The sequence below is a fragment of the Marmota flaviventris genome, unplaced genomic scaffold (genome assembly GCF_047511675.1).
Source record: "Marmota flaviventris isolate mMarFla1 unplaced genomic scaffold, mMarFla1.hap1 Scaffold_43, whole genome shotgun sequence".
In the NCBI taxonomy this organism is placed as follows: Eukaryota; Metazoa; Chordata; class Mammalia; order Rodentia; family Sciuridae; genus Marmota; species Marmota flaviventris.
In genome coordinates, this window is record NW_027288260.1 from 367,516 (window position 1) to 439,604 (window position 72,089).

The following is a 72,089-nucleotide window of genomic DNA, read 5'->3' on the forward strand; positions in this document are numbered from 1 at the left end:
CTTGCCTTATCACACATAGGCTTGTTCAACTATTTATGCCCTTCTCCTATTTTATATTTCTTTTGCACATGGCTTTGAAGGCCTCATGATTTGGCATTTCTTATATTTTTTTTCTTCAGCTTTCAAACTACTCCAAATTCAACCATGTGGAAAATTACCTGTAGGTATTACAGTTTTTATTTTATTTTATTACCATTTAGTTCAAGTCTCCAAATCTCTCTCAAAATATCTTTTTTTTTCATTTTTATGATACTTTTATTAACTCTTCACACATTGACAATGGTTGTGATAAAGCAGTATCTTCTGACTCCAACACTGGAATTTCAGTGACCTGCTTGAAATGATTGAACTTTCTTTTGATTCTACATTACAAGTCTCCATTTTATTTTTTATGCTTTATATAACTTTATATATAGTACAGACAAGACTAAGCTAATATTACATGGTTTGTCTCAGAGAAAGTGCAGGCCTCCCCTCTACCTTCATTAGTGAATATGAGGGCTCATCACAAGTTCCTTAGGGTTGCCTTTAAGCATGGGCTCTGACTCAGCTCCATGTTCAATCTTCCTGTGATCTCCTCAGCCTGTGGCCTTCAGTTCTTCTTCTTCTTCTTCTTCTTCTTCTTCTTCTTCTTCTTCTTCTTCTTCTTCTTCTTCTTCTTCTTCTTCTTCTTCTTCTTCTTTTCTCCTTCTTTTGAAATTTCAGATTAATTTTAATACTTTACACAGAGCCTGAATCACAAAAAAGCCAGTTTAGAAATGGTGGCATGCAGAAACAACACTACCCAGAAACCAGGTGCTTCATGTGAGAAAAAGCTAGGGAAGAGGAGCCTATCACACATGATAGAGAGAGGACCCTCAGAGCCATGGTGTAACCATGGGAGGTGCCAGAAATCCCTCACCCCAAAGTGGAGGTATTGTAAATTGTTTAATTGGACTGGACTAATTTGATCTTATGATCAGAGTAATAGCAATTTTGTTTGGACATGATTCCAATTGAGATGCTTTTCCAAATATGTCCAGAAAAATGTTTAGAGACCAGCTCTCCCAGGATTGCTGTTATCCACCAAAGAATAAGTAAAATTAAGAGACAGCTTATGTGTTACACTTGGAAAGCCTCAGTTCTGTGTTTTCCAGGGAGATTTTTGTCATATTTCTCTAGAAAATAATATTATAGGCTTGAAGAGACAGAACTTAAAGATGTCTTTCCTTAAAACATGCAACTCTTTAGGCTATAACCTGCACCACATCATCCTTTGCCTCATCCATCTGGATAAGTGCCTCTGCATTCTTACATTCAGAAGTAGTGTGCAGTTGGGTCATGGAAAGGCTGTGGAATGAGGAAATTTTAGCATAATTGAGGTTTCTTGTAGATGCAGAAGAGAGACTTCAGCTCCAACAGTTTTACTCAATCCAGACGACTGTGTTCTGTATGGTACATTGAGGATATTTTCTTCTAACAAGTTTGCTTCTTTAATTTATATCCTCCTAAAATGAGTCATTTTTAATAGGTAATAATGATTAATTTTAGTTTTCTGTTTGTTCTAAGTTTAATGAGTTCTAGTGATACAACTTACATATGGAATGTCATCTAGAGATTTTAAAAATTACTTATTTGTATACATATTATAAAAGAAGACATGAGTTTAACTTGATATTTTATAAACTTTTATTTTATTTTATTTTCATGTGGTGCTGAGGATAAAACCCAGGACCTCACACATGCTAGGCATATGCTCCACTACTGAGCCATATCTCCATCTGTAATTTAGCATTTTTTATTTATAAACTTGCTTCTGTAATAATAAAAAATAAAATAGAACTACTATTGATGTGAATTCTATAATTTGAGTAATTATAATTTTTTAAATTTTTAGAATGAAATGATATTCTATGTTCAAAACTTCGTTTCATAGAGGGCAATATCACAATGCCATAAACTACTTATATTTCTCATAAAGTCTTTGGATCCAATTTAACTCAAAAGATTAAAAATTTCCTGATCCTGTACTCTTTCAGTTAGGAAATGACAAATGGTGTAAAGCAGTGGATGTGTAACTGATGTGATTCTGCAATCTGTATATGGGGTAAAAATGGGAGTTCATAACCCACTTGAATCAAAGTGTGAAATATGATATGTCAATAACTATGTAATGTTTTGAACAACCAACAATAAAAATTAAAAAAAAAAGGAAATGACAAATGAGAGGATCATGATAAAAGGGTTTGGAAGCACACTGAATTTTTTTGAAAATCAAATGGACGTACTAGTAATTTTCCATTCCTGGATTAAAAATACACAGGAATATAATTTTCAAGTTTAGAGGAGGAATATTTGTGTTCATTCATTCTTTATGTATTAGTTTCATGTGTGTATATATATGAGACTATATACATACATATATGCCCTTTCCCATTTTTGTCACAATGGAAATGTCTGAATCTAATTTTTCTTAAAGGAACACTTAGGTCAGTGGAATCTCATCCTACCCTGATCACTGTACAAAAATTTCTGATGTTTCCACAAACTCAGTTGTTTTTTAGTTCTTTTTTTGCTTGCTTGTTTGTTTGTTTGTATGTTTTTTGTCTTTAGCATGAACAAATAATTGTGAACATATCTCATTCTCTGGTCACTGAAACACAAAGAAAACGATGACACAGGAAAGCCAAAGTTGTGGGGAAGAAAACCAGGACTTGAATTTTACATAACTACATCAATCAGAGAGACAGACTGTCCTCTAGGACAGCTTGGCATCTGTGAAGAAGCACCTCTCTGGCTTTCTATTTCTTTACTTTAATATTAAACAGATCTTAACTTTATGATCCATATAAATTTATTGATCATCAACTATGTGAAAACTCTAAGGCTAGACTCTGGAATGAGGAGTTCTTTAAGCCACTGTGCATTTTCTAGCTTGCATGGTAATTGCTCTCTAATTTAAAAACTGTATGATTACCAAGAGTTCCTAAAAAATATTCTATAATTAGAAAGAGGCATATATCTCATATAAGCATATATTACATTAATACATCTGAATAAATGAAGCACGTGAGATCACAAAACAAAAACATGGAACTAAAACTCCTCAAACAGCTATAAAAAGTGCTGCAATTACAAAGCAAAATAACTGTCTTTTAGGTGAAAAGAATGTGTTTTCAAAGTCTTGTTGCTAATAAATGTCTATACCTTCTTTATTCCAAATTTATTGCTGTGCATGAATTATCATTATTTGTTTGAGGGATAATGTGTTGATATAGGATTTCATTTCAAAAAACTCTCTTAAAAGAACTAAGAATTTTTCTTGTAACATCCATCACTAATTGTATTAGTACCATAGTTATATGGTGAATTTTGAGCCTATTGGAGAAGTTTACTTAAAATTTAAAAATTCTGTGTCACTGAAAAGGTAGGAGATATATTATATTAAAGCTGACCTTATTGTCTAGGAAGTAGAAATTTGTCAGCGGAAATATATCCAGGTATTTGGTCATTTTTGAGGTATTGATTGATCTGTGTATAATAAGTAAAATTTAATTGTATTTGCAGATTTATGGAACTGTGCTTCAAAATAAATGTGCCTTGAGAAATAATATTAGTGTATTTAACCTCTACATCTATGTCTAGAAAATTTACATAATATCATAAAAATTATATGATTTGCATAGAAGTGCTATTCACTGTATAGTATTTTGAGGAGATTCATGGATTTGGTATTTTTGCTTCAAATATCTTTTGTCAAAAATAAACAGAACTTGGTTATAGAGCTTTTTGTTTTATATTATATCATCAATTTATGGTGACATTATTATTCTCTTTCAAGCACAAATATATATTAAAAATAGTGATTTTTTTTTCTTGGTGTCATGTTATCTTCCAAAATTCTTATCCTTTGTGAAAAAAAGATAATTTTGTAGTGCAGAATTACATCCTAATAAATCCTAATTTATTTCCTCCAATTTTAATCATGGATCTAAATTCATATTAAAATGTATTGAACATTTTTGATTGTGTATTATAAGCTCATAAACTAACTATTTTACTTAGAGATCTGTATCTTCAAATATACAAGTCTATTTTACCGACAATGAATTAAAGTAACAGTAAAAGAGAAGCATAAAATGTGATAAACATCCACATTGAAAAGAGGAGGTAATCTCCAGTGAAAAAAAGATTTCAAAGAACTTCTGGAAAACAGAAAGTCTGGAAGTAGATGACGGATGCATCTGAGTTCTAATTAGGGATTCACAGGAGGTGGATTAAGACCATGACTAGTCATCTTGGAAGTCCGTAAGTTAGCGTGCTTCAGATCAGCACAATGGAAATAAAGGGAAGGAAGCACATTTGGGCACACAGAATCTGGGGTTGCATTCTAATCTCAGAGGAGGCTTCTGCTTACTCAAAGTGAAATTATGGATCTGTCTTGCACTCTCATATATTTCCTACTTGAGACATGGAGTGTGATTTACATGAGTCTCAAACAGTCTTGAGTTTAGGAAGCCTTAAATGGTAATAGCCAGAAAAACTATCTTCTACTAATGAAAATACTTTGAAAAGACAACTTTCAGAAATTGTCTGGGAAATGAATCCTTCAGTCCTAATGGTGCCATAAAGCATAGTTCCCTATTGTGACACCACAAAATCTCACTTTTCAGTCTAAGTTCTGTACTTAGTTTATGGTACTGGTGAGACTCTATTCCTGAAGAAAACTTATAAGAATGGAAAACAGTGCAATTAACTACAGTTTTGACAGCTGTGTAGACTGAATGTCAAATTAATAGTCATCTTGTGTCTCTTCTGTTGTTCAATTTAGATCCACTAAACATACTTCTTTTGGTCTATATACTCATCCCCAAATCATTTGAGGCTCCTCACTATAATGTTCTCAAGACACAACTACTGCCCTGATCCTTTTACAATTCCTGTATGGAAAGTGAATACTAAAAAGTAGAGAATTGGATCATCTGTTTTCAAATTGAATCATCTGATTTTTATCTATAAATATACAATAGACTTTTATATTTGGATACAGTGGATACCATGGTCATTGACCATTAGTAATTTTTTTTTATTTTTGTTAAGTGTGGTCTGATTCAATTTTACACATGATGTATTGGCACTTTATTAGTGGTACTTGCTTAGCATTGCAACATGGAATCAATGTCCTTCTGGTGAGGAGAGTGAATTGACCTACCTAGGATTGTAATTTCTCCTCTTGCTTTCTGTTTTCTTAGTGCATAGAATTTAGAGTCCTCAGGTGCAGTTTAATTTTAGTTGGAATTTTGTTAAACATCCTGTTGGAAAAGTGTCCTCTTAAATGATTAAGATTTCTAAAAGTGGAGGATGCAGAGGCATGGCATAAGAAAATATAATTGCCAAGTGCATTAATAGGAGTGATGGTGAGTTAAGACTCTTAAACTGTGACACTCTGGTTCCTGGATATATATAGTGTGTCTCTTGGTAGCACAACCTGATATAATGATGTGAAATTTAAGAAGTGTTAGCAACACCATCACCTGTTTCAGAGTTCTACCAGGCCAGCAGCTTTTTGTTTCTTTTTTTAGATGATAATACAGTGGATACCATGGTCAGTCATAGACCAATAGTAATATCTTTATTTTTGTTAAATGTGGTCTGATTCAATTTTAGGCATGATGTATTGACACTTAACTAGTGGTACTTGCTTAGCATTTATTGTCTGTAAAAGCAAAAATTTAAAAAAAAAAGTGTTTGGGTTTTTCTGGTTAAAATTATTTCTGTGTTAAAAGACGTCCACTTGTTAATTTATTATGAGAAAATGATGAAATGAATGATGCTGTAACAAGAACCTAGAGATAGATCTCTCCTCCTAGCTGGCTAGATATTTGGAAAAAGCATTTGATAGATAAAATACGGTGACTGGAAACCACTATGGTACTCAGTCTTCATTCCTCCTGTGCAGCATCAGAGGCTGGATAAAAACAACTAGCCAAGTACAGTTGTCAAGTTGGTTGTCTTGTACAATGTCCATGATGTATGTGCTTTGGTATGTGATAGCATGAAATCCCATGATATTTACACTGCTTTGTCTCTCTCAGAGATCCATCCTTATTACTGTACCCCCCAAATTTTATAGTCTTCATAAGTTCCTTCTAAACCTTTGATCAAGATTTGATTTCTTCCTATTATTTTATGTACCTTCTTATGTATCTTCTTACCTGAGGTAACTTCTTTTTCCACGTGAAGTTAAGGATGAAGTGTGCTGCCAAGTATTCTGCTCTTTAGAAAGAGTTTTTTCATTTTTTTATTTTTCAAGGGTAATCCTGAAAGATACTGTACAATGGTGTTATTTTATTTCACTTTACTTCTAAATGAAGATAACTCATATTTATTTCTAGTAATATTTTGATAGAGGTTGGCCAATTTCCTCTTCTATCTGATTTGCAAAGGGGACCTTTTCCCAAAGTAGGAAATGAATAGGTGTTGTATCACACCTTTGCTCTGAAATTGATTGGGGTATTCTGAGAAAGAGTGTAACTTCAGTGACTATCTTCTTGGTTAGTTATTTGCTTAGTTATTGGTCACACTCTACAAGTGTGACCTCAGGTGAAATGCCAAAGAAGATAGAGAGTAAAATAAGTAGAAGTTATCAATTAATTATACTTTTGTAACTGAAGTAAGGTTTGTGAAGTACTATATGACTTGCATATCTCTCTGCCTTCCATTTAAAATCAAAATATAAAATTCATCTTTATTTTTTAATGTATCACCAATAAGCTTCTAAAAATAAAATTTACATCTATTATTTTTCTAATCCTGTTCATGATTTCTCTATTTTATTGATTATATAAATTTTTTATAACTGATACTAACTTGATAATCTGTGTCATTTTCTGGTTTACAAACACTTATTGATTTTTGTCTCATTTTAGTTATAATTGGCCTCCAGTGACTAAGGGAAGTCTTCTCCTTAGTCAGACTTCTGGTCTGCTCCTCCCAGCCCTGCTTCAGTCTCTCAGCTTCCCAGACCCTCATGCAGTTGGTTGTAAATTCTTCCAGAAGCTGTTTTACTGTCTACTTTTCAGGAATAAAAATAAAAATCAAAAGTTAAAAAAAGATACTTTAGGGCTGGGGATATGGCTCAAGTAATAGCGTGCTTGCCTAGCATGCATGAAACACTGGGTTCGCTTCTCAGCATCATGTAAAAATAAAAAAAAATAAAGATATTGTGTCAACCTAAAACTAAAAACGAATATTTTTTTAAAAAGATACTTTAAAAAGCAAAATGTGGAGGGAGAAAGTAGCAACATACATATTTTTTTTTGTAATTAGGCTTTTTAAAATTTTTTAACATTTGTCTGTTTTTAATGAGGGTCACCCACTAACACTTCATCAAAATAACAGTTTCTTTGCTGAGTTCAGGTGACCAAGGAATAGCCACACCCTTGGAACAAAACAAAACACACACACACAGAGAGAGAGAGAAAAAAAGAAACAGAATTATCTTTAACCTAACTTTTTATATGATGTCTCAGATCCCCTTAACTTTGCACATTAGCTTCTTTGTTAAGTTGAATTGTAACTGCTTTTTGTAGTTGGAAAGAGTGTGACTATTGAACTTGAAACCTTTTATTCTGGGCAGCTTGGTGGTTTCTGGTGAGGTTAAGTGGGTGAGAGGGTGAAAGGAAAGTGGGGGATTCTTTCCTATCATAACATGAAGTTTCCCCCATAGTTTGCTCTCAGGTGGCAGAACTCAAGTATTTCTCACAGTGGTATACTTTGATTATTTTTACTTCCCCTTTACCCATAAGTTTTAACAGCATTTTGTCAAACTGCACTTATTAAGAACCATTTTTAAAATAAAGTTATAGTTCGCCTAACCAGTCTGCACTTATTGATTATGGTTTCCCTCACCTGCTATGCCTGTTTTTGGTGTCTGAAAAAAACAGATATATTATTTTCCATATTTTATCCATTTTTTCTAGATGTATATACTGAAAAGAAAATTAGTTCTGCAAATATTCCATTTTGATTGAATGCTATAATCAATAATATTTAAATATGCTAAATATATCACCAGATTTTCTCAAGTAGCTATGCTTAAAACAAAGAAAATATCCTGAAATGAAAAACCATGGTCAGCTTCAAGAAAGCAAGAATAAAACCCAAGTATTTATCCTTAATGATGGATTATAGATGATAAATACAGAATAACCTCAAGATTTAAAGGAAAAAATAGTATTCAACCTGGTATTCTAAAATGAAGCAGATTGTCCATCAATGATAAATAAAAATAGATTTTCATAAATGATAAAAATCTAAAAAGCTATTTTCCATGCCTCATTTCAAAAAGAGTTACTCAATATACAAGAAAAAAATTTAAAAAAGGGAGCAGACTTTGTGGACAGAAACAGTGGCTCTAACTGCAAAGCTCAAGAAAGTTATGCTGATTCTGCAGTAGACCTTGAAATTAGTTTTGTTAGCATACCTCAGTCCTACCTTTAAAATGATGGTTTAATAGAAATATTAGCTAGTGAGTAGTCAAGTGATTGAATGTAGCAAAAGTTAGAAGATTCTAGTGATCTATTTTTCTCATCACAAAAAAAATGAATATTAGAAAATACAGGGAAAACAAAGTGATGAAAAAAGAAAGTAAAAATGCACTAAACACAAATAATGGAAAGCCAAGTTCTGTATATGAAACACAGTAAAATGTGCACTTTTTGTAAAATTTAATGGGATAGAAAAAAGTAGTATTGATTGTTCTTGATGGTAAGAACATCCCTCCATGAGCAGCATTCATGTCCTGATATTGGATGTCAGAAAGGCTAATAAATTAGAGAAAGAAATCATTCTTACTTCTGGTGTGTGTTTTGTGATGAAAAGTATCTTAAGGTCAAATTTGTAAAAATGCTTACGGGTTTTTAACCTTCATAAATTTTCTGTATACAAAGAATGCAACACATAATTATTTTTTAAAGAGAATAACTAACCGAGGAAGCATGAAAACAGGGACTTGTAACTATTAAAAAATAGAGTGGGGTGTGGCGGTCTGTACAGATGCTGATACTCAGAAATAATAAAGTGTCCAATGTAGATTAAGCAAGAAATCACAGAACACATACCATAAATGATAATCAATTAAACGCTAAATCCTTTTAATATTTGATTGATTCGGCCTGAAGAAAAAGAAGTGGCCCCATAAGTTAAATTGGTTTTCCTCCCTCTCTCAATGCAATTAGAAAAAATAATGGGAATACCTAAAACATTTTATAGGGTCTTCTATTTAAATTTCAAGATTATGATCAATATAATCAGACAACTAGTAGTAGGTATGGCTAAATTTAGTTTCCTTTTAAAACTTTACATAGTTGCAGATAGAGTGTAGGCTGCTGATTTGGGTGTAAATTTTGGAAACTACTGTTTTATATGGCACTGGGGATTGAACTCGGGGTGCTTTATCACTCATATATATACAAAATTCTTTGATATTTTATTTTAAGACCTGGTCTCACTTAGTTACCAAGGCTGGCCTTGAAGTTGTGATCCTTCTGCCTCAGCCTCTATGATATTTGGGATTACAGGTATGACATCAGGCCTGGACACTACATTTTGTTTACATGCATCTAATAATCAAAAATATTTTAAATATTTTTTGCATTTTCTTTGATATAAAATATTCAATACTATCTTACCAAATTGGTTTTGACCCTAGTATTCTTTTCTTAAAAAGGCCAATATTCATGTTGAGTAGTTATACATTTTTTTCTTACCATAACAAGATTTACTCATTAGATTCTATCCTGAGTTAGCAAGTCAATCTTATCCATGTTTTAGAAAAACAAATTGCTATAAATTGTTCTGGTCATGGTTTTAATAGAAGTACCTTCCTCTTAATCATAATAAAAAAAAGATAGGAGAAAATTCAGTAAAGTCAAAAGCTAAGATCCAACAGTTGACCAGTTCTTCTTTCAACCAGATGTTTATGATTTGATTGTTTCTATTTTAAATTTCTTCTTCTGATTACTCTGATGGCCTTTTCTATAATATTTAATAGTCAACTTCATTTAAAAGCACTACTTTATGTGAAAAGTGGATACTAAGGAAAATAAATATCTGGAACAAATTCAAAGTACTCAATATGCTTCTCATGATTATATACAGTTTCCTCCCACAATTCTGGGATTGCAATTTATAGAGCTTTAAATGACTTCCATTCCTCAGTATATTTCACTCTCAGCACATGCAGAAATAATTTCTCACCAAATTTATATTAAATAAGTAGCAATTTAGAGAAAACCAGATATAATTTACACCTGTAAAATTAAAACAATATATGTGGAAGTTTGCCAAAGAATACTTGGCATATTCAAAAAATAAAATGAAGAAAATTACCAGAATTGTTGCTTTCCTTTATGTGACAGGGCACAGTTTATTGACATGTTGTTTCAAAAAGACATTAATATTTTCCTTATGAAAAAATAGGTAATAAGGAAGATGGCGGCGAGGGGAGTGCATTACCCCCGTGTGCTGCTTCACTGTGTGGGAGTATGACAAGTCAGGACGGCTAAAGAATATCTTGTTAGGAATTTCCAGCAATAGTGGGGTGCTCCGGAACCTGGAGGAAGGATTTCCATCGCATGAGGATTGGCTACGGGGACTCAAACGTGAGAGGTTTGTCGCACGGAGGGTAACACTGCTTATTCAGCAAATCGCCCCGCGGCTAGAGTCTGCAGCGTGCGCTGGGAAACGAGGAGATAGCGACACAGGGATATAGCGCTGCAGTTTCTGCCAGCCGTGCAAGCACCTTACTCAGGGCTGAATTCTGGGTTCGAGACGGGGGAAGGAAGCAGTCCATCTCAGTTCTCCACACTGGTCAGACCACAGAGGAGGCCAGCAGCCACCATGTTGGAAAGCTGACGTCACCATCCCTGTTTTCGACTGACCGCAGCTCATTCAGCCATAGAACAGGTAATTTTAGGCTGCAATTCGCCTGCGGCTTGCAGACAGATTACTAGGGTTAAGTGCCTGGGTGCTTCTTAGAACCTGATCTTATCAGAGCGAACACTGAGCGCGGGGCAGCCGAGTTCCGGCTCCTGGAACCGTCCCAGAACCGCCCTGTCCCAGGGCTGCGGAGCCTGCGGAGGCTGCTTCTTGGACCCTGCTCCTATCAGAGCATACACCAAGCACTAAGCAGCCGAATTCCGGCTCCCGGAACTGAGCCCGCGGGGACTGCTTCTTGGAGCCTACTCTTATAGGAGATTACACCGAGCACGGAGCGGCCGAGTTCCAGCTCCCGGAACTTCCCTGGCCCGGGGCTAGGAGCCCGCGGAAACTGCTTCTCGGTCCGGGTCCTGCTGAGGGCCGGTCAAGACTCACCCGTTGCTTTGGTTGCCCAGCAAGGGGAACGAAATGCTGCCATTCGCATAGGATACCAACATGGCAGAGATCTGATATCATCAGAAAGCGGCAGAGGAGAGAACTTCATCAATACCAGCGGCGACAGAAACAGTTGGTCTCCTGGTAGGGGGGGTGAGGCACAGACACCCGAGTCTCCTCAATTTGTCATCGACCCAGAGGGGAGGAGCCGGGCCGCCGCCAGCGCCTGAAGCAGGCCCAGCGGCTCACCAGCGTGGTGACCGCTTGACCCCAATTGGAGAGGGGGGGAATGGAGCCGCCACCAGCGCCCGCAAGGTGGGCAGACCCGCGACCCAGTGGTACATGGGGGTAGTAGGAGGGGCAGGGCAGAGCCGGCGTTCGCGCTTGCAAGGTAAACAGACCTGTGACAGCCTGGCGGGTCAGGCCCAGTGGACTGCCAGTGTGGTACACACATCACCCCAACTGGAGTAGGGGCAGAGCAGATCCTTCTCCCATGCCCGGATCAGGCCCTGCCGGTGTGGTGGTCACGTGACCCCAATTGGAGTGGGGGCGGAGCAGAACCGCCACCCGTGCCTGCAGGGTGAGCTGACCTGTTACCAACCTGCAGATCAGGCCCAGGGGTCCGCAGGTGTGGTAGGAGGGGCAGGGCAGATCCGCCGCCCGCGCCTCCAAGGTAGGCAGACCTGCAACAGACCGGCGAATCAGGCCCAGGAGCCTGCCAGCGTGGTACACACACCACCCTAATTGGAGTAGGGGCAGAGCAGAGTCGCTGCCCGTGCCAGGAACAGGCCCAGCGTCCTGCAGGCGGGGTAGTCACGACACCCCAATAGGAGTAGGGGCAGAGCAGAGCCTTCACCCGTACCCGAAAGGTGGGCAGATCTGCGACCGACCAGCGGGACAGGCCCAGTGGCCTGCCGGTACGACAGACACGTCACCCCATTTGCAGTAGGGGCAGAGTAGAGCCGCCGCCCGTGCCTGCAGGGTAGGCAAACCTGCAACCGACCCGCGGATCAGGCCCGGTGGCCTGCCGGCGTGGTACACTCATCACCCCAATTGGAGTAGGGGCAGAACAGAGCCGCCGCCAGCACCCAGAACAGGCCCAGTGACCTGCCGGCTTGGTAGCCACAACACCCCAATTGGAATAAGAAGAGAGCAGAGCCGCCGCCCGCGCCTGCAGGAAAGATACGCAAGCAGTATGAAAAGACAAGGAAAGAAAGGACCACAAGCAATGCAGGTCAACGCAACTTTAGAAGAGGTAACAGCTGCAGCAGATGGAATGTCAGATAAAGAATTCAGGATATACATGCTTCAGATGATCTGGAGTATCAAGGAAGACATTAAACAGCAAAATCAGACAATGAAAGATCACTTCGACAATGAATTACGCAAACAAATCCAGGAAGCAAAGGATCAACTTTACAGGGAGATAGAGGTTATAAAAAACAAACAAACAGAAATCCTAGAAATGCAGGAAGCAATAAACCAACTTAAAAACTCAATGGAGAATACTACCAGCAGAGTAGAACACTTAGAAGATAGAACATCAGACAATGAAGACAAAGTATTTCAACTGGAAAAGAACATAGACAGCTCAGCAAGACTGTTAAGAAACCATGAGCAGAACATCCAAGAAATATGGGATAACATTAAGAGACCAAACTTAAGAGTCATTGGGATACAGGAAGGTACAGAGCTCCAAACCAAAGGAATGAGCAGTATATTCAATGAAATAATACGAGAAAACTTCCCAGACTTGAAGAATGAGACAGAATCCCAAATCCTAGAAGCCTACAGGACGCCGAATGAGCAAAATCTTAAGAGATCCACACCTAGACACATTATAATGAAGATGCCCAACATACAGAATAAGGAGAGAATTTTAAAAGCTACAAGAGAAAGGAAGCAGATTACATTTAGGGGTAAGCCAATCAGGATAACAGCTGATCTTTCAACACAGACTCTGAAAGCTAGAAGATCCTGGAATAACATATTTCAAACACTGAAAGAAAATGGGTTGCAACCAAGAATTGTGTATCCAGCGAAATTAAGCTTCAGGATGGAAGATGAAATTAAAACCTTCCACGATAAACAAAAGTTAAAAGAATTCGCAGCTAGAAAACCATCTATTCAAAACATCCCTGCCAAAGCATTACAGGAAGAGGAAATGGAAAATAACAATGAAAACCAACAGTGGGAGGTAGGACAGAAAAGGGGGGGAAATAATCAAAGAAGAAAACAAACCATGTTTAGTAACAGAAATACACAAATATGGCTGGAAGAACAACCCATATCTCAATAATAACCCTAAATGTTAATGGATTAAACTCACCAATTAAGAGACACAGGCTAGAAGAATGGATCACAAAACAAGACCCAACAATATGCTGCCTACAGGAGATGCATTTGATAGGAAAAGACATACATAGGCTGAAGGTGAAAGGTTGGGAAAAATCATATCACTCATATGGACTTCGGAAACAAGCAGGAGTGTCCATACTCATATCAAATAAAATAGATTTCAAGCCAAAGTTAATCAAAAGGGATAAAGAGGGACACTACATACTGCTCAAGGGAACCATACACCAACAAGACATAACAATCATAAATATTTATGCCCAAACAATGGTGCAGCTATGTTCATCAAACAAACTCTTCTCAAGTTCAAGAGTCTAATAGACCACCATACAATAATCATGGGAGACTTCAACACACCTCTCTCGCCACTGAACAGATTTTCCAAACAAAAGTTGAATAAGGAAACTATAGAACTCAATAACACAATTAATAACCTAGACTTAATTGACATATATAGAATATACCACCCAACATCAAGCAGTTACACTTTTTTCTCAGCAGCACATGGATCCTTCTCAAAAATAGATCACATATTATGTCAAAGGGCAACTCTTAGACAATATAAAGGAGTAGAGATAATACCATGCATCTTATCTGATCATAATGGAATGAAACTGAAAATCAACGATAAAAGAAGGAAGGAAAAAGCATACATCACTTGGAGAATGAACAATAGGTTACTGAATGATCAATGGGTTATAGAAGACATCAAGGAGGAAATTAAAAAATTCTTAGATATAAATGAAAACACAGACACAACATATCGGAATCTATGGGACACATTGAAAGCAGTTCTAAGAGGAAAATTCATTGCTTGGAGTTCATTCCTTAAAAAAAGAAAAAAACAACAAATAAATGATCTCATACTTCATCTCAAAATCCTTGAATAAGAAGAGCAAAACAACAGCAAAAGAAGTAGAAGGCAAGAAATAATTAAAATCAGAGCTGAAATTAATGAAATCGAAACAAAAGAAACAATTGAAAAAATTGACAAAACTAAAAGTTGGTTCTTTGAAAAAATAAACAAAATCGACAGACACTTAGCCATGCTAGCGAAGAGAATAAGAGAGAGAACTCAAACTACTAGCATACGGGATGAAAAAGGCAATATCACAACAGACACTTCAGAAATACAGAAGATAATCAAAAACTATTTTGAATCCTTATACTCCAATAAATTAGAAGATAGTGAAGGCATCGATAAATTTCTTAAGTTATATGATCTGCCCAGATTGAGTCAGAAGGATATAGAAAACCTAAACAGACCAATATCAATTGAGGAAATAGAAGAAACCATCAAAAGACTACCAACTAAGAAAAGCCCAGGACCGGATGGGTATACAGCAAAATTTTACAAAACCTTTAAAGAAGAACTAATACCAATATTTTTCAAGCTACTTCAGGAAATAGAAAAAGAGGGAGAACTTCCAAATTCATTCTATGAGGCCAACATCACCCTGATACCTAAACCAGACAAAGACACTTCAAAGAAAGAAAACTACAGACCAATATCTCTAATGAACCTAGATGCAAAAATCCTCAACAAAATTCTGGCGAATCGGATACAAAAACATATCAAAAAAATTGTACACCATGATCAAGTAGGATTCATCCCTGGGATGCAAGGCTGGTTCAATATACGGAAATCAATAAATGTTATTCACCACATCAATAGACTTAAAAATAAGAACCATATGATCATCTCGATAGATGCGGAAAAAGCATTCGACAAAGTACAGCATCCCTTTATGTTCAAAACTCTAGAAAAACTAGGGATAACAGGAACATACCTCAATATTGTAAAAGCAATCTATGCTAAGCCTCAGGCTAGCATCATTCTGAATGGAGAAAAACTGAAGGCATTCCCTCTAAAATCTGGAACAAGACAGGGATGCCCTCTCTCACCACTTCTGTTCAACATAGTTCTCGAAACACTGGCCAGAGCAATTAGACAGACGAAAGAAATTAAAGGCATAAAAATAGGAAAAGAAGAACTTAAATTATCACTATTTGCAGATGATATGATTCTATACCTAGCAGACCCAAAAGGATCTACAAAGAAACTATTAGAGCTAATAAATGAATTCAGCAAAGTGGCAGGATATAAAATCAACACGCATAAATCAAAGGCATTCCTGTATATCAGCGACAAATCCTCTGAAATGGAAATGAGGACAACCACTCCATTCACAATATCTTCAAAAAAAAAAAAAATACTTGGGAATCAACCTAACAAAAGAGGTGAAAGACTTATACAATGAAAACTACAGAACCCTAAAGAGAGAAATAGAAGAAGATCTTAGAAGATGGAAAAATATACCCTGTTCATGGATAGGCAGAACTAACATCATCAAAATGGCAATATTACCAAAAGTTCTCTATAGGTTTAATGCAATGCCAATCAAAATCCCAACGGCATTTCTTGTAGAAATAGAGAAAGCAATCATGAAATTCATATGGAAAAATAAAAGTCCCAGAATAGCAAAAACAATGCTAAGCAGGAAGTGTGAATCAGGCGGTATAGCAATACCAGACTTCAAACTATACTACAGAGCAATAGTAACAAAAACAGCATGGTACTGGTACCAAAACAGGCGGGTGGACCAATGGTACAGAATAGAGGACACAGAAACCAATCCACAAAACTACAACTATCTTATATTTGATAAAGGGGCTAAAAGCATGCAATGGAGGAAGGATAGCATCTTCAACAAATGGTACTGGGGAAACTGGAAATCCATATGCAACAAAATGAAACTGAATCCCTTTCTCTCGCCATGCACAAAAGTTAATTCAAAATGGATCAAGGAGCTTGATATCAAATCAGAGACACGCCGTCTGATAGAAGAAAAAGTTGGCTACGATCTACATTCGGTGAGGTTGGGCTCCAAATTCCTCAATAGGCCACCCATAGCACAAAAGTTAATAACTAGAATCAACAAATGGGACTTACTCAAACTAAAAAGTTTTTTCTCAGCAAAAGAAACAATAAGAGAGGTAAATAGGAAGCCTACACCCTGGGAACAAATCTTTACTCCTCACACTTCAGATAGAGCTCTAATATCCAGAGTATACAAAGAACTCAAAAAATTAGACAATAAGAGAACAAACAACCCAATCAACAAATGGGCCAAGGACCTGAACAGACACTTCTCAGAGGAGGACATACAGTCAATCAACAAGGGATGAGAGGTGGGAGGGAAAGGGAGAGAGAAGGGAAATTGCATGGTAATGGAAGGAGACCCTCAGGGTTATACAGTGGAGGGGGTAGAGAGAGAGGAGGGGAGGGGAGGGGAGAGGTGGGGAGGGGGGATGTTGGAGGATGGGAAAGGCAGCGGAGCACAACAGACACTAGTATGGCAATATGTAAATCAATGGATGTGTAACTGATGTGATTCTGCAATCTGTGTATGGGGTGAAGGTGGGAGTTCATAACCCACTTGAATCAAAGTGTGGAATATGATATGTCAAGAAATTTGTAATGTTTTGAACAACCCACAATAAAAAATTAAAAAAACAAATCCCTTTTAAAATATAACCCACCATGTGTTCTCCCCTTAGTTACCAGGTTAACATAGATGAAATTGTGAAATATGTAAATTTATTGAAACCTATCATTTTAAAAATTCTTTCTGTTCTCATTTGTTTGTTTTGGTGTAAGACAGTATGATTTAGAGGTAAATGTCTCCTAGCCACAGCTGACAATATACTCACATTGAGTGCACATACACTGTAATAACAATGTTGAAGAATAAAGACCACATATGATTAAAAAATAGTTATTATTCTTTAACATAAATTTTATTTCATTTTTAAAAATTTTTACCCATTTATCTTGCACACTGAGAAGGTATTTGCTGGGGTAAAACACAGTGAGATACTGATCAATATATTGTATTTTTACTAATGTTGTAAAATGCATCTCTGACACATTTGTTTGTTTTCATTTTATATAATAGCATCATGCACAATCAGCATGAGAAGAGTTTGCTCATTAATTTTGGTATCAATAGTGGGTTAGGTTCATTGAAAGATGTTGAGAAAATTACATCTATAATGGTGGAATCTCGCAATTCTTTGTTTTCATCTTTTCTGTGGTGCTTCTGCTCTTGATATTAGTATGTTAACTTTAATTTGCATTGTCCATATAGTTTCTTAAAACATAAGACACTTAGAATTGAGGAAATCACATAAAGTAAGTTTATTTCATAAACTGATATAAGACTCAATGAAAGACTTCAGCATTATTAAAGTACATTTTATCAAAATTCCACTATATCACAATGGTACATACAGTATTGAAATTTTATATAGCTAAAGGTTTTTTAACAATGAATGATAGGCACCCTAAGCAAGTATGTAGTTCCAATTTTTCATTTACTGAGCTTCATTCATTCATAATATAATAGTTGACAAAAACCACACATCAGAGTGTCTGTTTTTGAAAAAATTGTTTGGTGAATTAGGAACAATGCAGCATACAATTTCTATTTATTATTGGTTCATCAAACCCACATTTTACTCGCATAGTAAGATTGTTATAATATTCAATAAGTTGTAGCTAAAATCATGAAATACCACATACCATATTGTACAGATTATATAAATGCTCTTATTATTTCTTCATTCTTTTTCACAAATATTTATCAGGCACTTACTATATGCTAATTAGAAATAAGTTCATTATAATTATTTCAGATATTTTTAAAAAACTGTAAGACCTCATTTGAAAAAAGCAATATAGATTTCAGAAGTAACTACTGCTTCTCTAGTGAATAATGTGTATACAAATCTGCTAAGGTCTTGGGGTATGCAAGTATATTTGAGATGCATCAGAGAGTATATATGAAAACACAGTACTATTTATTATGTTATTTAAATAAAATGAAATATCATAACAAAGGTTAAAAAATTAACTTTTGGGAAAAAAAGCAAAAGGGTGGACTAGTATTTGAAATAATGTAATAATAATTTTTACTATAATAAGTTGTTTCTGAGTCTCATTTCACTCTTTACTTTAATTATCTATCCATTGTGTTAAGAACTCCTATAGGTGTTAAACTATATAAGGTACATATATTGTGGTGTGAGGTGTTATTGGAAAATATTAGCATTCGGTGAATAATGCCATCAATTTTCTGTTTTGCAATATTAAAGAACTATTTCAGATTTATTGCAATGGATAATTTTGTTTAAAGGTAACAGTAGTTTTTCAATGTAGAAATTACTAAGAAAAATTTAGGTGTTCTCCAAAAGTCTGTAACAACCATATTTGATGAACTTTGTGTCATAATGTATAAGAAAAGTTGCTTTCCTACCCCAAACCAGACATCATTGGAATAACCTTGTGTAGTATCAACACATATAAGTTTAGATGAGGACTTTTGCTTCTTTTCTCCTTTTACCTCCCACTTACAATATGGCTTATTTTTAATAAGCAATTTTCTATGCTTGTTAAACCTCTCACACATCTCAGAATTCTCTAGGAGCGATCCCTGACAATCTAGAAACAAACATATCTGAGATAGTGTATAGATTAACATATGAAAAAGTTCAAGAAAATATTGATTTGGCCATGAGATGGTGTGGTAAGTATATAGAAAGCTAAAAATTGAAATTGAAAGAAACATAATACTCCTGAGAATTACTATGAATCATGTAGTCTTTGGAAGCAGATATTTTAAGTAGGAAGCTCTTGAGACTGATGTCCACTGCATCTTTTATATGAATATTTGCTCTGGTTTTGAGGGCCACCAGATTTTAGCCAGTAAACTTTTGGCTTGATATAGCATAATCAGAAAGCCCAACATTCTCTTTTTATACCTAGGCATGGTTTACTAAACATTCATTGAGTTTTTGCACAAACTTTTCCCTTATTTTAATATACCTAGTCCATTAGTCTTGCCACATTCAAATTCATTCATTCTTCAAAAAGTAATTTAATTCCCTATTGTCTTTAAAATAAAATATCAACCTAAAATAATTTCTATACTCTAAAGCATTTTATTGTAGTATCTAGAATCTTTATAATTACTAAGAAATGACATTCTATGTCTCATTTTTACCATTGTCTCTCTCATATTACTTTCATTATGATTTGAGTATGTCCCCCAAACACTCATGTGTTTGGAACTTAGTTTCAAAGGGAGAGAGTTGGAAAATAGTGGAATGTTTAAGAAGTGAGATCTAGTAAATTGTGGTTAGATCATTGGGGGAGATGTTCTTGGAGAGGGTTAATATAAATTTCATGGGGAACAACATAGTTTTTATTAAAGCTGGGTGTTTCAAAAGAGCAAGTCTTTTTTTCTGAATTTCCTGACTTCCTGTCTCATTATGTTCTCTCTACCTCTCAAATGAGCCCTCACCATAATGCTACCTCATGTGTAATGCAGGTGAAGGAGCTGTCACAGGAGCTGAGAAGATTCTGGTAGAGTGCACTTAAATCTTCAGAACTATGTACTCAAAAATATTTTTATTTATTTACAAGTTGTAGTTGGACACAATACCTTTATTTTATTTATTTATTCATTTTTATGTGGTGCTGAGAATTGAACCCAGCTTCTTGAATGTGACAGGTGAGCACTTTACCACTGAGCCACAACCCCAGCCTCTCAGAAAATAATTTTTATGCATTTATATCTCTTTTTATACATTGGCCTGTTTCTGGTATTTTTCTATAACATTATAAAACAGACTAAAACAACCTCTGTGTCTTATTTCTAAAGAAGACAGGTGATACTTTGCAATGTATTATCAAAAATTTCTGTAAAAGCTTTAGAATAAGAACTGTTATGCATTCACTGAGTGACCTTTAGTGAGTTATTAAATATCTTTGAGTCTAAGGCATCTTACTATGAGAGTGAGTAGAATATCTAAGATTACATTTTAAAAGCTCTGGTATAGCTTAAATGGTAATGGCTTAGCATTTCTGATTCTTATTTTTATATTTCAAAGGTGATATCTTGTATTTCTTATATTCCTCATGGTGCTTAGTTTAATGTATTGCCATTTACTTTGGGACTCAAATATGTGGAATTGATTTTGTTTAGTAAAGCAAAAGCAAGAGTGGTTCCTTAGAATATAGCAAAGAATATATGAGAATGCTTTTTATTTTTAATGGGAAGAATTGTCTCATTGCTAATGATTATAGAGGGAATTTATATTTTGATGACACCCATTAATCAGAAATGGTCTGAACTGACTAGATCAAAACCACTAGAAAACCATGAACAAAGAAGCAGATTAAAAAAAAATAGGTTTGGGGCTGGGGATGTGGCTCAAGCAGTAGCGCGCTCGCCTGGCATGCGTGCAGCCGGGTTCAATCCTCAGCACAACACACAAATGAGGATGTTGTGCCCACCGAAAACTAAAAAATAAAATATTAAATAATTATCTCTCACTCTCTCTGTCTCTCACCCTCTCTTAAAAAAAATAGGTTTGTCTAGCACCATTTTGAGTCTCCTATTAGAGTACAAATTATAGTATTTTACCAGTTAAAGGACTCAAACACATGTAGCTGCATTTAAAGCCTCCTGTAATCACACAAGTCACCATCAATTATAATACCATTGTAGGAAGATAAATGTAGATCTTCACAAGCAGAAAAATCAAATACAAAAATTGCAATTTGCCTTATGCAAAAAAGAGACCTCATTATTTATGTCATACTTCTTTTAGCTCCCAGGTTCCATCTATTTGAGCTCAAGATATTCAACCAGAAGAAAGTGGATTTGTTTTATGCTAGATGAGTTAAGAACTGATATAATTAGAATGTAGAGTAAACGTATTTTGATTTGGGGTTCAGTTGTTTTAAGTATGATGGCTTGCCCAGGAAAGCAATGCAGGAGATTTTGTCCTCCACTTCACCCAAATTGTATGGAAAAATTATTATTTGTTTAAATTAAAAGTGGAAGCCACAGGGAATCTACAGAAGGTATTGAAATGTCATGATGAAACATCAAACTGCAGTTTATTTTCCTCATGATTTTGTATCATTGATTGCTGTGGAATTTGAATATTTGAAATATAAAAACTATATTTAAAAATAAACATTAATATTCTTTTGTATTTTAAGGTAATTTTAAGGCTCATAGCCTAAGGTCATAATATACAGTATAATTACCTCATATTTTTCTAATGTAATCCCAAGACAAATGAGTTGGAATCTATTTTTCATGAAAAAAAAATATTTTTACTAAGTAAAATTACGTTGTTCCATGTATCATACTTTTCTATTAATAAAAGTGAATGCCTTGATGGGACTGCCAAAAGGTTTATATTAACTTGCCCTGTTGAATATTGTGGTAGAATATATGGATGATGAAACAGAAGATTTCTGAAATTGTGTGTTTTTGTGGCTGGAAACTGTTGAAAGGTACATCATTGTTATTAATGAAAAAGACTGACTAAAAACAGCAATGTTGTTTAAGCGTACATACGTGAACAAATTCTTTGCTAAGCAAAAATGCCCTGTGCAGCCAGGGATGGCTGAAATACATTATACTTAGACTCTGGTAATCTCAGTTCTTTATTTTTTCACTCTAACTAGTAAATTTTTCTAGCTCAATAAATCTCTCTCTATTCCTTTTCTTGCTTTTAAAACCAGAGGGGCAATACTTGTCTTTTTTAACTTTCTGGATTGTTTCTCAATTTGACTGCAATAAAATATGCAGAAAATTTTTGGAAAATATTACAAAGCATACAAATGGAGGTGAATAATCTTTGCTTACTTTGTGACTCTTCTTCTTTCAAATGCTGTTGTAGTTCAAAGTGGGTAACTTATCTTTCTTCAATTACCTTTAACTGATTATATGTCCATTTTTCCCCTAGCATTTGGAAACCACACTTCATCCACTATTGGTCAGTTGCTTAAGTCTTTACAAGTTTTTATTTATATATTGTTGTGTGTTGATCCAATTGATTTTTCTTCTCATTTAGTGTAGTTTCATGTACAATTAAATTTGTATAAATATGTCTATATTGGAGAGTGTAAAATGTCCCTAGACCTTGTTCTTAGGCATATGTTGCTGTAAACTCAGGTCTTCATGAATTATATGTAATCATGGTTAATAAAATTGTGAATGATGTTCAATATGATTTTTGTATGGATTCTGTGTATAATAAGCTTTTACCCTATTGTACCTGAAAAGCCAACATTTTATGATAAGAAACTTAATCTTTACATACAACCTTCTCAGTTTACCTCTTACTACTTGGTCCTCAGAAAATGAGACTGTAAAACATAGCTCATTGATTATTTTGTCATAAGTATAAGGCCTCATTCAACTTTGGCTCCACATCCATTTCTCCAATTCCTGCCCTGAAATAACACTACCTATAGAATAACAAAGATATCAGAATTTACTAATGTACATGAAAACACTGATCATTGACCTCATTCACAGAAAAATGAAATGTCTCCAATGAGGATGAAGTCTAGAAGGCCATTATGCACACAAGAAAGATAAAGCTCTTCTCTCCTGTAAGAGCTACCCTTAAGTTTGTGGAAATTCAGTCTATTAAAATCACTAGGAAATGTTAAAATGTTAAAAAGTTAAAATATTAAAATTTATAAATCAAGATATGAAAACCTGGGGCTTATTTTCCTATATCTATATCCTTCTTATAACTCTTAATTTCACCATAAATACAAACAGAAAAAAAAAAAGATCTGACTTATGCAAATTGTATTCCACATTAATTTTGATTAAAATGTGTAAAAGTATTAACAGATGCTAGAGTATTATTCACTCACCAGTATGTTTTACAGTTACAAAGAACATTTAGTCAAGTGGAACACTATGATGTCTGTCATTTAACAACAGGATGCAATACATGAGTGTTAACATATAAACAAATATTCAGTTATAAAGACATATTGCATACACAAGGTAAATATAGGTTAAAAAATGCACTGTAAACCTGACATGATGGTCTATGCTTGTAATCCAAGCAAACTGGGAAGCTGAGTAATTTCATAAGTTTAAATTCAGCCTCAGCAACTTAGTGTGGTTTCAAGCAACTTAGCAATACAGTCTCAAAATTTGAAAAAGTGGAGAGAGGGCTTAGGAATGTGGCTCAGTGTATAAAAATACCTAAACTTAAACTGAAATACAAAACAAATTATAGTTTAAAATATTACACTTCAGTGTTAAACATCAAAAATAGATTTCATATAATTCTTTTATCACTATTCAAAAGTGAAAATAGTAATTTTAATTTATAAAAACAATTATATTCTTTCAAAGATGAGGTTTCTTCACTATGCATTTGATATTTATGACTGATATTTCTACAAAATAACTTGGTAATGCTTAATAAATTTAAGCAAAAGTTAAAGACAACTACTTGTTTTCTAAACGTAAATGAGTTCTGTATTTTACTGATCCTCATATACATCAAGGTGTAATATATAGATAATAACTTTACTAGACTCTCACATTTATTATAAATGTTTCATTGTTATATAAGGCATACATTTTGGACAAAATCTGTTCAATGTTCACTACTAGTATGAGTTTTCAGATGTTCAATGAATTTAAAATTTAAATACATTTTGGAAATGTTATTTAACTTTTTAGAGTTTCTGGGCAAAATGAATTCTCCAAAAATAAGCAGTGTTTAAGAACATGTAGCTATATTTTTTCCATTTGTATTTTCTCTAACCAGTATGTATCCACAAGTGCTGAGTATTGGTGAATAAATTTTGGAGGCATTGTCACATTATCAATTTTCACATTTCAAAACTTTCTCTACACTATGGTTATTGTGGTGAGGATTAAAATTGTCCCTTTCTTAGAGTAATGGTACAATGGTCTCATTTGTAGAGCTTTTCTCCAGTGTGTTTTCTCTGATGTCTAGTAATATATGATATATAATTTAAAATTTTTTACATTCTCTACATTTAGATGTCTTCTTTCCAGAATAAGTAGCCTAGTGGTGAAAAGAATTGATTTCTTATTAAAAGCTTTGCTGCATTGTTTCAATTTGTAGGGGTTCTTTTATGTATAAATTCTGTTGTTAATAAGGTTTAGTCTTTCTTTTTTTAATGTTTATTTTTTAGTTGTAGTTGGACACAATACCTTTATTTCACTTATTTATTTTTATGTGGTGCTGAGGATCGAACCCAGGATATCAAACATGCAAGGCTAGCACTCTACCACTGAACCACAACCCCAGCCCCAAGGTTAGTCTTTCTTTAAAAGTATTATCACTTTATTCACATTTCACATTCACCAGCATGTCTTCTGATGTGGTGAATAAAGTTTTATTTTTTATTAAAAGCTTTTCCACATTATTCACATTTGTAGGGCTACTCTCCAGCATAAGTTCTGTTGTGGTGAATAAGGCCTGTTTTATTGCTAAAAGCTTTGCAACATTCCTTATAATTGTAAGGCTTCTCTCCAGTGTGAGTTCTGTTGTGGCAACTAAGGGGTAAAATTTGAGTAAAATCTTTGTCACATACTTTCATTTGTGAGGCTTCTCTCCAGTGTGAGTTCTGTTGTGGCAAATAAGGTGTGATTTTTGACTGAACGCTTTGCCACATTCTTTACATTTGTAAGACTTCTCTCTAGTGTGAGTTCTGATGTGGCAAATAAAGCCTATTTTTTGAGTAAAAGCTTTGCCACATTCTTTAGATTTGTAGGGCTTCTCTCCAGTGAGTTCTCCTGTGGTGAATAAGGTCTATTTTTTGACCAAAACCTTTGCCACATTCTTTATATTTGTAGGGCTTCTCTCCAGTGTGAGTTCTGCTGTGGTAAATAAGGTGTGATTTTTGACCAAAAGCTTTGCAAGAATCTTTACATTTCTAGGGCTTCTCTCCAGTGTGAGTTCTGATGTGGTGAATAAGGTATGATTTTTGACAAAAAGTTTGCCACAATCCTTACATTTGTAGGGCTTCTCTCCAGTTTGAGTTCTGCAGTGGTAAATAAGGTGTGATTTTTGACCAAAAGCTTTGCCACAATCTTTACATTTGTAGGGCTTCTCTCCAGTGTGAGTTCTGATGTGGCGAATAAGGTATGATTTTTGACCAAAAGCTTTGCCACATTCTTTACATTTGTAGGGCTTCTCTCCAGTGTGAGTTCTGCTGTGGTAAGTAAGGTCTGATTTTTGACCAAAAGCTTTGCCACAATCTTTACATTTGTAGGGCTTCTCTCCAGTGTGAGTTCTGATGTGGCAAGTAAGGTATGATTTTTGACTGAATGCTTTGCCACATTCTGTACATTTGTAGGGCTTCTCTCCAGTGTGATTTCTGATGTGTCGAATAAGGTCTAATTTTTGACCAAAAGTTTTGTCACATTCTGTACATTTGTAGGGCTTCTCTCAAGTGTGAGTTCTTCTGTGGCAAATAAGGTGTGATTTGTGACCAAAAGCTTTGCCACAATCTTTACATTTGTAGTGCTTCTCTCCAGTGTGAGTTCTCTTGTGGCAAATAAGGTGTGATTTGTGACCAAAAGCTTTGCCACAATCTTTACGTTTGTAGGGCTTCTCTCCATTGTGAGTTCCTCTGTGGTAAATAAGACTTTTTTTTTTTACTAAAAGCTTTGCAACATTCTTTATATTTGTAGGGCTTCTCTCCAGTATAAATTATCTGGTGATGGACAATGCCTGAGGTTTTATATGATTTCTGGTCTTCACTCTCACTTGTAGTTTTCCATATTTTCTTTTGTGGGAAATAGTCAAGATCACAACTTCTATATTTTGCACTTATCACTTCATGAAATATATGTTTTGGGCCCTTTTCTGGTGAATATTCTTGGATATGATTAGGAGTCATGGCTGAAATAAACAAAAATAAAAAAAAAATACCTATTAGGGATAAATATATTTTGCATACATAACATGAAATTAAGTTAAAATAAGTACATCAGGAGTGTAGCAGATTAGTAAGTCCAAAGTCACCATAAATCCAAAAAATATATATATTAGTTCAAAAAAAAAAAAGGAAAGAAAAAATTACCTTGAGAATATTATCCAAATTCTTGTAGAGACCACATTATCCAAGAGGACTACATCATTAAGAAAAGTAATACAATAAAGTGTAGAAAAGTATCATTAACAGCCTTTGTCCTTCATAAGATAGTATTGTGTATTTGGGAAATATCTACCAGCTACCTTCACTGTCAGTAGAATAAGAGAAATGTAAAACATATATAAACATTTATGGTTTTTTCAAAGAGTGTCCAAAAATGCTTTTTGTCTACCATGACATGGAGACATGAAAATAGCTAGTAGATTTTGCCTGATAATACCATAAATATTCAAGAAGGTTAAAGAGACAATGGACTCTTAAAAAGAAATATGAACAAAAAATTTACTAAGAAATATACACATATATGTCTATAAAATTTTTCATAAAAACATTTTAAAAGACAATAAAAACCTTGCATACCCTATGGCCATAATATTTGGATGAATTCAACACATGACAGTCAAGTATAATAAATTGATTTTTATATTTTTACATTCATGTGATGAGAATTTCCTTTATTGACAAATACAACTTTGTTTATTTATAAATATATCATGGTATTTTATACTATATATTCAAGGTAAAATGACTAAATAGAATGAATTAACAAAATCATTATTTCATATAATTATCAATTTTGTTCTTACAAGGTATTGTATTCCTTCTACTAGTATTTATGAAGAACATAGAACACTCACTATGTGGTAAAATAAAACTCTTGACCCTATTATGCTCAATAAAATAAAAATATGGAGACTTTTACTATAATATCAACCCTACACAAAACACAGTGCCTGGTGAGCAAAATTTTGCTCACTAAATTTCTGACTTCCACATGTGAATCAAATGCTCCTACAACTTAATATCTGCCTGCCACCTTTCACTTAATTCAAAGCACTGCATATATTTCTTATTACACTTTAAGAGACAAAATATTTTATAACTAAGTAATAATAGTATATAAGTACATATTTTTAAACATTTGACACTAATGGGCACACACATTGAGTCCCTAGCTTTAATACTGAGAAAAATTTTGGCACTAAACACAAAAGCAGAGGTATCTCTTCAATTTTCTGATTTAATTGTTCATGGATACATATTTAGTACTGGCAATTCTGGATCTTTAGGTCATCCAACTTCTAGTGTTTCATATGTAATGCTTGAGATTACCCCAAAAATTCTATATCATGAACTACAACACAAGTCTTCTTAAAATTGTTTGAGCCATGCTGTTTCTAAATTTCTGTGACTTCTCTCAAATATGAAGTACTTTTGCATGGCCTCCCAATTAGCAAATATTACAAGGATGCAGCACTCTTCTTGCCTATTTTTATTTATTTAAGTCTATATTTTTTTCCCGAAAATGGACTATATAATCTACTGTTGGCTCTTTTAATGAACAAATAAAAAATAGTACAGCAAGTATAAACAAAGAGAAGCATGGCTAAATACAAGTTACAAAAAAAGAAAAATAAAACATTAATAATTTAACATTAGGATAATGACAGTTATGAATTACTCAAAGAACTAAATAACTATTTTTAAAAAGTTTAGAGACTGAAATTGAAAAATATTAACATCAATGAGCACAATGTTTATGTGAATAATTCTTTATGAAAATGATTAGTTGTAACCCTTTAGGTGCCTCTGAGACTGGAATGTCTCCCAGCAGATCTAGATATATTCTGGGAACCATAGGCAGTGGCTGCCCATACATTATTTCATAAGGGGTAAATTTTTCCTGATAAAGAGTACAACAGGCCCTCAGCAGGGCAAAAGGCAGATCAACCCAGTTACCACCTGTCTCAAGAATGAATTTATTCAGTGTTTCCTTCAATGTTCTATTCATCCTTTCCACTTTCCCTGAGCTTTGAGGATGATACATACAGCGTAATTTCCAGTTTATATTAAGGGCCTTTGAAATCAATCGAGATAATTTGGCCATGAAGGCCGGGCCATTGTCAGACCCCAAAATTAGAGGGAGGCCAAATCTAGGAACAATCTCAGTTATTAGCTTTTTAACTACTATTTGTGCTGTTTCCGTACGGGTTGGAAAAGCCTCTACCCAGCCTGAGATAGTATCAACAAAGACTAACAAGTATTTACATCCATATAGTCCAGGTTTAATTTCAGTGAAGTCTAGTTCCCAAAATTCACCAGGTACAGTACCTTGACTCCTGTTTCCTTGTGGAAGTTGGTTCCTTTTAGCGTTTACCTGTGCACATGTCATGCACCTATTTGAGATATCTTGAAGCATTTCTCGATGTCCTGGTAGCCAGACATAGGGTGAGATCAATTCTGACATCTTTTGGGGGGATAAATGCATGGCTTGATGAAGATTAGTTAACCATTTTCTCCCTAATAGCTTAGGTATGCAGATTTTTTTTTTTATCTGGGAGGGTCCACCAGCCATGACAGTTTTGTTGGGCCCCCATTGAGGAGTATGAGTTTATTTCTTCTATAGTGTATGACGGGGCCTTTTCCAAAAATTTAACTGGAAATTTTGGATAATTGGAGATTTCTAGGACAGCTTGGTATTTTGGCTCTCAAAGGGCTATTTTCCTGGCTGTTTGATCGGCCAGGTTGTTACCCTGGGTCTGAGGACTATCGTCTTTGCGGTGTCCAGGCCAGTGGATAATAGCCAATTTATCTGGTAACCAAATTGCCTCCAGTAGTTCAAGAATTTCTTGTTTATTTTTGATGGTCTTGCCATCTGAGGTTAGAAGTCCCCTTTGTTTATATATTTGTCCATGCACATGTGCTGTAGCAAAGGCATAATTGCTGTCTGTGTAGATATTCACCCGTTTTCCTTTTGCCCATCTCAATGCCTGTGTCACAGCAATGATTTCTGCTTTCTGGGCTGATGAGCCTCTGGGCAGAGCCTGGGACCAAATAACTTCTTTTTGACCTGTTACTACAGCTGCCCCTGCATACCTTATTCCATCCCGGACATAGCTGCTGCCATCAGTGTAAAGGTCTGCGTCTCTGATGGTGAGAGGAATGTCAGTCAGGTCTAGTCGAGTACCTTGAATGATATCCAGCATCTCTGAACAGTCATGAATTGGCTCCCTGGATTACTGTCCAACAGCAGAGTTGCTGGATTGATGGCCAGGGATTTACTGAAGGTTAATCTGTCTTTATCTAGGAGTAGAGCTTGATTTTGAGTGAGGCAGGCATTTGAAATCCAATGATTTGTGGCATCCCTCAATAGAGCTTCCACTGCATGAGGGGCAGTCACAGTTAGAGTCTGCCCTAGGGTAAGCTTGTCTGTTTCCTTTACCAGAAGTGCAGTAGCCGCTATGGCTCATAAACAAGGGGGCCATCCTGATGCTACTGGATCCAGCCTTTTTGAAATGTAGGCAATAGGCCTTTTCCATGGCCCTAGATTTTGGGTAAGAACCCCTTTTGCAATGCCCCTTTTCTCATGAACATACAGATGGAAGGGCTTAGAGAAATCATGGAGGGTTAGGGCTGGAGTCTGTGCCAGGGCCTTTTTTAGATTTTTAAAGGCTAATTCATTTTCTTCAGTCCAAACTAAGGGTGAGTTGCCCCCTGCAGTTGCAGTATATAAAGGCTTGGCAATCTCAGCAAATCCAGGTATCCAAATGTGGCAGTACCCAACTGCCCCCAGGATTTCCCTAACTTGCCTTTTAGTAGTTGGGATTGGGATCTTCATTATGGTCTCTATGTGGGCTTTGGATAGCAGCCTTTTCCCTTCCCTCAGTTCATATCTTAGATAAGTAACTCAAAGAAAACAGATTTGTGCTTTCTTTTTGGAGACTCGGTACCCCAATAGAGCTATGGTTCTCAGTAAACCCTGGGTGTCCCTTAAATAGTTTCTTTCATCCCTTGCTAAGGGATGGACTCTGCTCTCTCCTCCTCAGTCCTTGCCTATACCCTGGTTAGAGCCAGGCCTTCCATTGCACCTGTACCTCCTTTTACTGCTCTATAACCTGATCATTATGTGCCAATGCTTTACCATGCTCATTTGTGCATTTCTTCCCCTCTGTTCTCACAGCTACAATGAAGCTGCCATTTGCTAGCTGTGTGACCTAAATCAAGTTAACTCGACACAGCTGAGCATCTTTGTCCTGCAACATGAGTGTAAACATGGCTTCTGCTCATGGAGTTCTTATTGCCAGTGAAGAGGGCAGGGATAAAAGTCTCAAAAACAATAGTCCAGTACATGGTCATCAATGGCTCCTGGTGTCATTAAATGTTACCACTACTAGCTGTCAATCTCATTTCACAACTTGGGAACATGAATCCCTGAAAAGTAAAAAATAATAATAATAATAATTAAGTTCACCTGGCCAGTGGGACCAGGTCTGCTCTGACTCTAGATTCTCTGCCCCAACCAGAGCTCAGGGCCAGGATGAATACAAAGGTGCCACATGAATAGAGGACTAATGTAAAGCTGGTAAAGGCAGTTTCATGAATGGACAAAAGGGAAAGAATTGTGGGAAGGAACCAAATCCTATATCTGACACCTGGAGAATCAGGAGATTTTACCTTCATATTGATTCCCTTCTCTTGAGAACAAAACTGTACTGAAAACAGACCCCTGAAACAGGTTAGTCATCAATGCAAACAATAAAGGACACTCTGGAAGTTACCAGGCTGTTTGGTGCATGTACAAGCAGTAAGAGCCACAGATCGGAAGACCTCAAATGGTTCACATGAGACCTCATTCTTCCTGCATCTTCATTCCCTGGCTCACACAATGGCAGGCTGAGCTTGGAAACTCAAGGTTCTGTGTGCTGGCAAGTGACATACCCAGAAAATAGCATCTACACATCTTTTCACAAGTTTACTCATTCTACTCAGCCATAAACAAGAGTGGAGTTATAATTTTGTGGGAAATGCAGGAACCTGGAGCACATCAAATTAAATTAAATAAATCAGATGCAGAAAGTCAATTGTCAAGTGCATTCTCTGATATGTGAAAGGTAAAAAGAAAAATGGAGTGAAAAAAGAAGTGGATCTCGAAAAAACTGGAGAGAGAATTGTTGAGTTTAGATTGATGGAAGAGAGAATAAGAGAGATGATTCAGGCACTGAGAAATGAAACTGATCAATGATGTTATGCCCATACATGTATATGTCACAAATGAATATACTAATAAATTAATATAATGTCCTAATATAAATGACATTTTTGGCACCTGTGACTGAAATTCAGCATGCTTCACCATTGAGCAACATTTCCTTCACCAGTCCTTTTATGTATTTTTTTTTTTTTGAAATAGGTTTCTGCTAAGTTGTTCAAGGCTTTGCCAACAGACAAAAATCTGGGTGCCCACTTTTTGTCTTTGTAAAAATACAAAGGCCTGTCATCCCCCTGGCTTATGAAGCACTCACTAGGCAACAAGTGCCAACTATTTATGACTTCATTTAATTCTCATCACAGTCTTGAGAAGCAAGTGGCATCATCCCCATCTTGAAGATAAATAAATAAAAGTTGGGAGAAATTAAAGATCTATTCAAGCTGAGTGAGGTGGCACATGTCTGCAATACCAGCAGATTAGGAGGCTGAGGCAGAAAGATTATGAGTTCAAAGCCAACCCCAGCAAAACTGATGTGCTAAGCAACTCAGTGAGACACTGTCTATAAACAAAAATGCAAAATAGGACTGGGGATATGACTCAGTGGTTATGAGCCCCTGAGTTCAATCCCAAGTACCAAAGGAAAACAAATCTATTCAAGCCTTAAAAATATATAAAAGCCAGAATACAAATATATGATATGTACTCAAGACCTTGGTCCATTAACATTTATTTTATACTAATCATAACATCTAGGAACCTCCCTGCAAGCTTAATAAATCCAATGCTTGAGAGTACTCCCCAGAGATTTTTGTTTCACTGATTGGAGCTAAAGTTCAGGTATCAGGGTAATTGACTCTAATGCTCACAATTAGGAATGGAATCACTTTTCTATTAAAAATCAGGGAAGCATAGACAAAGAGATTGGATTCACCTGCTCAATATTGTGTGTCAAGTCGACAGGAAAACCAGGGTGTGTGTATGTACTTCTGTAGCTCTCCAAAGAGCTCTCTGTGGCTCCAAACAAAAGAAGACTCCACAAAGCTGGGGGGACACAAGCCAACCCCTCTGCCACAACTCACCCCACTATACTCCAATACTCCTAGACAATAAGTGTACATATAGGAGACAAATCCAGATGGTACCTTGGTGATCAATGGGCGACATGCAAAGAAATAGGGCACAACCAACTTTAGCAAAGGCAAAGGTGTGGCTGGGCCAGGATGGGGACTGGTCTAGAGGATAAACTTTTCCAGGGCACATGAAGCCCAGGGCTTCCTCCTCCCCAAATGAGCCTTGCCTTATCACACATATGCTTGTTCAACTATTTATGCCCTTCTCCTATTTTATATTTCTCTTGCACATGGCTTTGGAGGTCTTATGCTTTGGCATTTCTTATATTTTTTAATGCATCTTTCAAACTACCACAAAATCAACCATGTGGAATATTACCTGTACAGGTTACAGTTTTATTTTATTACCATTTAGCTCAAGCTTCCAAATCTCTCTGAAATACACTTTTTTTAGTTTTTATGATACTTTTATTATCCCTTTACATATTGACAATGGTTGTGATAAAGCAGTATCCTCTGATTTCAACACCTGGAATATCAGTGACCTGCTTAAACTGATTGCACTTTCTTTTAATTCTCCATCATAAGCCTCCATTTTATTTTTTTACACTATATATAACTTTATATATAGTACAGACAAGCCCAAGCTAATATTACATGGTTTCTCTCAGAGAAAGGGCAGCTATCCCCTCTACCTCCATTAGTGAGTATGAGGGCTCATCACAGCTTCCTTAGTTTGGCCTTCCAGCATGGGCTCTGACTCAGCTCAACGTTCAATCTTCCTGTGATCTCCTCAGCCTGTGGCCTTCAGCTCATCTTCTTCTTTTAAAATTTTAGATTAATTTTAATATTTTACAGAGCCTGAATCACAAAAATGCCAGTTTGAAAATGGTGGCATACAGACAAAAACACTACCCAGAAACCAGGTGTTTCATGTGGGAACAAGCCAGAGAAGAGGACCCTATCACACATGATAGAGAGAGGACCCTCAGAGCCATAATGGAACCATGGGAGGTACCTGAAATCCTTCATCCCAAAGTTGAGGCATTGTAAATGGTTTAATGGGACTGAACTAATTTTATCATATAATCAGAATAATAGCAACTGTGATTGGTACATGATTCCAATTGAGATGCCTTTCCATATATGACCATAAAAAAGTGTGGAGACCAGCTCTCTCAGGATTGGTGTTATCCACCAAAGAAAAAAAAGTAAAATTAAGAGACAGCTGACATGTTACACTGGGAAAGCCACAGTTCTCTGTTTTCCAGGGGCATGTTTGTCACCTTTCTATAGACATTAAAATTATAGGCCTGCAGAGAAAGAACTTAAAGATGTCTTTCCTTAAAACATGCAACTCTTTAGGCTATTACCTGCACCATATTCTCCCTGGCCTCATCCATCTGGGTAAGTGCCTCTGCATTCTTAGATTCAGAAGTAGTGTGCAGTTGGGTCATGGAAAGGCTGTGGAAGAAGGGAATTTTAGCATACTGCTGAGGTTTCTTGTAGATGCAGAAGAGAGACTTCAGCTCCAATAGTTCAACACAGCCCATAAAACTGTGTTCCGTATGATACATTGAGGATATTTTCTTCTAACAATGTTTGCTTCTTTAATTCATATCCTCCTAAAATGAGTCATTTTTTAATTAGGGAGTGATGATTAATTTTAGTTTCTCATTTGTTCTAAGTTTAATGAGTTCTACTGATATAACTTACATATAGAATGTCATCTAGAGATTTTAAACATTACTTACTTGTATACATATTATAAAAGAAGACATGAGTTTTAACTTGATATTTTATAAACATTTATTTTATTTACATGTGGATCTGAGGATCGAACCCAGGACCTCACACATGCTACGCAAGTGCTCCACCACTGAGCCATATCGCCATCTGTAATTTAGCATTTTTTATTTATTAACTTGCTTCTGTAATATTAATAAATAAAATAGAACTACTATTGATGTGAATTCTATAATTTGAGTAATTATATGTTTTTAAACTTTTAGAAGGAAATGAGATTCTATGTTCAAAACTTCATTTCGTAGAGGGCAATATCACAATGCCATAAACTACATATATTTCTTATAAAGTCTTTGGATCCAATTTAACTCAAAGAATTAAAAATTTCCTGACCCTGTACTCTCTCAGTTAGGAAATGACAAATTAGAGGATCATAATAAAAGGGTTTGGAAGCACACTGAAAATTTTTGAAAATCAAATGAACATGCTAGTAATTTCCTAATCCTGGATTAAAAATACACAGGAATATAATTTCCAAGTTTAGAGGAGGAATACTGGTGTTGATTAGTTCTTTATGTATTAGTTTTATGTGTATATATATATATATATATATATATATATATATATATATATATATATATACACACACATATGTCCTTTCCAATTTCTATTACAATGGAACTGTCTGACTCTAATTTTTCTTAAAGGAACATTTAGGTCAGTGGAATCTCATCCTACCCTGTCACTGTATTTAAATTTCTGATGTTTTCACAAACTCAAGTTATTTTTTAGTTGTTTTTTTACTTGTTTGCTTGATTCTTTACATGAACAAGTAATTGTGAACCTATCTCCTTCTATGGTCACTGAAACACAAAGAACAAGATGACACAGAAAAGCCAAAGTTGTGGGGAACAAAAGCAGGACTTGAATTTTACATAACTACATCAATCAGAGAGACAGACTGCCCTTTAGGAATCCATGGGTTTCCCAGTAATTAAAGCTTGGCATCTGTGAAGAAGCACTCTCTGGCTTCCTATTTCTTTACTTTAAGATTAAACAGATCTTAACTTTATGAACCATATAAATTTATTGAACATCAACTATGTGAAAAATTTAAGGCTAAACTCTTGGATGAAGAGTTCTTTAAGCCACTGTGCATTTTCTAGCTTTCATGGTAATTGCTCTCTAATTTAGAAACTGTGAATAACAAGAATTTCTAGACAATTCTATAATTAGAAAGAGGCATATAATTTCAAATTACTCATATAAGCATATATTACATTAATACATCTGAATAAATGAAGCATGTGAGATCACAAAACAAAAACATGGGCCTAAAACTCCCCACACAGCTATGAAAAGTGCTGTAATTACAAAGCAAAATACTTGTCTTTTGGGTCCAAAGCATGAGGTTTCAAGGTCCTGTAGCTAATAAATGTATATACCTTCTTTATTTCAAATTTATTGCTGTGCATGCATTATTATAATTTGTTTGAAGGATCATGTGTTGATCTAGTGTTTCATTTCAAACAACTCTCTTAAAAGTACTAAGAATTTTTCTTCTAATATCCATCACTAATAGTATTAGTACCATAGTTATATGGTGATTTTTGAGCCTAAAGGAGAAGTTTACTTAAAATTTAAAAATTATATGTCACTGAAAAGGTAGAAGATATACTATATTAAAGCTGACTTTACTGTCTAGGAAATAGAAATGTCAAAGGAATTATTTCCAGGTATTTGGTAATTTTTGATGTACTGATCTGTGTATAATAAATAAAATTTAATTATATTTGCAGATTTATGGAACTATGCTTCAAAATAAATGTTCCTTGAGAAAGAATATTAGTGTATTTAGCTTCTACATCTATGTCTAGAAAATTTACATAATATCACAAAAATTACATGATTTGTGTAGAAATTCTATTCACTGTATATAGTATTTTGAGGAGATTCATGGATTTGGAATTTTTGATTCAAATATATTTTGTCAAAAATAAACAGAACTTGGTCATAAAGCTTTTGGTTTTATATTATATCATTAATTTATGGTGACGTTATTATTCTATTTCAAGAACAACTATATATAAAAAATAGTGATTCTTTTTCTTGGTGCCATGTCAACTTCCATAATTCTTATCCTTTGTGAAAAAAATGATAATTTTGTAGTGTAGAATTACATCCTTATAAAGCCTATTTTATTTCCTCCAATTTTAATCATAGATCTAAATTCATATTAAAATGTATTGAACATTTTTTACTGTGTATTATAAACCCATAAACTAAGCTAACTATTTTACTTAGAGACCTGGATCTTCAAATATACAATTCTATTTTACCCACAATGAATTAAAGTAACAGTGAAGGAGAAGCATAAAATGAGACAAACATCCACAATGAAAAGAGGAGGTGATCTCCAGTGACAAAAGACTTCAAAGAACTTCTGGAAAACAGAAAGTCTGGAATCAGATGAAGGATGCATTCGAGTTCTAATTAGGGCTCCCCAGGAGAGACATTAAGACCATGAGTAGGCATCTTGGAAGTCTATAAGGTAGGGTGCTTCAGATCAGCACAATGGAAATAAAGGGAAGGAAGCTTGTTTGCAGAATCTGGGTTTGCAGTCTTATCTCAAAGGAGGCTTCTGCTTACTCCAAGTGAAATTTTGGAGTTGTCTTGCACTCTCATATTGGGTCCTACTTGAGATGTGGAGTGTGATTTACATGAGTCTCAAACAGTCTTGAGTGTAGGAAGCCTTGAATGGTCATAGCCAGAAAAACTCTCTTCTACTGATGAAAATATTTTGAAAAGACCACTTTCAGCAATTGTCTGGGAAATGAATCCTTCTGTCCTTATGGTGCCATAAAGCACAATTCCCTATAGTGACACCACAAAAATTCGCTTTTCAGTCAAAGTTCTGTACTTAGTTTATGGTACTGGTGTGAGTCTGTTCCTGAAAAAAAAAAAAAAAAAAAAAAAAAAAAAAAAAAAAAAAAACTTATAAAAAGGAAAACAGGGCAATTAATTACAGTTTTGACAGCTGTGTAGACTGAATGTCAAATTAATGTCATCTTGTGTTTTTTCTGCTCTTCTTTTTAGATCCCCTAAATGGACTTCTTTTGGTCTCTACAACTTAGCTGATTGAGTGAAACTCATACATATGCCCAAATCATTTGAGCCTCCTCACCATAATTTTCTCAAGACACAACTACTTCACTGGTCTTTTTACAATTCCTGTATGGAAAGTGAGTACTAAAAAGAAGAGAATTGGATCATCTGTTTTCAGATTGAATCATGTGATTTTTATCTCCATTGCAACATGGAATCAATGTCCTTCTGATAAGGAGAGTGAATTGACTTAGCTAGGATTGTACTTTCTCCTCTTGCTTTCTGTTTTTTTTTTTTTTAGTACATAGAATTTAGAGTCCTCAGGTGGAGTTTAAATTTTAGTTCAAATCTTGTTAGACATCCTGTTGGAAAAGTGTCCTCTTAAATAATTAGGATTTCTAAAACTGGAGGATGCGGAGGCATGGTGTAAGAAAATGTAATTGCCAAGTGGGTTAATGGGAGTGATAGAGAGTGAAGACTCTTCAACTTTGACAGTCTAGCTCCTGGATCTATGCAGTCTATATCTTAGTAGCACAACCTGATATAATGTTATGTAATTTAAGAAGTGTAAGCAACATCATCACCTGTTCCAGAATTCTACCAGGCCAGTACCTTTTTATTTTTTTGTAGGTGAAAATACAGTGAATAACATGGTCATAGACCCATATAATATCTTTGTTTTTGTTAACTGTGGTCTGATTCAGTTTTATGCATGGTCCATTGGCACTTTATTAGTGGTGCTTGCTTAGGATTTATTGTCCCTAAAAGCAAAATGTAAAAAAAAAAAAAAAAAGAGGTCCACTTGTTAATTTATGATGAGAGAATGATGAAAAGAATGATGCTGTCACAAGAACCTAGAGATAAACCTCTCTTCCTAGCTGGCTGGATATTTGTAAGAAGTATTTGATAGATAAAATTCAGTGACTGGAAACCACTATGGTACTCAGTCCTAATTCATCCTGTGCATCATCAGAGGCTGGATAAAAACAACTAGCCAAGTCAAGTTGTCAACTTGGTTGTCTTGTACAATGTTCATGATATATTTGCTTTGGTATTTGATAGCATGAAATCTCATGATATTTACACTGCATTATCTCTCTCAGAGATCCATCCTGATTACTGTACCCCCAGAATTTTATAGTCTTCAAAATTTCCTTCTAGACTCATTACAAGTCTTGATTTCTTCCTATAAGTTTATGTACCTTCTTACCTGAGGTAACTTTTTTTTCCACGTGTAATTAAGGATGAAGTGTGCTGCCAAGTATTCTTCTCTTTAGAAAGAGCTTTTTTCACTTTTTATTTTTCAAGGCTAACCCTGAAAGATACTGTACAATGGTGTAATTTTATTTCCATTTACTTCTAAATGAAGCTAACTCACATTCATTTCTAGTAGCATTTTGTTAAAAGATGGCCAATTTCTCCTTCTATCTGATTCATAAAGGGACCTTTTCCCAAAGAAGGAAATGAATAGGTGTTGTATCAATTCTTTGCTCTGAAATTTATTGGGGTTTTCTGAGAAAAGTGTAACTTCATGACTATCTTCTTGATTAGTTATTTGCTTAGTTATTGGTCACACTCTACAAGTGTGACCCTAGGTGAAATGCCAAGGATGATAAAGAGTAAAATAAGTAGAAGCTATAAATTTATTATGCTTTTGTAACTGAAGAAAGGTTTGTGAAGTACTTTATGACTTGCATATCTCTCTGCCTTCCATTTAAAATCAAAAGATAAAATTCATCTTTATTTTTTATGTTTCACAAATAAACTTCTAAAAATAAAATTTACACCTATTTTTTCCTAATCCTGTTCATGATTTCTCCATTTTCTTGATTATATGAATTTTTCATAACTCATACTAACTTGATAATCTGTGTCATTTCCTGGTTTACAAACAATTGTTGATTTTTGTCTCTTTTTAGTTATAGTTGGCCTCCAGTGACTAAGAGAAAGACTCCTTCCTGTCTGCTCCTCCCAGCCCTGCTCCAGCCTCTCAGCTTCCAAGACCCTCATACAGTTGGTTGTAAATTCTCCCAGAAGTTGTTTTACTGTCTACTTTTCTGAACTAAAATAAAAAATAAAATAAAAACTTAAAAAAAACTTTAAAATGCAAAATGTGGAGGGAGAAAGCAGCACATTTTTTTTTGTAATTAGGCTTTTTAAAATTTTTAAAATATTTTTCTGTTTTTAATGTGGGTCAGCCACTGATACTTCATCAAAATATAAGTTTCTTTGTTGAGTTCAGGTAATCAAGGAATAGCCACACCCTCAGAACAAAATAAAACACACAAAAAAAAATTAAAAAAAAAACCAGAATCATCTTTAACCTAATGTTTTATAAAATGTCTCAGATCCTCATAACTTGCACACAAGCTTCTGTGTTCAGTTGAATTGTAACTGCTTTTTGTATTTGGAGAGAGTGTGACTACTGAACTTGAAACCTTTTATTCTTTGTGGTTTCTGGTGAGATTAAGTAGGTGAGAGGGTGAAGGGAAAGTGGGGAGTTCTTCCCTATTATAACATGAATTTTCCCCCACAGTCTACTCTCAGCTGCCAGACCTCAAGTTTTTCTTACAGTGGTATACTTTGATTATTCTTACTTCCCCTTTACCAATAATTTTTAACAGCAGTTTATCAAACTACACTTATTAAGAACAATTTTAAAAATAAAGTTATAGTTCACCTCACCAGTCTACACTTATTGCTTATGGTTTCACTCACCTGCTATGCCTCTTTTTGGTGTCTGAAAAACATACATATTATTTTCCATATTTTATCCAGTTTCTTACATGTATATACTGGAAAGAAAATCAGGTCTGGAAATATTCCATTTTGATTGAATGCTATAATCAAGAAAATAATATTTAAACATGCTAAATATATCTACAGAATTTCTCAAGTAGCTATGCTTAAACCAAATAGAATATCCTTAAAAGAAAAACTATGGTCAGCTTTAATAAAGCAAGAATAGAACCCAAGTATTTATCATTAATGATGGATTATAGATGATGCATACAGAATAACCCCAAGATTTAAAGGAAAAATAGTATTCAACCTGGTATTCTAAACTGAAGTAGACTGTCCATTAATGATAAATAATAATAGATTTTCATTAATGATAAAATTCTAAAAAAGCAATTTTCTGTGCCTCATTTCAAAGAGAGTTACTCAATATAGAAGAAAAATAAAACAAAAGGAGCAGAGTTTGTGGACAGAAATAGTGGCTTTAACTACAGAGCTCAAGAAAGTTATGCTGATTCTGCAGTAGGCCTTGAAAATAGTTTTGTTAGCATACCTCAGTCCTACCTTTAAAATGATGCTTTAATAGAAATATTAGCTAGTAAGTAGTCAAGTGATTGGATATAGCAAAAGTTAGAAAATTCTAGTGATCTATTTTTCACACCACACAAAAAAAATGAGTATAAGAAAACACAGGAAAAACAAAGTGATAAAAAAGAAAGCAAAAACCTACTAAACAAATAATGGAAAGTCAAGTTCTGCATATGAAACACAGTAAAATGTGCACTTTTTGTAACATTTGATGGGATAGAAGAAAGTAGTATTGATTGTTCTCGATGGGAAGAACATCCCTCCATGAGCAGCATTCATGTCCTGATATTGGATGTTAGAAAGGCTAATAAATTAGAGAAAGAAAGCATTCTTACTTCTTGTGTGTGTTTTGTGATGAAATCTATTTTAAAGTCAAATTTGTGAAAATGCTTACTGGTTTTTAACCTTCATAAATTTTCTGTAGACAAAGAATGCAACACATAATTATTTTTAAAAGGAATAACTAACTGACAAAGCATGAACACAGGTACTTGTAACTATTGAAAAATAGATTGGGGTGTGGTGGTCTGTACATATGCTGATACTCAGAAATAATAAAGTATCCAATGTAGATTAAGCAAGAAATCACAGAATGTATATCATTATGATTACATAAATGATAATCAATTAAACAATAAAGCCTTTTAATATTGGATTCATTAGTCCTGAAAAGAAAGAAGTGGCCCCATAAGCTAAATTGGTTTTTCTCCCTCTCTCATTGCAATTGGAAAAAATAATAGGAACACCTAATACATTGTGAAGGGTCTTCTATGTATATATTTCAAGATTATGGTCAATATCAGACAACTAGTAGTATGTATGGCTAAATTTATTGCCTTTTAGAACTTTACATAGTTGCAGATAGAGTGGAGGATGCTGATTTGGGTCTAAATTTTGGAAACTACTGTTTTATATGGTACTGGGGATTGAAACCAGGGGTGCTTTATCATTAATATATATTCACAATTCTTCAATATTTTATTTTGAGAACTGGTCTCTCTTAGTAACCAAGGCTGGCCTTGAAGTTGTGATCCTTCAAGGCCTCAGCCTCTATGATTTTTGAGATTACAGGTATGTACCACCACATCAGGCCTGGACACTACCTATTAATTTTTACATGCATCTAATAATCAAAACTACTTTAAATATTCCCGCCTTTTCATTTATATAAAATATTCAATGCTAACTTTCTGACAGTGCTGGAGAGCATCTGCCCCTTCCCTCACTCCCACTGTGCTTGGGGCACACACAGAAAGAAACCAGAAAAACTGGTTTCAAAATGTACTAAAATCCACTCTACAGCCATTCGTATCTAAACAGAAAACAAACAAACAAACAAACAATTATACTGAAGCCAGAGACAGTGGCACAGGCCTGTCATCATCAACAGCTCTGGAGGCTGAGGCAGGAGGACTGCAAATTGGAGGCCAGCCTCAGAAACTCAGTGAGACTCTGTCTCTAAATAAAATATAAAAAAGGCTGGGGATGGGGCTCAGGAGTTAAATGCCCCTGGGTTCCATTCCTGGTACCAAAAAAAAAAACCTGCAGACTTCTTGTGTTCACGCTGGACATACCTGGAAATGGATGATCACAGCAAAGACAAAGATGGAGGCAATGAGGTTCATGAGGTAGAAGAGATTCTGGCGGGAGAAAACCTCTCTAAGGGCTTGGACTTTGTCTGTGCGCGTGGCCCAGAGATGGAACAGTGCAAGATGGCACCCTCCAATTCCATGCCTGTTGGCAGAGGAGGACACAAACGTGAAGAGAAGAACAAAGGGCTGGACTCCGCTGGGTCTTGGGCCTTCTCCTGGCCAAAGCAGAGGCAGGAGAACAGAATCAGCCAGGAGACTCAGCCAGGAGACTCACGGCACCAATAGTCACAGGGTCACGATCTGGATATTTTTTGCCACCAGGGATGGAACCCAGGGGCCCTCAGCCACTGAGCCCCACTCCCAGCCTATTTGTATTTCATTCACAGACAGCATCTCACTGAGTTGCTGAGGCCTTGCTGTTGCTGAGGCTGGCCTCCAAGTTGATATCGTCCTACCTCAGCCTCAGCAACAGGCAAAAAGGGGCCTGGCCTGAGGAAAAGGCAACAGACCAGCCAGGGACACTGCAGCACAGGGCACCAAGGTCTGAGCACTTCAGAAATGGCATCAGACTGACTTTAGAATAAGAACACAGTGGGAAACGCTATCACCATGGCCCCTGCTGCCCAGGTCGGTGCTTCACTAGACGTGGCATCTGTGGGCAGAGTGGCTAATAGCTGGGGACTCAGATGTCCCGGTCTCTCCCTGGGACTGCATTTTCCTGTCACCCCAGAATTGGCACATCAGGACTCGTGTCACCTTCTGGATGGCCACTCAGATGGGCCATCTGTCCTGTAGACCAAATGGACAGGATATCTGTGACAGAAACGCTGTCCTAGCTTTCCCTGGCCCCCTGGCATCCCCGTGGTGGTCTTCTGACAGCCCCTCTCCCTGCCGCCTCTGGCTGTGTAGGACAAGCGCTGATGTCCCTGTGGTCAAAAATCTGGAGACATGAAACCTTGAGCATTTTGTAAAGGAGAAAGTTCAGCAATCCCAAGGGGAGAGAGTAGGGACTTATCCTGGCTCTTCTTGCCACCAATGACCTCTCTGAACTCCCCGCACTTGCTCCGCTGAGCCACAAGTGGACCCTCAAACACACCAGTTCATCTCTGCCCCAGGGCCTTTGCACCTGCCAGGTTCTCTAGATGGACCTGTAACACTCTTCCCCAGTCACCCCATCTTCCTTCTCTGCTCTATTCTGACCCGGGGTCCTGGGATGACACTGACGCTCACACACCTTACGTTCTATCCCTTTGTATTCTTAGCACCCACAGAAGCGCCTAGTGCTTAACAGCACCTTACTGACAAATGTCTGGAATGAAAGGTGGGTGACATCAATGGCAGGGTGAGGGCCTTAGAAGCTTTCTGAATGTTTAACATGGTCATTTCTTACAAATCACTACCCTCTGATCTCTAGGAACTGGGTTGTTTCATGCACTAGTGTCACAGGGGGCGAGAGCCATGTGACATCTGTACTGTCCACCTCCCTCCCAGCCTGGACTGTCCCCCACCTCAGGGAAGAAGGACCAACTGCACTCTCCACCCTAGGGGCCCTTCCACACCCCAATTTCCAGGTCACAAGCTGAGCCGTGGTGGCACTCCTGGTAACAGGAAAGCCTTCCAGCTGAAAGCTACCTGTGCCTGCTCCACCCTCCTCTTGCCCATCCTGGGGGTGTCCCCGTGGCTCCACCATTTTGGCTCCTTACAGCACCACTCAAAGCCCCCCAGGTAAGATCTCTGCCCCAACCAGGTCCCAGAGGTGGCCAAGGGCAGCTACCTCCATGTCTCAGTTGTCCGTGGCCTTCATCTCTCCCTAAGTCCTAAGGCCCTCACTCTGATGTCACACTGGCTGGCTCAGGCTGGATGGCTGTGCCACATTGCCAGCCATTTTCTCAGCCTGTCTCCCAGGGACAGCAAATCATTCCTTCAAAAACTGTCCCCTCACTCACCATCCTGCTCCAGAGCAAAGTGATCCTCTGGCTGGCTGCCATGGCCCAAGCCTTCGCTGACTGGTCCCCTGTGGCCACCACTGCTCCCACTCTTTTTGAAGGCAGCCCCCCCCCCCAAAGCCAGGAGGTCTTGGCAGACTCCTTAACTCCAACCCAGATTTCACCCCCACATCCACAGCTGGGGCCCAGCTGCTTTGCACCCCCAGATCCTCAATTCACCTTAGATTTTCTGAAATTCTAGGAGGAGTCTGGTGTCACCTTTGCCTACTCTTCTGTAAGCGTCGCCGACACTTCTACCTGAGGTTCAGTCTTTCCCATGGGATCTCTCAGGCACCCTGCAGGGACTCATCTGCAGTTTCCTCAATTTGATGTCATGGCACTGGAAGCTAAGAACCAGCTCCACAGTCAATTCCAAGAAAACACGAAAATGCACACAAATATTTTCCATGAGAGACTTCCCAGCAAAAAAAAACGATTCAGGGATCAGAGGCCAAAAGAAAAAGAAAAGAAAAAAAGTCAATTTCCCTCTCCTAAGAAGTCTCACATGTTTTTCAATTTTTATTTTATTAAGATTCGTAAGCCAGGTGTCATGGTGCCTGCCTGTAATTCCAGTGGCTCTGAAGGCTAAGGCAGGAGGATTGCAAATTGGAGGCTAACCTCAGCCAAATTGGGGCTCTAAGCAACTCAGCGAGACCCTGTCTCTGAGTAAAATGCAAAAGAGGGTTGGGGACGGGGCTCAGGGGTTAACTGTCCCTGAGTTGAATCCCCAGTGCCTTCCTCCCCAAATTGGCAATACTGCAGGTTGAACCCAGCAACAGTCATTCTACCCATAACTGTTTTGAGACAGGGTCTCATTTGCCAAGGCTGTCCTTGAACTTGTAATCATCGAACTAACTGCTCCTTGACTGAACAAGTGGTTTGGTGTAGAAATGTCAATTTTAGAATCTTATTCGCTAAGAACAACTGCTAAAATATGTGCAGATGATTGCCCAAGGATATTCACTTCGATGCTAACTGTGACTGAGAAAGGACTGAAATGTCCACCAGAAGACAATTGGCTAAAATCAACACTTCTTCCTTGCAGTGCAGGTTCCTGCTAAGAAATTTGAGGCAGGATTACTCTGTGGCATGTTAACTGTCCTTGAAATATTCTTATAAGACATGAAAGTTTAGATATCATTTTGATTGTAAGTGTTGTTGTTATTGTTGTTGTTGTTGTTATTATTATTATTATTATTATTATTATTATTATTATTATTATTTGGTACTAGGGATTTAACTCAGGATCACTTAACCTCTGAGCCATGTCCCCAGCCCTTTTTCTATTTTATTTAGAGACAGGGTCTCACTGAGTTGCTTAGGGCCTCACTAAGTTGCTGAGGCTGGCCTCCAATTTGTGATCCTCCTGCCTTGGCCTCCTGAGCTGCTGGGATGACAGGCTTGAGCCTCTGCGCTCAGCTATAATTTTAAACATTTGCACACTGAAAATTCAGAAGAAATGATTCTGAAACAGTCATTTTCCCACAGAAGAATACTCTGCATACATGAAAACTTCCTGCAGAGGTACCCAAAGGGAGGCAGGCCCTTACCTTGGTCGGTTTTGATGGTGGTGGGGTTGAAGGCCTTCCCCAGGATGGTTTCACAGATGTTGCTTGAGATGGAGAGGGAAAAGCCAGAGCCCAGGCCGTGCCCTTTATAATGAAGCTCATCCAAAAGGAGGACGATCAAGCCCACCACAAAAAACTGCAGAATTAAAATAAATTAATTAATAAAAGTGGACTCTGCGTTACTGGCCCCAGCGCCCTGGTTCCTTCCATCTTCAATGTCAGGGTTCTCTGCTATGAGGGCCAAATAGGAGACCCTTCTCAATCAGCCTCACGGGAATTCAGAAGCCAAAGCCAGGGTCTTTTGATTCTCTATTATTTATTTAAATCTATTTTTTAGTTGGAGGTGGACACAACATCTTTATTTTATTTTTATGGGGTGCTGAGGATGGAGCCCAAGGCCTCACATATGCCAGGTGAGCCTCTACCCCTGAGCCCCAGCCCCAATATATTTTTTTTTTGTTTCTTAATTGTTTTGGGGTTTGCAGGTGGACAGCATGCCTTTATTGATTTCAATATTTCTCGTTGTAGATGGGCGCAGTGTCTTTATTTGATTGATTTCTTTTTGGGCGGTGACCAGCCTCCAACCCAGGGCCTTACCCTGCTCAGGCCAGTGTTTAGCCTTGAGCCCAGCCCTGAGCCTGGCCTGGCCCCAGCTCTGGCTGAGTACTGATGAGGAGGAAGAGGGATGACAGGGTCACTCAGGAAGCGGGGTGAGAGTGGGGATTCACCTGAGTGGTGATCAGAAGGCAGATCCCAGAACCCATCTTTGAGGGAGTCCCTGTCCATGCCTGTCATCACATCCATAATGGACTGGCCGATGGTGACATCATGCCAAACACTAGGGTCCTAAGAAAATCTTGAGCAGAGTGTGGCAGGAACACAGATGACAAATACTGACACTGCCCACGGGAACCTTGGTGAGGAGTGTCCAACTGTCACACATCAAAGCGCATGAGAACTCAGGCTTTCTAGTGAAAGCACCTTTCATCTTTTTTTGTGGCTTTAGGGATTGAACCTAGGGCCTTTCGGACGGTAGGCAAGTGCTTTACTAAACTTTAGACCAGTCATCCTAAATTCTTTTTTTAAAAAAATGATCTTGAATACTTAATATGGAAAAACATTTTTAAAAAATTGTCAAGGGTAAGGAGAAAACTTCTGGGGCTGTAGCTCAGTGGTAGAGGCACTGAGTTCCATTTTCAGGTCTGCAAAAAAAATATTAAAAACAAAGAGAGAAAGAGAAAAAAAAACACCCAATTTGGGCTTTAGAAAAATAATGCAAATTTTTTGTTTGTTTGTTTTGATTTTGGTACTGGGGATTGTACTCAGGGGCACTCAACCTCAGAACCTCATCCCCAGCCCTATTTTGGTTTTATTTAGAGACAGAGTCTCACTGAGCTGCTTAGGGCCTCGCTGTTGCTGAGGCTGGCTATGACTCACAATCCTCCAGGATCAGCCTCCCGAACTGCTGGAATAAGAGGCGCGCACCACTGCACTAAGCCAAGTATATTTTAAAATGTCAAAAATAAAAATTAAAAAAAGAAAACCACTTATTAGTGCTTTAGAAGGATAATGCATTAATTTAAGGCATTGAATAATAAATGCATTACTTAATATTTAATAATGCATTACTTAATTCATTAATGATTAATGCATTAATACATAAATATATTCTACAATCTTGATTTGTGTCTGAAACTCACAATTTAAGTTAGATGGATTTCTCACTGAATTATTTAACCTACTAACTTAAGATCTCTAAGACATGCTGTATGGAATATAGCAGAGTAGAAAATTGTAAATATTGTTTTCTAAATAGCACATTCCAGTTACCAGAGGCTAGGCTTGGCTGACTCTGAGGCTGGTCCCCATTATTGGGGCTGCCTATCATTTGATACAGCCAATACTCTTAACCTAGTTTAACAGCATGTAGAAACTGAGACTCCAGAACTATTATCTAAATTTCTTCCACATCAAAAAAAAATAACCAACAGCAGAGCTGGACTGAGAGGATCACCTTTTTGCTCATTAAATCCTTTTAAATACAGAAGAAAAATAGCACTTGCTAAATAACTACCATGTGTTAGGCACTGTGAGAGTGATTATTTAATTTAATCCTTTTTTTTTTTTTTTTTTGATACTGAGGACTGAGCAGACGTGCTTCACCCCTGAGTCTCATCCCCAGCCATTTTTTATTTTATTTAGAAACAGGGTCTCATTGAGTTGCTTAGGGCCTCAATAAGTTGCTGAGGTTGGCCTCCAAATAGTGATCCTTCTGCCTCAGCCTCCAAAGCTGCTGTAATTAGAGGCATACTCCACAGCATCTGGCTTTGATTGAATTCTTATGACAGCTCTGAAGTAGATGTCACCTCCTTTGTGAGGTACGGAAATCATGGCTGGTGAAGGGGTGACCTCCATGCACTGATCCTTCAAGTGCATCCTCTGGGGCATTCCTGCCCTCCCCTGCCCTGCCTGGCCTTCCCCCATACCCAGCACCTCCCAGAAGTGCTCTCTCACTAACAGGCCATGGAGCACCTACAGGGTCGGCAGGCAAAGCACACAGGCCAAACTGGGCTGTTTTAATGCCCCCAATTTTAGAGCCAATTCAAATTCTCAACTAGACACCAGAAATGTACCCATGATCTTTCTTAAACTTCTGGGCTCCCATTGAAGAGGGCTTGGTCTTTTGGGGTGTCACCCACTTCAATCATCTTGGTGCAAGCCAAGAGTGCATGATGAGGCCCAAGGTGACCATTGCAGAGATACCCAGCTCCATGAGTGTGCCTAAGGAAATGGGCAGCCACAAAGCCCCTGTGAGCTCAAGAAAGCAAGACATTATTTAATAAAATGAACCTACAGAATTGAATGTGACCCCTTCTCCACATTGGATGGGCTTCAGGTTGCTGGCAGCAATTATAGCATAACCCCCCAAAACCAAAGATAAGAACACAACTGAGTCCCTCTGTTGAGCCCACCAGACCCCATGTCATTCTGTTTGGAAAGTCACATACCCCTCAAGAGCCTGCTGCATTCCCACCCCCATGGACAGATCTATTCTGGCTGGACAGAGGACAGAGAGGCCTGTCCTTCATCAGTTCATAAAACTGGAGAACATTCCAATCATTTCCTGAGTCTGCAGATGGGGCTGGCACATTTGGATCTAGTTGGGAATCAACCTTCCCTTTCCATCATGTTCAGATGAGCTCTGATTCATAGTGATTCTTTGGAACCCCATTTTTAAACCGTGTCCATCAAATGCACCATCAACATACACAAGAAAATCGTTTCTAGACCCACAGGTGACTGGTTAGATTCGACCCTCCACTGTCACTCGTGGTTTTGATCCATATATTTCACCTGTAGATAAGAAAAAGATGCAGCTGAGAAACCAATAGAGAGTTCTAGAGAGTGTTCTATGTGGACTCACCATCTCATTTCAGGGATTTCAAACACTCTAGTTTTTTTAAGTTTTCAGAAATTCTCAAGCAGAGACTTATCTTGCTCTTCCAGGTTTTGTATTGCATTCAAACCCAATTCTAAAGAAGATGGTGTTGCCCAGGCTGAATGCACCGTTGATCAGGCTATTTGACGTGGCACATGCAGAGTTTCCAGGACACAGAGCTGCCCATTCTCTGAGCTCCACAGAAAGGCTGTAATTCAACTAAATGGTGCTGGTCCAGCAGAGAAGAGGCAGAGTGAGTCCTCCCTCTGTTGGAGGCCAGAATCCCTCACATCCAGTAGAAAGGGTCCACAGAATCTGAGGCCATAATACCAAACAAAGGATCTGTAAACAAGTAGAAACCAAAGGAGTGGCACATGGTTCCCCCCTCTCCCCCTTGCCCCAACAACAGCACAGGAGACCAGATTGACCTGACTGGAGACTAAGAAGATGAAAAGGGGGATGGCTCTCCACAGCACCTTCTCCTTCAACTGGATCTGCAGAAGAGGTAGAATCAGAGGACATGAAGTTTCCCAGTAAGTCATTAAAAATAGAGTCCCAGAGACACTTTCTCTGATCACCAAGAAAGGCCAAGTTGGGCTGGAGACACAGCTCCATGGGGAAGAGCTTGCCGAGCATGCATGATGTTCTGGGTTTAGTCTCCAACAGACAACCTCCCCCCAAAAAGTGAAGAAACCAAACCATGCACCAAGCAGAGTCCTGAAAGGTGAGTCTCATGCTTTCTGTGGACAAAGCCAATGCGAAGATGTCCATAGGTGTCACGTCTGGGAATGCTCATATTATACAGCATCATGATCTTCCCACTGCTTAAGTGAGTTCAATGGCAAAGCTGTACTCTTAACCATTGATATGAACAGTTTAGATCCTCAAGGAGGGGCAAGAGGAAGGCAAATTCAAAGACAGCCTCAGCAAAAGTAAGGCACTGAGCCACTCTATGGGACCCTGTCTCTCAATAAAAAACAAACTAGGTCTGGAGACATCTCTCAGTGAGTGGTTGCTACTGAGTTCAATACTAGGGATAAGTAAGTAAGTAAGTAAGTAAGTAAGTAAGTAAGTAAGTAAGTAAGTAAGTAAATAAATAAATAAATAAATAAATAAATTATTTCTGTTGTTGATATTTTTAAAATAATATTTAATCTTTATTTTATTTACCTCTTCTCTGATGTTTAGTATTTTTTCTTCTACTAGTTTTGGGTCAGGCATGTTCTTGATTTTCTACCTCTTTGAAGTGGAAGTCTTGGTTGTTTTCTTTTTTGATGTAGGTATGTACTGATCTAATCTTCTTAAAATTGCCTCTTCTCTATGCTATATGTTTTTTTTTTTTTATTTTGTGTTTCTATCATCATTTTTCTCAAGAATCTTTAAAAATTTCCATTCTATTTATTCATTGACTCCTGGCTATTTGAGAGCTTGTTGTTACATTTGCAGACGTGCAGGATGTTTCTGAAGTTCCGCCTGTTGTAGGTTTCCAGTTTTATTACATTGTGTTCAGAAAAAATGTTATTTCAAATGATTTTTAGCTTCTAAAATTTGTTAATGTTTGTTTTATGACTTAATCTGTTGTCTATTCTGGAGAATGTTGTTGGTACTGTTGTGAAGAATTTGTCTTCTTTTGGTTTTTGTCGGAAAGTTCAGTTAAGCCTATCTGCTCTTCAGTGTACTTTAAATCCTGTGTAAAGAAAGAAGAAGAGACAGAAGCAAGGTGCAGAGGCAGAATGACAGGATGGTAGAAAGTCTCCTTGTCCAAGCTGCCAGCTTTACTTATAGTAGTAGGTTACCTTATGGCACTGGCATCAGTAGTACACTGTTGTTCATTGTGCCATTAGACTACAGATTTAGCAACATTATGCAGCTTCTTAGATAGTTACATACTAAGGTTGCAATAGGAGACTTGTGTGGCTCTCAAGTAAGTCCATTGTTTAAAGTTACTATTATGTGGACAGATTCAGGTGCAGCAGAGCTTGGCAAAACAATGTGGTTGTCTAAAAAGAGAGTCCCTCCCCAAAAGCTAAGTGCCTAAGGTCAAGGTTGAGGCTGATAAGATTCTAGCAAAGAGCTTCCTCATGCAAGGCATTGCCACAACAGCTAGGTATTGCACATGTATTAGTTATCTTGCTGGTTTCTGAAAGAAACTGCAGAATATTCCAAACATAGGAAACAGGGTGCCTGTTACCTCCTGGGAGTTTGCTCACCAGAGGAATGCTTTCCTTATATTTCTATGGTCAAAACACTTACAATCCTGTGTCTCTTTTTTGATGTTTTTGGATGAAAGATCCATCCATTTTTCAAACTTAGAAGTCCTCTATTAATATACATTGAAGTCTCTCTCTCCATTTAGATGAAGTAGTGTCTGTCTTATGTCTATGTGTTGTAGTATTATGTGATTTTATATTTATACTTATATTTTCTTGCTTAATTGAAACCATTTGTCATTATATAACGACTTTAGTCTATTTTTACTTTTGGTATTAAGGTCTATTTTTTGTGATTTAAGAAAAGCTACTTCTAGTTTTTATTTCCATTTTCTTGAGATATCTTTCTTTTATTCTTCACTTTTATCCTGTGTTTTTTTAGAGGTGAAATGAGATTCTTCTAGGAAAAATATAGATTTTTTTGTTCTATGTATTATAGAACTTTATGTCTTTTTACTGGAGAATTTACCCCATTAAGGTGGTTCTTGACAGGTGAATATTTACTAGTGCCATTTTGGTTAATGTTTACTCCTTGTGCTGTGTGACCATTCTTCCTCTCTTACTGTCTTCTATTTTTGTTATCTTGTAATACATAGATTTGTATCACAACTCTTTGAGAGTTGAAAATTAAATGAATATGTAAATCTAATTGATATAGCATGTGCACAATCAAATAATTAAAAGGTCTGAAGAGGCTTAGGCTTTTTACCTGTGACAATGTCTACCCTCCTGACAAATACTATTTACTCTTTTATGTTTGCTTTTTTCTTTGCATATTATTATTATTATTATTATTATTATTATTATTATTATTATATTATTATTATTATTATTATCATTTTACTAATCTTTATACATCTTAATACTATGCTTTAAAGAAATATGCATTTATTTAAAATATGTTATAAGTAAATAACAATGGTTATTTAGGGATCAGAACACTAACCTATAAATCAGTTGAAATAAGAAAAATCTTATTTTAAAGCTTTATATATCAAAACAATAACATTGATATAAGAAGAAATGAACGTTTTGGTTATTGGAGTAACTGGATATGATTGAACAGTTAAAAGAATTTTTTGTAATTTGATTGAATTCCAACTGCATTAAAAACTAAAGTCAGCCAAGTGTGGTGGTTCACACCTGTAATCACAGCACTTCAGCTGGCTAAGGCAGGAGAATTACTTGGTATTAAGGTGTAATTTTTGTGACATAAGAATAGCTACTTCTGTTTAATTTTTGTTTCCATTTGCTTGAGATAACTTTCTCTTATTCTTCACTTTTGTCCTATGTGTTTCTTTTGGAGGTGAATTGAGATTCTTCTAGGCAAAATATAGATGGTTTTTATTCTGTCAAAAATCAGTACCTTGTGGTGGTTGATGCTTTTGGAAGTGCAAGGATCTCACATTAGATTTCTTGGTTCCTCTTAAGTAGAAGGGAATGGGGGACTTGACATCTCTTGGAATCCTAGCATGCAGAGCAGGAGGTCACAGCTACAGGGTGTGATGATCACCCCCAACTCTCTGCCCAGCCAGCTGTCTCTGCACAGTGTTGACTTAGATGAGCCATTTGGAATGGGAGTCATACTGGGGATGCTGGGATTTTGATTTCTCCTTATGTAGCTTAAAATTTTTATAATGAACACCAATCCTTAGAAATAAAAATATTAAAGACTATTGAGGGGAAATGTCCACTAGGTGTTCATCTAGCTGTTCCATACAGTGGGACAGAGAACTGCAGGATGGGGACCCATGAAGGGACCCCTTGACAAGCATCTTCAGAGCCTCAGACAGTGGTCCAAGCCCAGGCTTTGGAGTCAATGGCTTGATTTTATATAAGTCTGTCTATATACATGTTTGTGTGTTTGTGATTTTTACAAAATCTTTTCATAAAATAAGTTATAGATGACCGAATCACACAAGATGTTCCTGAGAGACAGACTAAACCTTCCCTGTGTTCTTTCACTTTTCAGTTAACCCTTTAATAGAAGGAGAGGAGAAGCTAACACCAAATGGTGGTGAGGAGGGGCAGCTGCACTGGCTAGTTGCAGAGGTGCTGCATGGCCTGGTGAGGACCGGCCGGCAGCTGCCTCCTTCTTCTCAGCTCAGGTGTGAAGTGTAAGCCCACTGGGAGACACAGCCTGATTCATGCCTCATGAACCATGATGTGCTGGCTGTCTTAATCAGCATTGAGTTTTGGTTCCATGGCCAATGGCTAAATATTAACAAAAAGCAACTGGGTTCGTCAAATTGATTGACAGGGTGGCCCTCCCCTGTTTCATTAGTGATTGCTTCCATTTGGATCTGGGTGGTCCCTAGAGGCCAGGTGTTGATGGGGTTCCTAGTCTGGTGTTGATGAGGTGTGGAACCTTTGGGGACTTTGCAGAAGATTCTAGATCATGGGCCTTGAGGGAGGCTGCAGGAAGCCAGCTCCCTCCTCTTCTTTGTTCAGGGAAAGAGTGAGTGGACATTTTCTCTACCCCATGCTCCCTGCCACAGGGTGCTAACTCACCACAAGCCCCCAAACCTGACCACAGTCTAAATCCTCAAAAACTATATGCTAACAAACCCCTTCTCTCTGCAAGTTGATGTCTCAAGTGTTTGTTCCAGCAATGGAAGCCAGCGAACTGTCACCATGTTGTCTGGACTACAGCAGCAAAGAAAAACCCAGAAGGGAGCTGAGGATGGATTCCAGATTTCCAAACATGGTCATATTTCCCAGCGCATGTTGCACCAGGGCAACAGCATGGGGAGGGCCTGTCCTCTGCAGAAAGCCTGGGCTTTGCTTCCCCTCTTTTCTGTGGACAACAGAGCCTCCCTCTGCCCCAACCACAGTGCTCAGAAAAGGAGGGCTTTGAACTATGGGTCCTGGTGGCTCACCTCCTGAGGTCTAGGTCCAACAGCCAGACAAGGCAGGGAAACACTTGCCCCCACTGGCCAAAGGCACGTGGCTTCCATGCAGAGAGCCATGTCCTCTGTCTTGTTCCCTTGGCTTCAGATTATGTGTTCTGAGCCTTTCCAATTTGCTTCTTTTTACAATCTTTTCTCTTTTTGCAATGCAACCATTTGTCTTCTGGTTTCATCTTTATTACTCACATTCCCTCAGGATGAGTATTCATTACAATGTTTTAAATTAAGACCTGCACTGCCCTCCTAGCTGTGTGCATCAGCGCTCCCCACACAACACGTGTAATTCTTATCACAGGATTTCAGGCAGTTTGTACATGATATTCTATTAAAAACTCAGTTCCACTCAAGGTTGTCACAACCCAGGGATCACAGCTTCCTTCCGGATGATGTCCTGAGATACATTCACACATTCCTCTTAGCAGCAAGTTTCCTCCACAGGCCTGTGTTTCACATCTCATTTGATATAAAAATGCAACAGAAGGCATAAAAAGAAGCAGTTATTTATTTACATTATGGAATGGATTCTAGAGGGATACTAGATAAGCATAAATTATCACACCATAGCCACAATCCCTTCCCTTCTTCAGCCCGGGGGAGGAGGGTGAGGCCAGGAGCTGTCAATCACACAGCTGTTTCTCAGTCACTTCTAAGAATTGCAGACTTTGCTCTTAGAAAACAACAGTGACAACCACCTCCAAGAACTTGTGTGGTTCTCTGCATTTGAAACATTACCATTTGACCAAATATTTCAACAAAATTCCCTCTGAATGGAACCTGGACACCATCACCTACCTAGTGTCCCAGGATGCAGGGACAGATGGCACCCACAGCATGCTCTGCGGGTATCAGGACCCCTGACACTGTGGTGACTGTCTGGCTCACTCTCACTCAAGTCCCCATCAGAGTTCATGGCCCCCCAGATCCCCTCCCACATTCCATCTAAGGCCTTCAGCTGAGGTTGATGGGAACCCCTGACTTCAGGGTGGGCTATGGTAGTTGCTTAGGGGATCACATGTCATAGTTATATCCCCAGGGCCAGGGATGACCAGGACTTGTGCTGGGCCTGTCTGAGAAGAAAATCTTCTATCAGAGTGACCACATCAGCAGATGGATGCAGATGTAGTCAGTTTCCATCCTCCTCCTCCAGGGTGCAGAGCACCTGAGAGGAATACAACCATGGGAAGATGGGGACAGGCTCTGAGGAGAAGGTTGGAGCCCCAATCTAACACTCCTTTTGCCTGTCCACGATGAACTCAACCTGCCTGTTAATTAAAACAATCAAAGAAGGCTTGGTGGTTTTCCTAGCCTCAAACATGCCTGGCCTAGGACTGGCCCTCAACAATAAAATTTGTACTGAAAATTAATAATTTCCAACAACATTGTTTTTCTTTTGTTTCTTTTCTTTTCTTTCTTTCTTTCTTTTTTTGTATATTTTTTTTTTGTGAAGTGGTGCTGGAGTTTTCCTACAAAAATCAAGAAAATCTATTTCTACAATTTTCATGATCTTTTTAGAGAATAGTGAACATAAGCCCTTAGTGAATAAACTAATACGTTATTAAAAAGATGTTTATACATCAATAAAAATGATTATTTATCACTCTGCTCCATAGGTAGTAATTCTTTGAATACTAAGGAAAATATGTTCTAAACTTATTTCACTACAAATAATCATGAGAAAATTATCTGAGATTTTTAAAGTCCACCTAACTTCCAGTATGCTACCTATAAAATGAGATTACTTTTTTTTTTCTTACCCAACAAATCTCTGGTTGAAATAAATGAAGATAGTCCAAGTAAAGAGGTATACTGATACACATTAAGGGGCAGATAAATTGTGGGTGATATTACTTAGAAACACAGTCCTATTGATCAGATAAATACTAGTCATTTGATGAGACTGAAAATTCCATATTCTTTCTCCATATTTTCTTTATAACTTAATCCTTCCCATGTAGATCTTTCATTTCTGATCTATGGTAGTTACTAACACTATCCTACCAGAAACAGATAACAGGGTCCATGAGTCATTTCTGTCCAGATGAAGTTCCATTATGCTCACAACAATATTTAGTAGAGTTGGGCATGACCAGGGCCAGTCAGGGCCTTCTTTTACATTTCTCAGCCAAGGTTAACAGAAAAGAGGTTCTCATTTTGGTTCCTAGAATGGGAAAGAGAAAATCCTGCATGATTGGCATCTACAGTTCATTTTTTTCACAGTTCGTAAACTACCTGCTCATGGCTAAGCTGAACTGTACAGTAGCTGAAGAAATTATCTTCAAGCACAGATTGGTTCATAATGACAATGTATATCTGCTAAATATTCAATTTGATGAGGTCAAGAGAATCAGAAGATGGACTACAATGGGAAGGGGTAATTGGAAGAAAAGCTGGCTTCCTCAGAAAGAAGGTGCTTTAACCTGACTTCATTCCCAAATGAGAAAAAAACATTAGTCAAATGTGTTCCTTCCTTTCTCTCTTCTCTACTTTCTTCCTTTCTCGTTTTATTGGTTATTTCCTTCTTATCTCTCACTCTCCATCCCTTCTTTGATTTCTTTCTAAGAGAAGATGTCTCAGTTTACTCTTCATATTTACTTCTCACAAACTAGTCATTTGGAAAATAAAGCTCTATGGGAGCCATATACATTTATATTAGGTATCGTTACTCTGAATTTTTTTTAGTTGAAAAATATATTTTAAGAGTATACACACTCACATAAAACATTAGTGTTTTTTGTTTAATTTAATTTCTTATGCAACAAATCATACATGTCCAGGGTCTAGTGAGAAGCCTTAGATTGTTTTGCTAGGAATACAACCAAAAACAAACAAACAAACAAAAATGACAACAGTAATAAAGTCCAAATTATTTTCTATTACATTACTGACTTTTCTGTAATAAGTGCAGTTTATAATAATTTAGAGAAAGTTATTTTATCTTTTCCTGAGAAGTATTCAAGCTTTCAAAAGAATTTTCACTGATTTTCTTCACCCAAATATCAAAAGATGATTTTGTTCACTGAAACTTTAAAGAAAAAATGCATTTCAAAGACATTTTAAATTCATTCAATGAATAACAACAGACTTTGGATGTTCAGGTAAAGTAAGCATTTTCTATAGAATTTTTTTTTTTTAATTTTAAAAGAAAAAGGTAATTGGATCATCAGAGTACAGCTTTGCTCCAAATATCTGAATCCACACATTGATGTCAGGATGGCCAAAGCTGGGGAAAACTGAAATTTTTCTTGAAGAAACTCAAAGCCCTGGCTACCTATTTCTTTGTATTCATGGGTCTTTCAGGCACTGAGGGACTATTCTGGAAGAGGCAGCAGAGTTAATGAATATTGCAGCATTATTCAAAGTGTGGCCACTTATCTGAAAAGACTTTCTGTTATTACTGAGTTTATTCATGGGAAATAGTCATTTTTCTTCTTGGTCATAGATGTGTCGAAAACAGTTTAACAAGTTGAACTTGACAGTTTTTTCTACCACAGCCTGGTTTATTAGTTTCCCTTGAAATGAAGCATTTTATTAAATTTATTAAAAATATGTGTGTAAACTATTATGTTCTACTCTGTCCTCAGCAGCAAGAGAACTGATGATCTATTTGCTTAACTTTGTTTCTTTCTACAAAACATCTCTAGGCTTCACATTTGGGTTTCCAGCTAAATTCAGCATGATGTTTATGATAGGGCTCCTTTTATTTCCCTATTTCTTAACACTGTAATAGTATCTTATATTCTCCTACTCTACAAATACCTAAATATCTTAGTGTAGTAATTATCCCAATACACACAAACACACACACACACACACAAACACACACACACATGAAAAAAATGTTGATTCCACCTTTCGTGGAACTTAGCTTTTAATTCAGAATTATTTCATAATCTTCTTCCTGCTCTCATGGGGGCTCTGTCACTTCCCTTGACTGATCCTCTTATGTTTCATTTATTTCAAAGGTTTTCACATTTATTTCAGGAGAATTATGTCAAGAGTATGAATGACATTACACTCCATTAGCAATAAATTTGATAATATTGGAGAGTTAGAGTGTTAAAATATTTTATCCCATCATTTCATACTTCCATGTAGAAACTCTGATAGAAATTATAGATACTTTAAGTGTTGTATGGATCAAAAACTTAAGATGTGGACTAAAAATTTTGAGTAAAATACCCAAATTGAAGTCATGGCTGTGTTATTTAATGAAGTTTTAACAAGTGACCACAAAACACTGGACACACACACACACACACACACACACACACACACACACACTTGTTTAAAGAATCCTCTTGGAGGTGTCAGTCCTATTCTGGGGAAAACAAAAAAATGTTTAAAAAATATTGTTATTGAGGACTAACATTTGTCAAAGCAGGCTAATGTTAAGGTAGGCATTTCTCCTCTAAAGCATGAAGTCTTCAGTGTACTACATTAATTCTCTCAAGGAAGGGTTTATCACCAGCCTAACAACTAAGAAAAAAAACCATTATCAGGAGAATTCTCAGCCCAGTTCTACAAGAAATTGAAAAAAGAATGAACACCAATTTGTCTAAAATTATTTTATGAAATAGAAAATAGCAAAACCTTCTAACCTCATTCTATGAAACTAATGTCAACCTGATGCAAAAACCAGACAAAGACACATCAAGGAAAGAACATTTCAGACCAGTATTCCTGATGAACAGAGATGTAATAATTCTCAATAAAATTATGGCAAACAGCATACAAAATCATATTAAAAAAGATTGTACAACATGATCAGTGGGCTTTGTCCCAGGGATGCAGGGTTGGTTAAACACATGGAAATCAATAAACATTTTTTAAGTAAATAGATATAAAGACAAGAATCAAAAAAAAAAAATATCTCAACAAATGCAGAAAAAGCATTTGACTAAATACATGGTCCAAACACTAGAAAACTATATATAATAGAAAAATATCTTAACACTACAAAAGCTGTTTATGGTAAACACAAGGGAAATCTTCTTCTTCTTCTTCTTCTCCTCCTCCTTCTTCTTCTTTTTTTTTTTTTTGAGTAAGGAGATTTTACTGAAAACAGAAAACCAAAACCGGACAAAGGATTACAAACAGGAATGTGGACTCCTAGCAAAACAAAAACAAAGAACAAAAAGTGTCCAAAGGACAAAAGGGGGTAGCAGCGAGAGTAAGGAAAAGGGTGATTTTTTTTTCTTCTTCCCATTTCTTTTAAAAAAGCCAACACAAAGAAACACACGCACACACAACCCTTTGTTCTCGAGTAGAAACAAAAATACGGAAGAATCGAAAACTCTGTTATTCTTTCTTCCAAAGGCAAAAAAAAAAAAAAAAAAAAATGTATAAGAAAAGGCAGGCTGAAGGCTGTGCCGCACAGAGCCCCTTCTGCAGCAGTGTGTAGAAGGGGCGGCTAGGCCCTGGGTTTGTGTGACACCTGGCGGCAGCGCGGGGAACAGAGGCAGTACGAGGGGGTGTCATGCGCTCGCCCTCAACCCCCCAGAAGCAGGGGGTCCAGCTTGTCAAGTCCAAGGCGTCCTCTCCAAGTCCTGGGCACCCTCTTGGAGGGGGTCGCCAGGGCAGCACCATACCAACTCCTGGGAGCTCAATCCCCGCCCCCTGCAAGCCCGCCCCTCAAGAGGAGGCAGGCCGAGGATGCGCCCTGTGCTTGGGCTCAGTACCAGGGCACCTAGTGATGGGGTAGAAGCTGGCGGCTGCTGTTGACATGGCTGAGGACTTTCTGCTTGAGCTGCGCCACCTGCTTGGGCAGCAGGCTCCTGGAGGACGCCAGTTCCGTGTTCTGGCTCTTGAGCTCTTCACTTTCTCCTCCAGGTGAGAGATGCTCCAGCTTGCCCTTGGGGCACTTGGAGGCTGCGATATTGTTGAGCAGCTGCTTGGGCTCAGCCTTTATGAGCTCCTGCATGTCCATGTCGATTGGCGACAGCAGGCTCTCTCCGAAGCTTGGCAAGGTGGGCACCATCTGTGGCTTTCCTTGAGCACAGCTAGGCACAGCGGCCCCAGTAAATCACTGGGTGGCAGCGGCTGTGGGAAGGGAACAGGCTAGGAGGAGAAGGCGACAGTGGCAGCATCCCCAGCACCCCCGGCGCCATCCTTGTAGTGGCTCAGGTTTAGGAAGACTGGTGCCAGCTGGGAGGGTGGCGCCGATGCCGTGCCAGAGGGTCCTCCTGCGAGGCCGCAGCAGCAGCCGGGCTGCACCCAGCCAAGCTGGTGCTGCTTGTTCAAATCCTCCAGGGCCTTGACAAAGTCCTCGGTGAACGCCTGCTTCTCCCTGGCCACCATCTTGGGTAGAAGAACTGTGTGCTCCTCAGCGTGGTTGTGACCAGCCCGTTGGTCTGGATGGTTGGTCAGCGTGGTTGGACCAGCCCCACGTCGGGCTGGAGAGCAGGCTGTTGGGGCGACTGCTGGGGGTGCAGTCTGCGCAGGGGGGCCAGAGGTGACGCCACCACCACTTGTTTGCTCAGGCTCAGCGTCAGCTGTCATTCTTCACCACTCTGCCTGCGACGCTGTTTGGGGCGCCCCAGGGACAAGCGGGACAGGCACGCAAAGTTGCTGCTGCTGCCGCTGACGCCATTGCCCAGGCTGCTCAGTGCCTCATCACCTTAGAAGGGTGTTTCCAGCCTCCGCATCACCATTGCGCCCGGTGCGGGAGGACTGTCCATGGCCTCCCTGGGGGCTCGCTCCCCTCCCCTGCCCATTCAGCCCTGTGCCCACCCAGGCAGTGGCCACTGCGCCTGGGCCTTCTGTGGCGGCTCCTCGGAAACATTATTCTTAAGGGAGAAAAAATTAAAGCATTTCCTCTAAAATTCAAAAAAAACGCAAAGGATGCCTTTTTTTTTTTTTGCCACTTCAATTCAACATCATCCTTGAAGCTCTATACAAAACTTATGTTTCTATTCATTTATCTTTATTAAATAAATGAATAGATAAATAAATTAATAGAAACATAGGAAATCAAACTATCACTACTTACAAATGACATGATTCTATATTTACAAAATTCAAAAAATTTCACTTGAAAACTTTCTTGTCTAATAAATTCAGCAAAATAGCCGAATATAAAATAAACACCCATAAACCAAATGAATTTCTATACTCATCAATGAATTCAGTGTAATAAAAATTAGGAAAACCACCCCATTAACAATGGCCTCAAAAAAAAAGAAAAAGAAAGAATAAAATAAAATACTTTTGAATCAATCTAAAAAAGAGGTAAAAATACCTCTACAATGAAAACCACAGAACAGTAAAGATAGAAATTGAAGATCTCCCATGCTCTTGGTAGGAAGAATGATCATAGTCAAAACGGCAATACTAACAAAATACTTATACAGATTCAGTGCAATTCCTTTTAAAAGTCCAATGACACTCTTCATAAAACTAGGAAAAGCAATCGTGAAATTCATTTAAAAAATAGGAGAGCCCCAATAGTCATTCTCAACAAGCAATTCTCAACAAAATGATTGAATCAATAGACATCACAATACTAGACCTTAAACTATACTACAGAGAAATAATTAAAAAAGAAAGAAAGAAAAAGGAAACCCCATATCAAAAGGCATATAGACCAATCCATACTAGACAAAGGTGACCAAAACATAAATTGGAGAAAAGATAGCCTCTTCAACAATTGGTGCTGGGAAAACTGGAAATCCGTATGTAGAAAGATGAAATATCCTGCTATACAACACAAGCAGATGAAGTTGCTATTTTTTCAATCTAAAATAGAAAAAAAAAAAGAAAGAAGAGCATAAGTTTGTGAGCAAAATATACAAAGAAAACACAAAAGAAACACTTTACAACATTGCTTTAGGAAATGGTCCTTTGGTTATGACATTAAAAGGACAGGGAAGAGAACCATAAGCAGACAAGTATAATTCCATTAAACCAAAAGCTTCTGCCCAGCACAGTAAAGCATGAACAGGGAAAAGATTCAACTGTTGGAATGAGAGAAATTACTTACACATCACCTGAGAAGAGTATAAAATCTGAAACACAAAATAATCTCTATGAAAAACCATTAAGTGAGCTGGGTACAGTGGGACATACCTTGAATACCAGTGGTTTGAGAAGCTGAGGTGGGAGGAACACAAGTAAAAAACCAGCCTCAACAAGTTAGCCAGGCCCTAAGCAACTGAATGAGACAATGGGTCTAAATTTATATATATATATATATATATATATATATATATATATATATATATATATATATATATATATATATAGAGAGAGAGAGAGAGAGAGAGAGAGAGAGAGAGAGAGAGAGGGAGAGAAAAGCATGTTGTTTGCAAAGAAATGTGGTTAGGGTGAAATGGGATGCTGCTCTTTAATGGATATAAAATTTTAATTGCATAAAATAAATAACTTCTAAATATTTGCAGCAAAATTCTGTACTTACACTTTACAATAGTTTAATGTTCACTTATATGTTTTCAGAGTACATGTATCCTACTTAGTGTTCTTACTATTGTGCAAGGGAGGAAGGGAGGATACAAGGGACTGAGGGAGGGAAGGATGATGGAGAGAGAGGAGGAGGCAGAAGGCAGGGAAAGGAGGTCTAGCTCCATGATGCTCTTCCTACACAGTCAGGATTACTGCTCAAGGTGGACCTGTCCTTGATTGAATATTCTGCAGTTGCTATCATAATTTTTGTTGATTTTACCTTACTACTTATTTTTCATAAGTAAATTCCCAGAAGGCAGTGGACCACAGGTATAAACACAGCATATAAATGTAACCTGCAGGTATAGTGCATTTGACCACCTCATGAACACTGAGTTTTCATTCCCATTATCCCAAATTCCAGCAGGCAAGGAAATATGGTAGCTAAGAGAGAGTTGAGTACAATGTGACCACATCTTATTCACCAGTAAGTAAAAAAAGGGAGCATGATGAAACCCAGGGAGGCCACACCTTAATGTTCAACCAGAATTAGATTCAAATACAGAAAGAAGACAGCTTTGTCACTCAAGGTACTTTACTGTGTTAACCCACCTCTCCAGCTGAGAATATGAAGGAAAAGGAAAAGTAGGGTGATCCACAGTCATTTTTCTTCCAGTTCTTTCAAACTCATTAACAAACCAGCTGGAGAAATTGTTCACAGTTATCAAGTTGTAGTAAAAACAATTGCACTGGTTCTGTGTAACATTCACTGCTTTGGTATTAATGAACACAACATGGATATGTAAGCTCTCCAATGTGACTTGCTCATAAGTTTGCATATAGAATTGATATGGCATACATAAAGATGAATGTTAGAAGTCTTGATAAAAATTTAAAATTCTGTAATAAGGACAATTAAAAGAAAGACAAAATTTACCATGACATGTGAAGAGATCACAGAAGAAAGAAATAGATTTCTCTGGCATGATGTCAATTGTAGAGGTCACCTGATTTTATACAGGGAGTCAAAATTTTCATTTTGCATTGGGCCTGACAAAGTACACAAGTTTCCCTAAAAATACCAGTAAAAATGTGTATATTTCCCTGGAGAAAATGATGATTCTAGGATCTGGTAAGATAAATTAAAAAATTAACCTGAATATAGTAGGAGAAAAAGAAGGAAGAGTAAAAGGAGAGTCTCCCAAGGTGTCCCACATGTGGATTCCTGACAAATGACATGAAAATTAAAGTAAAATATCCTGAAAGAGTGAAAGCTGGAAAAATATGAGCAATAAAATAAAAACCATTATCAGTAAATTATAAGTGAAAGCAACAAATTAATATATATTTACTGATAAAACATAATTGACTTCATTGATAATAAGTGATGGGAACAGACAAATATTTCATATAGAAGAGTTCAAAACAATGCAGGAGAATAGCATCCCCTCCTGCATGTGGAGTTTAGTATCCTTGTCTTTTATGGGTGGGCAGATTCAGTGACTTGATTGCAACAAATAGTGAAGGAATAAGGAAAATATTACATTCCCAAAGGATGAAGCTGGCACAAACTACCTTGACAATGGATGGAATGTAGCACTTCAAATATTTCAGTGACCATCAGATAACCTCTTTATACTTTGAGAACAAGGCATTTCAAATGCATACTATTCCTTCCAAAATTATTTAATAAGTTCTCTTTATAGGTGACTAACAATAACCATTTTCACAAGCAGAAAACAAAACAAAAGTATACTCTCTCCCTCAGTGTTGAGTGCCTACCTTTCAGTGATCAAATAGAATAATTAGTTTTAATTTATTTTTAATTAACAAATATTTATTGCACATGCTAACGGAATTGAACATAATATTTCCAAACGCAAGGCACACAGTTATCATATCTAATTATCTATCTTCTACTTTCATCCCTTGCCCTGCCCCAGCACCCTTCCTACTCTCCAGAAATCACTATGGGGCTTCTATATTACTTCTAAAATATCAACTTTAGGGTGTAGGTGGCAAACATGGTAACAGAAAAAAAATTGCTGCAGCCACAAACATTTGCAGAAATAAACTCTTCCTATATCTCAGAGGCCATTAATGTTAACACCTGGCTGAGTCTCCCTTTATCTCATTGTACACAATCAGAAAAATGATCTCCAGCTATTACCTTCACTATGCTGTGTCGCGACCCCTCGCCAGCAAGGGAAACACAACACAGGATTCTTCTTTCAACAGTTTATTCAGGCCTTGAGTCATGTATCATCTTCTAGCGCCCGCTGCCGACACACCCAAGCACAGCTTAATAAAGACCCCGCATCCCAATCCTAAGCCGCCACGTGGATCTCTCTCATAGGGTGATAAGGGATTGCATGTCAATTCTCCATAAAAGGAGTTGTTTACCACAGGCCACAGTGGAAGCCGGCACCATCTTCTAATGGCAGCCACGATCTATAACAATGGCTTACCACAATTCCCCCTTCTATTTTATATAACAATGCAGGCGAAAGTAGAGGTCCTATCCCACTGTGCAGAAGTGGCTGCAATGTATGGTTCAGTCCTAAGGAGGCGCCTTCCCCAGACCTGATCCCATATCAGCCGACGCCTTTTTTCGTAGGGCGGGGCGTGGACGTCAAACCCGCATGCAATAGGACATGCTTTCCTTGAGGTCCGTTGAGGGATCACTCAAGTGCAGTGCTTTGCCTCGAAATCCTGCATCGTGACGACGGCGAGAAGTAGGATAACACAGGTAGCCTGGTAATAATAACAAAATTTAAGTTGGCAACACAATCCCTAAGCCCCAGAGGAAGGTAAAAAGTCTGCAGCCGAGAAGAAAGACCAGTCCTGAAACCCATCTGCGTGTAATGGTAACAAGACCTGCAGAGTGCAAGGGCTATTCAGCACTGGGAGAGAATAAGGAAGAGGACATGCCAATCCCAGTGCAGTGTGAAACTAACTTGGGGTGCAATGGCCCTGCCCAGAAATCACTGTTTAAGATGTGCAAGCCAGATTTGTGGAGAAATGCCATTTTCTAAGGCCGCAAGAGCCTGTACAATCATAGCCTTTTCTTGTGCATGGCGAATTTTAAGGCAACAGAGAAACCACAAACAAAGTACAACACCAAAGCAACACATTGCCCCAAAAATGCCCACTCCCACCCATTCCTTAAAGAAGGAAAAGGCAGAGGATAGCCAACTGGTGAATTGACCCAAAGTCACTGGTATGACACGGGTACTATTCAAAACAGCAATCTGCGTTAGTTGAGACTGGATCAAGTTTTCTGCTTCCATGGACCAGGTTCCGGATAGATACTCCCCGATGATGCGGGAGGCATTTCTGGAATCATTAAATCGGACAGAGGTTATACATAAATGCGCACGTTGATCGACACAACCCAAATGTACTAGATCAGACAACTCTTCAACTTGAGCTTGAAGCAGATCTATCCTTTGATTAGCAGTCAGAATCCCAGATAAAATGTGTTGATTAATTCTACTTTGAGATTCAAGTATGGTGGATGTTTGTTGAATAACCTGATTAATAGTGGCAGCAGTTTGTACCTGGCTGGCCATGGCTACTCCAGCTGTAACCGCTGCAACAGCAGACACCGCCACAGCTGTTACTATAGCTGCCGTAATTCCAAAATTTCTACGGGCTCTAATCAGTTCAACAATAGGGAAAGACTCTGGATCTGCAGTAACCGGAATCGGGACAAAGGTTGGAACTTTCATAACCACTGTCGTAGTCCAGGAGCCATTCCAACACTCAGACAAATAGCAGGTAATATTAGAACAATTAAGTATCCCCTGTGATGTATCATTAGCCAAAATAAACAGGAATGGAGATTGGAGACAGACTGCTGCGGAGGGTAATGTAGCATTAGATAATTGTGAATTATTTGCAGAAATTTTAAGCCTCCTACCTCGCCCCGAGTCTTGGGTAATGCCAGAAACATTAAACAGCCAACTTTGGACTCCTCGTAATTGAGCCAAAGCGGAAATATCAGCTGTGGCTCCCTTTTCATTGGAAATCAACCATTGAAACCAAGACCAACCTGCTCCTATAGAGGAATTATTGTTGGAAGAATTATACAAGTATCTTTTAAGAGAGGGGGAAAGAGAGAAACCTTTAGCGACCTGATGTTTCTCCCAAGAATGATCTTGGCAAGGCGTGAATGTTGGGGGGAAGCCACACTCAGGAGTGCAATAAGGAGAAGCCTTAAAATGAGTGGCATTAGAGGTCTGATTAGAAGGAGACAACGGAATCAACACCTGGGAAGTAATGGCCAGAGTGGTAATATTAAGCTCAGACATATTTGTCAAGTTTCCCAAGCCCTGGTTTTTCCCTGAGCTAATTTGTAGGAGCGCTGCAACCAAAACTCCCTGCGAGATCTGACTATATTGCAATGGGTCCTCCCAGTTAGTCAAGTTCTTTAAGTTTTAAATGGATGCAATCACCCTTGGAAAAACTGAAACAAAAAACTCTTGTGAGATTGATGCTGGAGAGATTGAAGGACCGATCTTGGTCCCCTCTAGGGGAAACACAAGGAGCAGACATTTCACATGAGGTAGAAAAAAGAGTGGGAAGAACATTAGAATTGCTATGAACCGGCATCGGCTTTGGCCACGTTCGAGCTACCGCCCACCACTGCATTGATATCCCCTGTACCATGGATATCAGCATTAAAACCAGGACACTCAGTAGAAGGATGGTCTTCATCATGAGATTGTTGTAGCGCCTCCTGTTGTTGGTTGATTGATGTCGGACTCTTCTTGTCAGGCGTTCTGGAACCCACACCAGCTCCGTCCGGTCCTGTGGGAAAACACAGACGGAACCTCGTGCCCATGCCAGCACGGGATCAGGCCCATACCATTGTCCAGAAAGTACGTCTTTCCACTTAACGTGCCCAAAGTTCGGGGCAGAGGACGAACAGTGCCTAGTCGCAGCAGAGCGCCCTTGGATGTCCAAATTCAAGAAATTAATAGTAAATAGAGCCAGGGAGAGGCGCTCTTTCGGGGTGTGGCCTAAGCCAATTCCCCCTTTTTGTTTTATTAACATCTCTTTTAGAGTCTTATGAGCACGCTCTACAATACCCTGACCTTGTGGATTGTAAGGTAAACCATGGACAAGCTGGATACCCATCTGGTTGCAAAAGGAAGAAAATTGTCGTCCAGTATACGCTGGACCATTGTCCGTTTTAATGGTCTGTGGTAAGCCCCATGCTGCCCAGGCTTTCAAGCAATGTGTGATAACATTTCCAGCCTTTTCACCAGACAAAGCAGAAGCATGTATAATGCCAGAACAAGTATCCACAGACACATGGACATATTTAAGTTTGTCAAAGTCGGGAACATGAGTAACATCCATTTGCCATATAGTTAAAGGCCGCAAACCGCGAGGATTTACGCCTATAGAAGGGGGGTGATGTAAAATAATACAGTTAGGACAATCCAACACAATCTGTTGAGCATCAGCACGGGAGATAGCAAAGCGCTTGTGGAGTGCTCGTGCATTGACATGAAATTTACTATGAAAGTTTTTAGCTTGATCTAATGAGGAAACAGGGAACATCTAAAAAGGACGAGTAGCAAGATCAGCTTGGGCATTGCCAGCAGAAAGAGCACCCGGTAAACCTGTGTGGGCTCGAATATGCAGGGGGTGAAAACAGGTGGAGCGATTCCAAATCAATTTTTGAAGGTGTAGAAAAAGGGAAGACATCACTTCTGATGTGTGTATGGGACCTACAGCTTCCAACACTTTTAAAGCTTGAACTACATAGACAGAATCTGAGATCAAATTAAAAGGAAACGGACATTGTTCAAAAACCTTTATGACAATTTGTAGTTCCACCCATTGTGGATTGCCAGGAGCAAACTGATGTTGGATAGGAGGTTGATCATTTACCACATAGGCTCCAATACCAGTTTTGGATCCATCTGTAAAGATATTTGCAGCTCCTGGGATAGGCGTAGAAGAAGTGATTTTAGGAAAAATGATAGGATGCTCCTTAACAAATGTTATAAGAGGATGTGAAGGATAGTGATTATCTATCTCTCCTGGAAAAGAGCACCGTAATATAGCCCAATTATCCAGGTTAGCACACAAAACTTGAATTTGTTGACACGTATAAGGGACAATCACAGACGTTGGAGGACAACCAAAAAATTGTATACTTTGTTGTATCCCTAACATAGCTAAGGAAGCAACTGCATCAGGATAATACTCAAGAGATTTTCCAGGGGATATACGTGGATGTATCCACAATAAAGGACCATCTTGCCACAAAACTCCAGTAGGTTGCCGTACAGTGGCGAGCACACATAATTGAAGAGGCTTATCCTCTTGACGTCTGCAAAGGCTAGCATGCTGTATAGCCTCCTCCACTTTCAGCAGTGCTGACCTTGCTTCCTCAGTAAGATGCCGAGGGGAAGAAAGGTCTGAATCACCTTTAAGAATTGCATACAAGGGTTTTAGTTCAGCATTGGGAATGTGTAAATAACCCCTAATCCAATTTATGTCACCCAATAGTTTTTGGAAATCATTTAAGGTATGTAAATTATCAGTCCTGAGAGTTACCTTTTGGGGTGTAATAGCTGTACAAGAGATACTAGCACCAAGATAATCAATAGAACCTCCTGTTTGTACTTTATCAGGTGAAATAAGCAAGCCCTTTGATTGCAATAAATGTACCAAATCAGCGTAGGCTGCTTCCAACATATATTTGGTTTTGGCTGCCAGCAATATATCATCCATATAATGTATACACTTTAACAATGGATACTTTTGTCTGAGTGGAACAATGGCCGATCCTACAAACATTTGACACATTGTAGGACTATTGGCCATGCCTTGAGGCAAAACCACCCATTCAAACCTTTGATCAGGTTCCTCATGATTACATGAAGGCAGAGTAAAAGCAAAACGTTTGGAGTCCTGAGGATGCAATGGAATGGAAAAGAAACAATCTTTAATGTCTATACATATCACTGGCCAATTTTTTGGAATTGTTGAAAGTAAAGGCAAACCTCTCTGAATGGGTCCCATGGGCTGCATTTGAGCATTAATGGCCCGTAGATCATGTAATAATTGCCACTTTCCAGATTTTTTCTTAATAACAAATATGGGTGTATTCCATGGAGAAGAAGAGGGCTTTATATGTCCCAACGTTAATTGTTCTTGTACTAAAGTATGAGCCACAGTCAATTTTTCAGAGGGGAGCGGCCACTGAGGAACCCACACTGGCTCCCCTGTATTCCAGGTAATGGGCACCTGATCCTCAGCGGCCCCTAAGAAAAACCCAGCCCATGTCTATTAAGTTTTTGTTGAGGTTTTAAGTGATGTTTACATCCCTGCAAATTTTTTTCTAATCCAAGACCTGGTCTATATCTCATGTCTTGTATTATCTTTTGGGCAACTGTTGAATATTCATTACTAAGTTGAAACCCCATGTCCTTCATAAGATCACGTCCCCATAGAGAGATTGGGAGATCGAGCACATATGGTTGAAAAGTGCCAGAATGCCCTTCAGAATCCTTCCATGATAAATGCCTACAACTGACTTGTGGAGCTTGAGCATATCCTAAACCTCTTAGGGATTGATCTGAGAGCTGCACCGGCCACCCTTTTGACCAGTCTTTTCGTGCAATTATACTACGATCTGCTCCAGTATCTAGTAGCCCTAAAATTGCTTTTCCTTCTATAATTAGCTTTAAAATAGGACGGTCACTCATATCCAAGGACAAATAAACACAATTCCCTCCGGTGGCTCCAATCTCATCATTTGTCCATAAAAAAGAGTCTGCAGGAAAATGGGTATGTAAACTGGGTAAAACTAACAATTGAGCAATCCGGTCTCCTGGGGAAATGGATACAATACCTTTCGGAGCTTCCACCATAACCTTTACTGCTCCCACCGTATCCGGATTAATAATCCCAGGGAAAATGTGAAGACCTTGTAGAACAGAGGAGGCACGCCCAATCAACAAACCCACAGTGCCAGGTGGCAAAGGTCCTTTAAAGTCAGTTTCCACCAGTTGAATTCCCATTTTAGGTGTTAATACGAGTCTGGAGGTGGAACAGAGGTCCAATCCCGCGGCACCTGTAGTGGCTCTCCGCGAATTTTGGGATGGCGCAGGGACGGCCATGACTCGGTTTTCATTGTCCTATTTTTCATTGTCCCATATATTTGTGGGCCCTGGGGTCAGGGCCCCCCCCGGCCGTTTTTTGACATGTTTCTATCTTTTAAAGGCTGACCATGTATATCTCTGACGGACCTACACTCATTAGCCCAATGTTTTTCCTTTTTACATCTGGGGCATAAGCCTGGTTGACGGCTAACAGAGGTGGGCTCAATTTTGGATGTTCCCTTCTTGTTAGGACATTTTCGTTTAAAATGTCCTCCTTGACCGCACCCAAAACACTTTCCAGCAACAGGGCTGGATTTATGTGATAATTGAAGGACAGCAGCAGCAAGGCCTGCATTAGTTAACGGCCCACCTATCTCTCTACATACTTTCATCCAGGCCTCTATGCCTCTGTTTTTATAAGGAGTAATAGCCGCTTTACATTCTTTAGTACATTGTTCAAAGACAAGTTGTTTAATCAAGGGCATTGCCCTATTAGTGTCACCAAAGATTTTTCCTGCGGCGTCCACCATCCTGGCAACAAAGTCTGAGAAAGGTTCTGTGGGGCCTTGTATAATTTTTGTCAAATTGCCAGACACTTCTCCTCTATTTGGGAGTGATTTCCATGCACGGATACAAATGTTATTAATCTGTTCATATACTTCAGGGGGGGTATCCTGTTTGTTGATTAGCAAACCTGCCTTGCCCCAAAAGCATATCCTTATCCCAGGCAGGGCGTCCCGCTGCATGATTTTGGGCAGCTTGCTCTACTGCACCCTCTAGCATAAATGCTCTCCAATCCAAGTATTTCCCTGGGGAAACACAAGCGCTGACTAGACTAGCCCAATCTGAAGGAGTCATGCAAAATCTAGTAAGTCCCTCCACCTG

At 37.9% G+C, this 72,089-nt stretch overlaps 1 protein-coding gene and 1 pseudogene across 1 annotated transcript; both read right to left on the bottom strand.

Annotated features, from left to right (window-relative positions):
- Positions 1 to 29,229: 29,229 nt before the first annotated feature.
- On the bottom strand, positions 29,230 to 29,727 carry LOC117794678 (ribonuclease H-like). Its single transcript, XM_034635594.2, has one exon. It carries the CDS (start codon positions 29,725 to 29,727, stop codon positions 29,230 to 29,232), a length of 498 nt encoding a protein of 165 aa, XP_034491485.2.
- An 11,910-nt stretch (positions 29,728 to 41,637) lies between these two features.
- Positions 41,638 to 60,267, bottom strand: LOC139701357 (protein transport protein Sec61 subunit alpha-like; annotated as a pseudogene).
- Between the last annotated feature and the right edge of the window lie 11,822 nt (positions 60,268 to 72,089).

Excerpts from the sequence above, each read along its gene's own strand:
- LOC117794678 (XM_034635594.2), bottom strand. The coding sequence starts at position 29,727 with ATGCTGGATATCATTCAAGGTACTCGACTAGACCTGACTGACATTCCT.